At 37.7% G+C, this 72089-nt stretch overlaps 1 protein-coding gene across 1 annotated transcript; it reads right to left on the bottom strand.

Moving 5' to 3' along the window:
- Positions 1–25832: 25832 nt before the first annotated feature.
- Positions 25833–42594, bottom strand: LOC139475724 (transcription cofactor vestigial-like protein 2). The gene is made up of 4 exons (XM_071258911.1): positions 42476–42594; positions 41904–42168; positions 31116–31529; positions 25833–26267 (listed from the first exon to the last, which is right to left on the bottom strand). Exons 1-4 carry the CDS (start codon positions 42551–42553, stop codon positions 26218–26220), a joined length of 807 nt encoding a protein of 268 aa, XP_071115012.1. The 5' UTR covers positions 42554–42594; the 3' UTR covers positions 25833–26217.
- Between the last annotated feature and the right edge of the window lie 29495 nt (positions 42595–72089).

Below are 72089 nucleotides of genomic sequence, written 5' to 3'. Positions count from 1 at the left end.
CTATTTAATAGTATTTCAACAACTGTATCATCACTATTTGATAGAATTTCAACAACTGTATCATCACTATTTGATAGCATTTGAACAACTGTATCATCACTATTTGATGATATTTGAACAACTGTATCATCACTATTTGATAGTATTTGAACAACTGTATCATCACTATTTGATAGTATTTGAACAACTGTATCATCACTATTTGATAGTATTTGAACAACTGTATCATCACTATTTGATAGTATTTCAACAACTGTATCATCACTATTTGATGGTATTTGAACAACTGTATCATCACTATTTGATAGTATTTCAACAACTGTATCATCACTATTTGATAGTATTTGAACAACTGTATCATCACTATTTGATAGTATTTGAACAACTGTATTATCACCATTTGATAGTATTTGAACAACTGTATCATCACTTTTTGATCGTATTTGAGTACTTGGTATCATCACTATGTGCTTGTGATTCATAAGGGTGAGTGAGTGAGTGAGTTCGGTTCACGCCACTTTTAACAGTATTCCATTTATATCACGGCCTGTCAGCTTAATTTTGGAGGAAACCCCAAAGAGATGCAGGTCTCAGATGTTTACCACTTCGGTGAAACCCACAAACACGGGTATGGTGCTGACAAACCAAGAAACATAATCGGAGCGAAACGGGATTAGAACCCACAATCATAGGTTTCTGGTGTGCCCAAGGGACGCAACTCTGCACAGCGAATTGCGGCGCCTTAGACAACTTGGCCACCCGTGCCCCCTGTGATTCATAAGGACACGCTTATGATATACGTGTGGTCGGAATTGAACAATGGACTCTGCCTTCAGCAATGTATTCCCTATGATTATGGAAATGGTTGTGTTGCCTTTGTATACATGACAAGGGCAAACATATCAGGCGGCATGAAAAGAATAGTTCAGAATATGATCCTTTTCATACCCTTAGGCTTGTACCGAGGTTTTCTCTGACCAGAGATCAACGCTTAGTTATTGCCTGAAACCAGTGTGAAATTTCATGTATACATTGTGGCCAATGAATGTCACCCTAACACACGCAGCACATGCAGTAAGGGTGGATCGAACCCACTAGTTTGTTTAGTGTAGTCAGACTAAGTACACTCGTGAGTCATGGTTTTAGTTGTCTAGTTTATACATTGTACGCTCATGAAAAGGACTGGGAACAAACTTTCCCCTCTCCCACGCATTTACAAATAAACCTTTTACATCATATATCACATACAAGGGATGCGAGTGGTTCAACGCCGCGTTGAACATTATTTCAGGTATATCACGACGTGCTAGTGATTCACGTTTACCACTTTTGAAGAGAGTTTCAGGGCTCCTTTTTCAGTATATCTTATTTGGATAATGTAACAACTGTTTTTTCTGTAAAACATGTTCAGAGACTAGATGATAGACTAGACTTTGCTCAGTCTGTCATTAAGACCATGAAACATGAAAGTGAGTGAGTGAGTGAGTATGGCTTTACGCCGCTTTTAGCAATATTCCAGCAATATCACGACGGGGGACACCAGAAATGGGCTTCACACATTGTACCCATGTCGGGAATCAAACCCGGGTCTTCGGCGTGACGAGAAAACGTTTTAACCACTAGGCTACCCGACCGCCCCAGAACATGAAAGTCTATAATAGTGGGCATGTCTAGATAACTGTAGTTTCTGAAAATGAAGAAAGCCTGTTGACGTCCTTTTAGTTTTTTTTATTTAGATAATTTAACAACTGTTTTTTGTCTGTAAAATATGTTCATTTCAGAGTCTAGTTGTTGGGTTACACTTTTGTGAAACGCATGTGAAGTCAGAAATATAATCAGGGAGAATCAGGAATTCTGACCCACGACCATAGGTTTCTGGCACGCCTAAGGGACGCAACTCTGTACAGAGAACTGCGACGCCTTAGGTGGCTGGACTCCCCATGACCCACATGCAAGGACATGGAGAGGGAGAGATAGAAGATTTGAAGCAAACGGCAGTTGTTTATAACAGTACTTCTGTCGTGATATATTCACTATAAATATAAATAAATTCAGCAATTATAAGTATATATTCATTATAAATATAATAAAATTCAGCAATAAAAGTGTACATTCACTACATGCAGCAGAAGCACGCAGATGGCTGTTTTGTATAGTTTATTTCATAGAGATCTAATACATGGACATTTAAGCTCAGACCATTCTCTAAACCCTTCCTAGATGGACTATAACTGCAATATTAACTTAATGCCGCTTTAGCAAGATTGCAAATATAGTACAGACATTGTATCACAGAATTGAAAACAGCGATCACACAAACCACACACTCTGGCAGTTAAAACGTCGAAACCATCATTAAAGTGTTAAAGCCGACTATTTTGTCAAAATGCATACATTGGGTTGAAATAGCTGTGTCTATATGAAAGAACAGTCACAGTGACCTTTATTACAGTCACGGGTTTCTGTCCAGTAAAATTAACTTCATTTCCGTTGCCTTATAAACACCATTCTTTACACACCACAGGCACAATTGTCAATTAGCACAGAGTCAACTCCAAGTCGTCGGCCTCTCGGATTATCCTTTAATCCCCGGCGTTCGTTTCCCCTTCACGCCAATGTTGGCTTGGACTGATATCAAACAATCAGGTCACAGCCCAGTGATATCGCTGCACAAATCACGAGAAGAAAATACGCACAGTTAAAGACAATATAAGGCCCTAGACGATCAAACACTCACTGCAACACAAGAAGCATCCAGTGAGCGCTACCATTGCATAAGCGAAGCCGGGAAAGCTTGGGAGAAGAAACAGGTGCTGGATCACTGACGAACATCTACATTGACATAGAGATGACGTAAACCTAGTTGTTACTTCCTGCTTGCGTTTACGTGAATGTAATTACTCCTTGGTTGCATAAATACGAGTGTAGTTACTTACTGATGGCTTAAATATGAATGTAGTTACTTACTGATGGCCATAAATATGAATGTAGTTACTAACTGATGGCGTAAATGTGAATGTAGTTACTTTCAGATGGCGTAAATATGAGTGTAGTTACTTACTGATGGCGTAAATACGAGTGTAGTTACTTACAGATGGCGTAAATATGAGTGTAGTTACTTACTGATGGCGTAAATATGAGTATAGTTACTTACTGATGGCGTAAATATGAGTGTTGTTACTTACTGATGGCGTAAATATGAGTATAGTTACTTACTGATGGCGTAAATATGAGTGAAGTTGCTTACTGATGGCTTAAATATGAATGTAGTTACTAGCTGATGGCGTAAATATGAGTGTAATTAATTACTGATGGCGTAAACATAAATGTAGTTACTTACTGATGGCGTAAATGTGAGTGTAGTTACTTATTGATGGCGTAAATATATGTGTAGTTCCTTACTGATGGCGTGAACATAAATGTAGTTACTTACTGATGGCGTAAATGTGAGTGTAGTTACTTATCGATGGCGTAGATATGAGTGTAGTTACTTACTGATGGCGTAAATATGAGTGTAGTTACTAACTGATGGCGTAACTATGAGTGTAGTTACTTATTGATGGCGTAAATATGAGTGTAGTTCCTTACTGATGGCGTAAAAATAAATGTAGTTACTTACTGATGGCGTAAATATGAGTGTAGTTATTTATTGATGTCTTAAATATTATTGTAGTTACTTATTGATGGCGTAAATATGAGTGTTGTTACTAACTGATGGCGTAAATATGAATGTAGTAACTTATTGATTGGGTAAATATGAGTGTAGTTATTTATTGATGTCTTAAATTTGATTGTACTTACTTACTGATGGCTTAAATATGAATGTCGTTACTTACTGATGGCGTAAATATGAGGGTAGTTACTCACTGGTGGCGTAAAGATGAATGTAGCTACTTACTGATTGCGTAAATGTGAGCGTAGTTACTTACTGATGGCGTAAATATTAGTGTAGTTCCTTACTGATGGCGTAAATATGAGTGTTGTTACTGACTGTTGGCGTAAATATGAATGTTGTTACTTACAGATGGCGTAGATATGAGTGTAGTTACTTACTGATGGCGTAAACATAAATGTAATTACTTACTGATGGGGTAAATATGAGTGTAGTTACTTACTGATGGCGTAAACATAAATGTAGCTACTTATTGATGGCGTAAATGTGTGCGTAGATACCTACTGATGGCGTAAAGATGAGTGTAGTTACTTCAAGGAAGCTTAAAAATGAATATAGTTCCTTCACCTGCATTTATATCACAATCCCATGAACATATTTGGCGTTTGACCTCGAACGTGGTGGGCGCAGGAACATAAACATATTGATCGTATTTCCATGAATAAAATATGGTGAGCACACGGACATGAACAGGGTTATGTCCTGAACTTGAATAGTGTTCACACTGAAATGTAAGTGACAAATACAAAATAGGCATGGCGTGTATTTAGGTTTGACATCTTTTGATGTCGGTCAGCCAGACTTTCGATGACAAGTGGCAGCAACAGAACTTTTTTTTTATCCAATTCTATTTCTTCTTTTCCCGTTCTACCAATGACAACACCAAGCACTGACTTAACCCACTCTGGAAGACATTCAACAGGTTCTTCTGCTCTTTTGGCTTTTTTGGTCATATGCTTCGACCTCATAATAATGATTTACAGGTTGTAATCCCAATTGGTGTGAGGCTGCTCGCGGGTTTTTGGTCCATACTTGAATAACTAACGAAGGTTGTTATTATCTACGATAGAGAAGTCACTGATTATCTGACCAACAGGTGAGTTGCAGTATGATAAGTCTTAGCAGTCACAATTAGAGGACTTTGCATCATGAGCTGCCAATGCCACGTTCTGCAGCATGTTCACATGCAAAACATAGTGTGCGTATAAACATGAATAGAGAATGGTGAACACATGGACATGAACACTGTGATCGCGAATGAACATGAACATGAACAGAGTGATGGAAAATATATACTAGTATATTATTCTGAGTTCATGAACATAATCAGCGTCGATGAAGTCACCAGGTCCTACTAAACGTCCCCTCTTACAAACGTCTGGTTCTCGACGTTTCCAACAGGCTGTTGCTTCACTGTAGAGCTCTCAGATCAGCTCCTACTGTCATCTTTCCAAGACACGCCTCTTTGACCGTTACAATTGAAAAGTGGGGGCGGAGGTCTAGCTCCATATAACTAGCAGTAGTAGAAGTAGTAGTAGTAGTAGTAGTAGTAGTAGTAGTAGTAGTAGTTGTAGTAGTAGTAGTAGTTACTTCACGTTATTTTGGAACATCGTATAACTGGAGGGACACAAAAGAAGCTAAATCCCACTCAAATGATTTTGTCATGTTTGATTTTCAATTAACAATATCTTAAGTCAACGATGATATATTTTTTTTAAAATGAACTGCTCTGGCGATTTGTCAGCACTCAACGAATATTTTTATCTATTTTAATTTATTTATTTGTTAAATAGACATAATCAAATTTAACAACAGTTATTTTTATTTTAACAATCTCGGTATACTTTGTTTTGCCCCTCAATGCATAAAGCAATAACAGGCATTCACAACCTATTGGGGAACTTTGAAATTTTTCGTACAGTTGTCGAAATAAATATTAAGATGGAAGTCTCACATTCACGAATCAGAACTACAAATGACACACTTTTTCATTAATCCTCAACCCACCTAAAATACCTGAGCTTATCTTTCCATCATAAAATGAAATTATTTTACTGGATATATTTTTACTGTATCTAAAATTCCCTCTTTCATCCAATGAAATTGATAACAGAGTTTCTGTTGCCTATTGTTTCCTTATTAAACAATTGTGGTACTTGTTGTTAGCCTGCCTGGTGCTCTGCAATAAGGGACTAGTCGGCTCGGGGTATGTATGTATGTAATGTGTCTGAATGAAATATCCACGTAAAACTGTGACATATCTCAGAGGGCTAGCACTGTAAAAAAAAAAAACGGGCGTAAGTCCGGACTAGTACAACTGTCGCACTACCTGTGCCCATTTTGAGTCAATAATGCATATTCTCTGAATTATGTTTACTGTATATCGAACTAATCTGGCGGGTACTGCCCCCAGTGAAATCGTCCAGAATAAAGAATCAAGCGTATGTATATGTTCAATAATGCCCGTTTAAATTTTAAAGACGTACAGATGATACTGAATCTTCAAAAATATCAGACATTGCTCCAATTAATAATCTGCCAAGAAAGTGAAGTTTCCTGATTAACGATGTTTTAAACGGTGTGTAGAATGTCTATAGAACGATGCCTCTTAATACGAAGCAATATTTCAGATTATTTTTCAAAACAGGCTTGCACACAATACACATATGTGACCCACCAGGAGAAAGGGGACCTTATTGGTGCTTGGGAGAAATTGCACTGTGACGTCATAAAGAGGGGCGTTTGACGTCAACTAACTTCCGTAAAAAGTGGCCATTTATGCGGACTGTACACCAAGATCTTATTTTTTTCTCTTTAGTTCGTAATGTAATAAAACATTATTTCAAAACAGTTCAGTAATCAGACATTATATCTGAAACTCCAGTTATTATATATAGAAAATCTCACCAGAGTGTCTTTTGTTATCAAATATATCAACACGAGTTGATAAAAATGGAAATATTCCGAGGCTCGTTGATAAAAGTGGCAAAAATCCTCGGCAAGCCTCGGAATATTTCCATTTGTATCAACTCGTGTTGATATATTTGATATCAAAAGACACGAGGGTGAGATTTTATTTATCATCCAACATCATTCTTCCAACTTTTTCAATTTGTAGACAGTAATTAGCAGTGTCTTAATTGTAAAAAGTACTGCTAACAGCTTCAGTAGCAGAGCCATTAGTGATGTCATTTGATTGTGACGTCATGGTAACCAATGACGTCACAATGGTCTGCAAAGCATTGTGATGTAATTTCATTGCAGCGATATCTACAGTGTAGATATAGCTTGATCTAATCCAAACAGTTTTAAGCCTGAAAATGGGACTTTGCAGAAAATGAGTCCACATGTTTGATGCCATGTATCTGGCAATAAATGTTAATTGAAGCTTGTTGAAGTTATCTTGGTGTTCCTAAGATAATGTAATGTGATTTTTCACCCATAATGTCCCTTATCTCATGGTTGGTCACATAAACAATCTACACCATAAACAGTCATTTTACTTCACAAACCGAGAAAGTTTATGCATAGCCTGAACATTGACACGACCTTCATGTTTACCAATCACCGCCAAAGTACTATAACGGCAGCCGCTGTTCGGCTATAGAGCAAAGGAGAAGATGTGCTAAAAATGTATCACGTTCATTTCAAAAATTTGACTCTGTGTGTATCTTTGTTCTGACCACTGGTCAAGTGGCACGTGGGTAGCACTCACTTATTGTCCATTACAAGGTGAGTGGACAGGGGGCAATTCGGACAACATTCCGTAGATGTACGGAAAGTCTTGGTCGTGTGCGGACACTCATTGTCGTGAACATCAAACAGCAGTAGGGGACATTCTGTCAAAGCCAATATCTTCACAAGGCCAAAGTACCATTCCGGTATGCTGAAACAGACAAGCTAGCCATCAATCAACCCTACTGCATGCTGGGTAATCATAGAGTAGCAATAAAAGCGCACCTAGAGGCAGTTGGACGACATTCGTTAAGCCGTTATTGCTTATGATGTCTTTCTTTAGAAACTTTAATTAAACTTGGAGCTGTATTTCTCGTCAGTGGGGTGGAAGGCGATTCTATTGTCTTGTTTGAAGTTTGTAATTTATTTAAGACGAGTATGTCTGTTTCATTCCAGGAGTTCGAATGTCGCAGTCTGAAAGGTTTGGATCTGTTTTCCAAAGCACCATCATGTCTAATTGTTTCCAGTGATTGAAGGTAGCCAGGATACACATTTATTTAAAATTTCAACTTGTTTACGTTTTAATATTCACAATATACAGGAAGTAACATGGAAGTAAATTACATGCACGTGAAACTTATTTTTGACGTACATGTAATAATATAATCACTAAATATAAACAAAATATATTTTTAAATGTATACATGTGTATACAATAAAAGATCGTTAATCCGAAAACTACCGTTCCGAGAGTATGTTCCACTTAGCACACATTCGGATAAATGAATTAAAGGTATTCAGAAATGTTCCATCTATATTAACCATTTTTGTATAAAAAATAGTTTACTCAAGTGAAATAACCGGTCAAGGGTCTGCCTGGATTACTTTTAGTCTGCCATAAATTATGGTTTTCAGACTAAGGTCCAAAAGCACAAATATAACGAAAAGCATATTTGGTTTTATCAAAAGCATGTTTTTATTAATCACTATCAATTAGTGATGACACCGGGTGTTCGCGAAAAAGTATCCTGTCCCTCCGGTGACACCCATCACAAACACATTCAAAGGAAAGTCAATCGTTAACCTGAAAAAAAACCCATTTGAACACAAAAAGCCATATATTCTCTCTGCATGGCTGCTGATGGTTCACGGCAGTGATCGCAAGGAAGTCGAGTTTTTCCGACTAATCGGGTTCCACTATATCGAGTATGTGATTTTTTAAACACCATCCGTGTTCCTGGAATCAAGCCTGCATTTGACTTGGAAACAAAATGTTATCAGCCAACCTTCCAAAAAGGAAAAGTATGATAATTATGTCAAAGCATACCGTGTTATAGCCAGTTGTAAGACACTAGGTACAGTATCAACATATACCGATGTTTATAACAAGCACAATCTTTGTAGGACACTGCGTATATTACAGAGTCAAGATATACAATTGTGTTTATAGCACTGCAAACTTTGTCAGCACTGAGTCAAGATTACCTATGGTTCCTTTCGTGGTCATAAGCAAATAAAAACTTTCCTATTAGAAAAAATAATTTGCATTCAAATTGAATTAAGGCAACGTCATATAATTGTTTGACCTAAGGTTTCAGGCCGCGTAATGACAAACAACTCCCGTTTGTATTAAATTTGGTATTTACGTTTCCTATAATGAAAAACAGAAGAAAAGAGTTAGTGAGGGCTGATTGAGTAAATGAAATACACGTGCTGCTTTTGTTGCAGGGTGTCATAAGAATTCATCTTCTACTATTTTAGTTCAATACATGAGGTAAATATGATGATTCTTATTGTTGTTAGAGTCATATGCATAAGTGCATCAGTGCATACTGTTTACAAATGCATCAGTGATGCAAATCCGACTGTATTAGCCAATGTGTCATGTTTATTTCATTTACGGTATCTTGTTCGTCTGATACAACAATGTGGCTACAAAAACTCGTCACAGTTAATAGGGTCAATCTATTAACGTTTTTGTACTTGTCGGGGTCTATGTATGTATATTACTGCTCTGTGTTGTTTATTTACTGTCCTATCTAAATTGAACCATAGAAAGATAAGAAACATTAATCACCCGTGGTGTTTTTACAGTGCTAATGGAGGTTCTCCCAGGGGCCAAGGGTAAGATGTTCCCTATAAAATTAACGATTAGCATGCCAAAGGGAATGAACAGAAAACACCATAATCACTGACCCAGTGGCCAATAGGGAACAGATCCATTATAATTGATATAACTGACACATTGTCACTGTACATAACACAAGGTCATTAATCAACATACATTGTTGACATCGTTTTAGTGCAATCGTTTTGTTCCGTTTTGAAATAAACATCCACAGTGTTATGACTTTCGTGGAGTTATTATTAGAAGATTATCGTTTTAGATTTTCCAAACAATTATTTGAATATATTGCCATGTGATTGTTAGAAAAGCTTAATTAGTTGGTTGTTAGTCAGTTTCGTTGGCATTGTATGCATAATTGTTTGTGGTACACACGTAAGTTGTCATTCGATGAAATATATAAAAGTGCTTCTCAGATATTATTTTAATCCAATTGGGGGAATTATCTTATAATCGGCGGAATCCTACAACAAAGCCTCCCTTCAAATAACGATTATTTTCTATTTCACCTTTACTGCTTCTATTTTAGTTGTAGGGGTTGCCATTATTATAGTTCAATGCCAGTGCTGGAATGAGTAAAGCTGCATAATGCAGCTACACGTGTGTATTGACTCACGTATGATAGACACGTTGTTAGCTGTAATTGTGAAACACATAACAAACTGTTCATTGTTCATGTATACGACTGTCAAGACTTACATAGAACGATTATAGAATATACAGGATCGGGTCTTTGAAAGGCATTTAGAAGTGATACACATAAGGAAGAGAATATATGGATGTCAACTTCTTTATTATGAGGAACACAACGTTTGGGGGTATATGCTTACTCCTTCATCAGGTGAATGAATGCCATGAGGCACAGAGCATATATATGTACATGTAAGGACAACAAAATTAATAAGATAACAAAGGGTAGAAACTAACAAGAGAAGCCAACAGATGATTGGCGCTGATAGTATGGAAGCCAGTACTTAAGTTATCATAGATAAGTAATAGGTAATGGACACTGGGCAAACGGTTAATTAGCACTGATAGGTGAAACAATGGACATAACAAAGGGCAAATTGATGTTTTTTAAGTTTAGTTTCGACACATCCTCGTTTAACGTAAGTCAAACACTTCCTTGCTCTGTTATGCATGAATACTTTATATATAATGTTTATAATGTAATTTCGACGAGAATGCACACATAGTTTATTTAAAGAAAAAGTATTTGTCATACATATTCACGAGGTTTTATGTACTCATAAATCCTGGGGTTTAAAATGAATACCCCTCTCAGACACAGTATACTGACTCCGACCCGAGCAGTCCTTGTTTATGCCCCTTAAAGCCGAGCGCCAGGCAGGGAAACAACAAGTACCGTCTTTTAACGTCTTTTTGTATGACGCGGCTGGGAATCGAACCCCCGAACTTCCCGGGTGGATGCTCTGGCGGTACGTAATGCGGTACGTAATGCATGAAGTTTAACCTGCATTGCATTGCAAAAGGCATGCAATATTGAAGTAAGGTTTAAAACAATATTTATTTTACCAGTATTTCATCTTGGTGAAGACTATCGTTTCAAAGACATGCACCACTAGGGTCACACGTGTTCATCAACTGTGATGGGACATCGCTTTCCAATAAACGTATACATGTAATGTCACTTCTCACTAAAACCTTCAAACGCTTGACACGTCCATGTAAGTGAAGACTATTCCAACTATGCTTACAATTAACTAACAACTATCTTTGCATATTCCGCTAATGGTCACTGGAGACACCATTACCTTTTAAATTGTTCTTGTACTACAACAAACACAAATTACTTTCACATTTCCAAACTCCATTAAGACATGGTCTTAAAATGCTAAAATTAAAGTCAGAAATTCCTTGAGGAAGTCAGAAATGACACGAAAGCGATTTTCACACAAGCATATCTTGCACGGCAAAGCTAATGGACCAGTCTTGGCCAGTCTCAGGCACGACCACCTTCATCCAACCGCGACTCTTCCAAATCCGAAGTCTAAAGAGACATAAAGTCAACTGATCGTGCTAATGTAAATTTGTAACGGAAGCTGAGAACGACTTGATAGCGTATGTTAAGTGTGAAAAGTCAACAAACTGTCTTTAATAGACCATTAGTAGATTGTGGGTGCTGGAATAGAACGTGCTCGTTCTGTTTGCTCAGGAAGCCTTCAATGCGGCTCAAGGATTAGATCCTTTCCAGGAAGCACAAAGGTGACAGCCACTCGCTACTGTACGGGTAAGCTAGTTTCAGCCCAACACGTGGGGGTTCGGGGATCATCAAATTAACAAAACGGTGATACCCTTACGTTCCTTTAGAACACCGATTAAATGAAATTGTGGCTTTCAAAATACACGTTTACCTTGCCATCGGTGTAAACGGTCTACGTAATATCAAATCTTTTATCTTTTTAATTTACTTCCGAGTTTCGGTTTTGATGTTGGTGTATATTACGTGGTCAGTTTGTTGTAAATACACCCGACAGGAAATAGATTTTGTAATACAACAATAGATGTTAAGCCAAAGACAAACGTTAATGTTATCGAAACACTGTGGGATCGCACAACGATCATATGAGGCATTTTCAACATGTATACCATTCTCACAGCGTCAATGATAATTACAGATACAATTTAAAATGTAAGTAATCTGAATAATTTCTTTGTAAATAAAATACCTATAAGCACAGCATTCATGATAAAACTGAGAAATTATTTAATCACAGAAAGGATATTATCTTATCCATGTAAAATATAGCCAAGGGTTAGCATAATACAATTTTCATTCTTAATGTATTATAAATATAAACACACTTGGCATACTCTAAATAATATTGGTCAACAGTAAACAGGTATTATATTCATAACGTGGCCGTTATGCAAACCGCCTCCGTGGTCAAGTGGGGGCGTCTGCAAGAGGAGTACAATGTCAGTGGTTCGATACCAATACAAACGACGTTAAAACAGTATACTCGTTGTTACTAGTAAAAGCAGCCACACGCAGTCATGCATGCACGGCCCTAAATAAGTGAAATAACCTTGAACGCGACGTTAAATCCCATTTCACCTCACCTCGTTATGTGAAAGCATTGTAAGGACAGAATATGTGTTATACGTCATCATTTAGGTAACTGTTAGAGATGGCAACTAAACAATGCAGATAACAGCAAACTTATCCCGGAACACTGACATACAAAGAGAATTTCAAATGATAAAGGAGAGTACATCCCCACATATGTTCCGTTTCATTATGGATTCGAGTTTAAATAAACATGATTCTGAATTTGTAATAACGAAAATTCAACATAATGTTATTTCGCGAAAATATATACTTTTAATTCCGGTTTAACACTTTTACGTTGACAATGCTTGGTTAAACACAGAAACACTAGAAGTAAGAATTCATTTACATTTCATTCATTACATTAAATGACCATTCTGTCGAAACTTTCAATTACTATTTCTAAAATTTATTTACCAGTTCTTACGTTATATGTTTCTCTAAGCATATAAAATGAATATTAAAAGTAAGAAAGAGAATTTTTGGATGTCAACTTCTTATTATGAGGAACACAACGTTTCGGAGTACATGCCTGCTCCTTCATCAGGTGAATGAATGCCATGAGGCATTATATGTACATGTAAGGACAAGAAAATTAATAAGCTGACAAAAGGTGGAAACTAGGAAAGGAAGGAAACTAACAAGGGAAGCCAACAGATAATTGGCACTGATAGGTGATTAAGGAGTATATATACCTGATGAAGGAGTAAGTATATACTCCGAAACTTTGTGTTCCTCATAATAAAGAAGCTGACATCCAAAAATTCTCTTCCTGAAGTGTATCACTTCTAAATACCTTTGAAAGACTTAATATTAAAAAACATTTCGATAATTAAGTGGAAAAACAAAAGGTCTCCTATTCCAAATGGTATGTATAAGCATGACCACTGACGAACAATAATCTACTCTGTTACGTGTTAATCTGTGTTAATGATAAGTTATATCGTCAGTAATGAGAAAACCACAATCCACCAGTGGCAGGGGGTCCCTTGTCCCCCCTCCGACACTGTTACGTCAATCTTGGCTTACCATGAAATTTACAGGCACGGATTTCAGTCTAGCGACAGCAGGGTCCTAATTACTGGAACTGACGTATGTGCCACAAGTGGTCAGCGGAAGCACTAATGGTAATGGATAGCTCATTCCTGTAATTAACCATGATAACAGACAGACCAGACAGCCAGAATAATGCTCTAATAAGTGGGCTAATTGAATTGTACGCCAACGAATAAACATAAACACGAACAGAAATTTAGAACCTTATAGTATTGTATCACTAAGGAGAAAAATATGTTTCATGTAGAAAGGTTGAAAGTGTTTAGATTCCCATATACGCATATTTAATGTAATTGCTGCACACACCATGGCGATCTAAACAGCCAATATAACTAGAGTGATGTCATTATTTTTTACGGAGCATATTTGTAAGGTCTAGGATGAATACGATTCGGAGGATGTGATTCAACATTGTGCATAAATGATGAACTAATTAAATATTGTTTCCAACGTCACCATCTTATTGGTGTATCAAATTTATCACAATTAAACTGATCGTTGTGCATATTAACAAAGGGAGCTAACTACTTTCAAGCAGGAATATGATGACCGGGTGTGCAAAAACAAACTATCGTTGATCTTCTAACACTGATTTTCCCACCATGTCTGAAGATTGCGTCAAGGGGAATAATCCCGCCATTTGACGAGACCGTCAGGTGCTGAACTCGCCGAATCTCGAATGGTCTCACGGGACTAGTGACACACGCCTGTTGCTAGAGGGCGCTGACAGCTGGAGTTATAGGGGGTAGAATCACTTCCTATTTGTTTGTCTTTGTAATGAAATGAAAATAATTGAGTTTTAGTGCTATCAATTTGGATGTTTTTGTTTTTGTTACAATTAAATGAGCTGTGTAAGTGTTGATAACACATACTCGAATGAATGCAGACATCTTGATAAATCTTGCCGATTTAGTGCAAATTGTGGAATAAATCGGGGACTTCCTTTGGTATAATAGTTTGTGAAAAAAGGAACAAAAACAATTATGTAATAATTAATACGTATCCTTTGAAGTAGCAGTATTAACCAATTTTATATTTAAAAATATACCTGCCGTGGCATATTTAACCATGTGAAACTGGATACGTAGGATGCTTATCTTGATGTGATTTGTTATGTTTATTCGTCAATGGGAATATCATTTAACATTCAGTACTGCGTAAAACGTAAGGGGTTTTGGTGCACACACCACCCCCATATCAGCCATATCAGCAAAGTGAGTAAAAGCGACCAACCCATTTTCATTATCATAAGAAATCTCCACGAAAAGCATAGTCCATTGTACGATTCTGACTATATGAAACGCATGTGATAAGTTTATGAATCACTATCAAATGATTAGGATACACTATGTATGTTCGCGAATAAGAGAACGTGTGCTGCCCCACTTGTGCCCGATACAAGCAAAGGCAAGTCAAGTATTCAGCTCCGCCGTCATATAGCTGGAATATTGGAGTGCGGCGTAAAACAACAAACAAACAATTTGAAACTGTTCACCTATTTGTTAAACGTATACGTGAACAAGTTAAAGAAACCATTAACTGAATGTTATGTACATATCTATTTCAATGGGAAAATCTTAAAAACTAATAATACAAATAAAATTCTCGAAAATATTATATAACAAACATAAATGTACTACAGTGATTCTTCAAAACCATAAATTAAATCAAATATGGTACAGTAAAAAATATAATGTATATTTCTCTTTATGGGGATACTAGTACCACTTCCCAGTTGATACGGTACCACACATATAATAATATTAAATAAGTGACAGCCAGGAATGTGACAGTAACAAGCAGAAAATTGATTCGTGCTGAATAGTTTAAACATCCTCTCAGGGGAGCCTACTCTGGTAGTCACCGCCAGGTGGCATGTTAATTTACGTTGCCAATTTCCCCCAAGACAGTTTATGACATGGCCCCCTCGGGATTACAATTAAACGGATAAATCTTACAAAGTACTCAGGGAAATATAAACTGACACTGTAACATGATGATATCGAACATGAGTGTCTCAATACATCTTTAAAAATCATTTCCCTTTCTGCGTCATCAGTGTACAAGAATGCACTTAAGTAAGAAGAGACAAGCATTTGTTTTAAACTTATAATATTATCAATCGAGGATTCTAGTGTATTATTCATAATTATCCCCTCAACCATAGAAGAAGAAAACTGATTTTCGGCAACTTGGTTATTGCATGTTAGACTAATTTCTTGTCTCTAAAATGAACATATTTTACAGAAGAAAACCAGTTGTTAAATAATAGTTATATAATATATTAAAAAGGAGCCAAGACACTTTCATCATTTTCAGAATCTATACTTACCAAATATATTAGACTTGCAAGGGTTGTATGAGTATATTTGTTTCCGGGTTTGTTTGACTGACTTATTGCATGTATGTGTCCGTCGAAACGCATTGCTGATCAATTTATTCGTCGTGTCGTTCTCTACAATCAATCAATCAATCAACCAACTCAGCAACCAACCAACCAACCAAACACACAACCAACAAACAAACCCAACCAACCAACAAATCGATTACTGTTTCACTTGTTTACATGAAGTAGGTTCCTTAGAAAAATACAATATATTTATACATTGCTAAAGATAAATATGTACACAACCAATCGCTCAGAGATTTATGATCCACAATAAAATGCATAATTATTTAATTTTAAAACTACATACGAATAAACTAAACTGTAAGAGAATTAACAATATAAGATATCCCTACGCTTAGCTACACGTCCCTCCCAGGCATTTACGTCCCATGTGTTCTGTAAGTACAATTTTGAGTAGACTGTTGTACACGTGTATATGTGTACACTATTTTGTATTTTTGCTGCAGATATGGACGGCTGTTTTAAATTGAATTCGGAACGTTTCATCTTTTGGTAGTACTGCAATTTTTACTGTAATACAATATCCCCTTACAATTGGCATCAGGTTTACTGGACGATGACGACACGTGAAGAGGAACACAAGCACATTTACGCATGCAAAGTTCCACATGAATTACCTGTAACCAGTGGATCACGAAATTACCTGAAATACTGAGAAGGTGCCTTTAAGAACAGCGATGGTTTCTAACACGAATAAAGCATTACAAAAGGTACAATGTATAATAGTGTTCACTATATGTACTAGTATATGTGTATATTCTCATATCGTCATAACTACAAGACAACACGGCCCAGGATAAAAGAGTATATGCACAAATAACCATAACCATATTCATTGACAGGCCGTGAAAAGAACTTCACATAAAATATTATTTTTGTCTTTTTATTTATATTAGAAATTTGTAAATTTGCTTATAAATACTGCTTTAATCATACAGAAAAGCGATGCCTTTGAAATCAGTGTTAAGGTATAGGTACAGCAGGTGAACAACAAAAGGGATAAGTGATGGTAAGCCAATGCTAGGTATTTGGAAACAAATATTTATACTACCAAGTGTCGGAATACGCACCATGTTACGCACAATGTTGTCGTTTATTTTACTAGATGACCATGCGTTTAGAAATGTCATGAAACAGGGAAGCTGTTTACAAAACGTGTAACTATGTAGACCCGACATGGGCCATAAATCTGCAAGATAACTATTACCCAACGTTTTCCTTGAGAACCTAGATGTCATGGTTTTAAAAACCATAAACTAGGAGAAATAGTTTACAAAAAGATGTCAAAACGTAAGCAAATCTTCCCTTTGTCACTGCGGGTGATCATAGAGTGCAGATGCATGCTACAAAGAGACAGTACTATATTTCCATAGGTTGCCCTTCTTCAAATGTCGTTAGGGCGGGGGATAAACAGCGCTGGGCTTAACCACGTGTGGCGTGTAAACGCAGACAAGTGGGGTTTCTACCAAAATTACTGCTGTAGCCTCAGCAATCCCATTCACAATTAGAGTTTTAACTGTTTCAAAATGTCACGCACACAGCTTTAAATGAAGGTCAACTCCTCGTTGTGGGTCGACCCTAGACTTTAGGAAAGTGTGTTTGCGAGAGAATTATTGGCAAATGAAATTTTGAAGCCAAAAAGCCAACTTCAAATAGACACAAAATACCTGTATCGCACAGGCCTCTTCGCCCCCAAGGGTTTTGTTAAATTAATGACTGCTCCCTTGGTAATGACCGCTCCCCGTGTAAGGTACATTATCAGTGCAACGTGTTTGCCCGTCAAAGTCACTTCTAAGAGTTGGACTCCGGCTGGTGCTAATTAACACTGTTAACTGTTAATCTGTTGACTTTTGTTCCACCTTTTGTGGGTTAGCTACAGATACAACATAATGCTTTACAGCGCCTTGCGAACACATTGACCCTTCCAGCCTGAAAGAAGAAACATCAGATTCAGTTCTTCAGAAGGTCAGAACACGGGGTCGTCTTCAATAAGAAGGCGTTGTGGACATTCATTGCACGACGGTTTATGCGACATGTTAAGGCAGCTTGAACATAATATTTAAAGAACATATGTACATTTTACCATTTTATTTTATAGTTATTTGTATATGTACCTGAGATTTACAGGTTGTTCCGAGAGGACATCATTTAGATAGTCATCAGATTTGTGACTGCCACAAAGAGTTTCGACCATGGGTGGATTGAGGTAAATTTCTTCCCGGTCCAAGTAGAACGTGTGGTGCTGTCTTCTAGCTGAGTTGGCGCCTTTGGCGTGCCCGGATCCCTTTGAGCGTATTTCGATTTCCAAACTTGCTCTGATTATGATACTTGTTTTATCAGTACCATGCCTGTGATTGTGGACGTAGAACTGCTTGGTTTCTCCAACACTAACATGACACATGACGATGCCACTGATAAACTATTGTACAAAGCGTCGATGTTTAATGAGACTGAATAGTGGTGTGAATACTCCAAGCGTTGAGTTTTGAATGTTTAAGTCAAGATGCTTAAATTATTTTCAAATAATCACACTATGTTGTTATTGCAAATGTAATCAGTTCCCATGGAATGTGAACAGTACAGCTAATATTGCTAAGAAACACGTATTTCAAATTCAGTCTATCATTTTTACTTATCAATCTCAGTACCAGGCATCTGTAGAGAGCAGGATGTTATATTCATCGATAGTGCACGCCAATCACCGTCCCTGTTACAGAAATTGTATTTAAAAATAAAAAATTACGAAACCCTTTCCATCATCTTAAGAAATCTCTGCTAAAAGCAGAGTATTTTGTACGATTCCAACTATGTGAAAAGCATGTGTTAAATGTTTTTGATATTAATGGTTCTGACTGAATTTTATTTCAGGGTGACGTGAAGAACGAACCAACAAGACACGTGTAAAACAATTCAGTACTCGGTCCACGAACAGGTACATGTTTTTTTATGACGAATTATTTTGTCATAACGGAGAACACAGTTGATTTTTCACATGACATCAAACACTAAGATATTAATCCCCTTGCAACTCTAATCGATTCTCAAACAAACATGCTTGCAATAATCGGGTGTTTTTCCTACCATTTCTGATGTCTGACAATGTTCTTTAATCCTAACCGGATTAAAAACCAGAAGATTTCAGCAGTTGGGAAGGTCAACAAGAATTTCTAACGCCATACTGTAATTTTGCTTCTCTTTTCCCCGCCTTTACTTAAAACCGGACCCCACCTCTTAAAGCTCGATAATCGTAGCCACTTACATTGTCTTGCTTTCTTCGCGTCTCCCTAATGTGTGTTTCTGATGTGTTCTCTTGTAATCCTAACAAACCCCCCATCTAAACAAACTCCGTCCCCAGCCTTGTTCTACGCCATGAAGGGGGTCCCAAGCGAAACAAGTAAATAAGATGAGCACTGACTCTTGGTGAAGGGGAATAATACGCCATTGTGCACTGTTAACAAATACAATCGAAGCGCCGCGATAAAAGGCCAGGGCAAATAGAAAAGGAAGCGACCAAATTTGTTGAGTGAGATGCGCGCTGCTACAGATCAACACACGCAGACTTGGGCACATCGGCGGGATTTAGACAAAATCCCTTTGATCTCCTCTAAATCTGACCCGAATACCCTACTATGACTTTACCTGCCTCCTTGAGGCCATATTAAGTCGGTTGGCGGGAAAAGGACGTACATACCAATACTTAATCCCTGATATATATGTCTTCATTTTAGTCATTTTATTTACAATTTTATTTGTCATCTCTTGACTACAGAGTTTACAATTCACCAAATTAAACTCCTCTTAGGGATTATGAGTTGTTTTGTTTTTAGAGCATTGCTGAACTGACTTTTAAAAGAAGTGCTTAAATATTTTAAACAAAATATTTAAAAAAAAAATCATTTTAAAGTTGTTGTGGTTCAAAGTAAAGAAAGTTTAATTAATTGGAAGAGGGTTGATGTCAAATGTTGGCAATGGATTTGTGGAATACTTCCAAACTACATCTGCACTTCTTCAAGACAGAAAGCGAGAGTCTGGCAGTCAAGCTATAATACCAAAGGGGGGTAACTGTTGAGGCCCAGAACTGTTTCCACATTCTAGAGGTGAACATGTACGACTTGATTCGACAAACAGTTCGTGTGGCTTGAAAAACAATGTACTTGTTTGCGAGTGGACAGCTACCTGACCTGATGTTCCCGACTTTAGCCGACTGTAACCGACTTTGTCCGAGTGCCTCTCTCTCTCTCTCTCTCTCTCTCTCTCTCTCTCTCTCTGTCTCTGTGTGTCTGTGTGTCTGTCTGTCTGTCTGTCTGTCTCGCTGTCTCTCTGTCTCTCTCATATTTTGGTACAAATGAAAAGCGAGGTAAACACAACTGCACTGTTCCACTACAATCTGCAGAAAACATCACGCCTTGAGGCCAAGAACGGATGACCCTCCGCGATAATTAGTTCCACTCAAAATTGACCATCTCTTGCAGCTGTCTGGTGATAAAAGTGTCGTTTCTTTATCTCGGTGTTGATTGGATATTGTCTACCTAAGCGTTCCCCCTGCACGTGTGGCAAAGTGATTCAATAGCTACTCAAGAGAAATAAAGCGGTGTCGATTTCACCTAATAAATATGCACACTCCCTATCTTTGTTCACGGGGAAGAACTGATTAATCAATTACCGCACAAACATGCATGTTTTTGTTTCCTTCACACGCGTCAACGATATAATGTGTTGGTATTATGCAATCCAATTTCATGAATTGACTTTGATTAACGTATTCGACACAACAATATAATAAGCATTCTCAATCACAGTTTAGTTATGAGTAGCATGATGATGACAACGATATCTTCAGACAAAACATAATAAAACAAGAGGTTAACTTATGTGTTATGTACAGAATATGTCGTTCACATGTCTTCTGTGACACATTAGACACACGCACGCACGCACGCACGCACACACACACGCGCAAATAAAAATAAATATATACATATGTAACATATATCACATTTATTTATATTTCATATTTCCCTACCCTGATATACATTCTTCCATCACATAGTTGTTTCATGGCTTATTGAAGCTGCATTGCCAAACAGTGGTAATAACAGCAAGCTAGTTTGTGTTTAGGCTGAATAAAATTCATATTTTCTATACATTTTCTGTTCCCTGGTGAATGTGGTTTCTTCTTTTCGACAGCCTTATTACTTACCATCGATAAATCAAAGTGAAAATGATAAGGAGACATATATGACAGAGACAAAAATCAGAATCAACGCGGAAATATATAGTTTCATATGAATTGTTTCCAACCGTTTTTTATCTGAAAGTAACACTACTTAACTACCATTCTATATGGTCTTTTCCCAGGGGGTATGGATATAGCATAGCAACACAATGGTTATATATAGACTAACGATACACGCGTGATATATAATACTCTCCAGACAACTACGTCACGCTTGATGACATAACAAGAGCCTGTACAACACAAACAGTGAGTACAATGTATTTCATCGTGATAAAATGTCACTGTGTTATTCTGAAAATTATCGTAGCAATTTCCCCAGATGTTTCAAAGCAGGCGTCTGTTCTCAAAGACCTATTTCTCCTTCTGCGAACTACATCTTAAATAAATGTCTTAATTTATCAATGGGACATAAAGATCTTATGTACGCTTCTTAGGTTCAGTAAGTTTTGCAAATTCTGCTTTCCAGCTTATTATCATAACAATCAGATGTTACAAGTCTTTGTTTTAGTACTGGATTCAAGTAACAACGCAGAAATCTCGCTATCGCGAGAATCTCGTTCTCAATCAAACCATGACGGAACTATTTCCTTTGTTTTCTTTTCATTTGGCTTTTAATTGACGTCGACACCTCGTGTTTGTATATGCTGCAAAAAGAAGTCCCGTCATGACCTTGCCCTTGCGCTACAATTTGCTTCTGTCGCCGATAGTATTTACCACAAGACAGCTTCTTATTTATGAGAATAGTTCATGAAACTAATTTTCATTGCCACCCAGTATTGCATTGCATTGTATCTGAATAAATCAATGTGTGTTCTGAAATTCAACTTCACTGTCAATTGCAAGCGAAGATTTATGTCCTTTTTATTCAAAAACTCAAAGGAAATGTTGTAAATTCTTTATCTATATTCAATCAGATTGTTCGTATTTCATATTTTGACACATTCATTTGTGTTTTCAAGTTTTATTATGTGAACTATTTGTTAACAAATATGTTAATTCCCACGACGAAGCTTAAAGTTAATGCTGGTGTTATGAGCTGACAAAGGGAACACACAAATCTAGTGTTTTAAAGGGGATGTGGTTTAGTTGCATTAGGTACGGTATAATACTAAAAGTTAAAATTTGAAACCTCGCTTTTCTTGTGAGAAAAAACAAGTTCATAGAGTATGGATATAATTGCGGTAAACATTCGGGTTTCTGGCGGTTTTTTTTCTACAAAGCAATCTTACGTGAGACACACATGATCATATCTTTGTGGGCCTTCCAAAATAGATGAAAATATGAGTTATCCTCCATGGCTTACGCTTGTGTTCTTCGCATAAAATTCGTATTTTACAGTTCACGCTTCAAACCACTGGTTTGTGTGTCTGAGAATGGACAGCTTGAAGTATAGACGAGACCTGATTGGTAATTGGAGTCTATAATATGTGAACTGGCTTGTTGTTTTTTTGTCATCGTGGTGGGTGATTGCTCACTTGAACTAGGAGTGGATAGCTAAAAGGTCGCAGTGATACAGCTAGAATATTGCTGATTATGACACGCTACTTTAAATCATATTGGTATGTTGTCCTTTGTACGTATGTTGCAATGATATCACAGTTTAAATAAATTTCAGAGTGGTCTCTTCCTCTATGATTCTGTTACAAACTGACTAAAGGTGTGAATAAAAAATATTATTTTTATTCCCTCATTAATGAAATCGACAGATCATTATGCACTGCATTATGACCTTACATAAACGTTGTTGTCATTGTAATATCATCACGTTGACCTTTATGAAAAAGTGATTGTTCAAATGTGGATATCACATGTTTTAGCCTAATATGAGAATTTCTATAATCCGTGTGTGTTGTCTGAGTAAGTTTCCATTTTATTCTATGAGGGTGTAATCCGAATTTACAGTATTTATGTATCATGAGGTACACCAAAACTGCAGTTTCACAAAATGCCATATGCAAATTTCAACATCTTGCAAAAAACATGCTATGAACAAGTAGGAAACGCTCTGTTCCTCTTCAAAGTTTCTAAATTTACTAGGCGTTTCAACGTTTCTTGTAGCAAGTCTTACAGAACTTAGCCTATCTGCTTTGAGAATAGCTAACACTTCCTAAGATATATATTTTTAAGATCAAAATGATTTCCTCGAACTGTCTTTAGCGAAGAGGCATGTAGAAAAAACTCTCACCGAGTTAATAGTTTTGCATCAAAGCATAATTGATTATAGTTTTCAAGTAAAAAAATATTCAAACCAAAAATTGATAAACTGTTTATCTGTTAGAAACATTGAAGGATGCAATACGCGACATCAAACGATGGAATTGTATTTATTTTTTTAGTGAGACATAACGCCGTTTCTTTGACGATTTGTCCTTCAGTCTATGATGTTCGGCGATATTCACTTAACATATCTTTAAACACAAATGTCAACGCAATGCAGTCTCAATTATCCGCCGAAAAAGATTCCATTGGGTGTAAAAGGCAACCACAGGGGTGAAAATTGCATAAATGGATCACTGATAATAAGTGATGACACCAGGTGTTCGAAAAGGATGAGCATGTCCTGCCCTACCGGTAGCACCGGTCACTCACACGATTCAGATAAAGTTTAAGAATCTCCGATACACAACAGTTCCAGTTTCCAAAATTAAATCCACCAGTAGGCATCCTTAAATCGCAGACACCTGTGTCTATATCATATCATTAGTACTACAACCCAGCAAACCTTCTGGGGTGGGAAGGAGTGGAGTGGAGTGTGTCCTGGTGTTTATTGGACCATTGATTCATTTTAAAGGTCAGCATGTGGACAACTCAAAAGAAGTTAAAGAACACCACACTCTTTCATATCACTATGGTTACAGATGAACTATAGTAATATGAAAAGCATGACAGATTAACTATAAAAAATGGGTGTTCTTTAACTTCTTTTTGAAAGTACACGTACGTGAGGAAAAGAATTTCTGGATGTCAGCCTGATGAAGGAGAAAGCATATACTCCGAAAAGTTGTGTTCCTCATAATAAAGAAGTTGACATCCATGAATTCTCTTCCTTATGTGTATCACTTCTAAATGCCTTTTAAATACTTGTACGTACATGGTTTTGCAAAAACATCTTTTGTACAATTCAACGTCATATATTAAACCGTGTGTTTCCCTGAAATCAGACTAGCACATAATTGTAACCAATTTTAAAACAAACACAATACAAACGTGTTAGAAAACATGATATTTATTTCATGATGATGATGATTCATATATACAATATTTTCATACATAACGTCGAATGACGTTGATGACGTAGGTGTGACGTCACTGGCACGATGTAACGATATATGTTTATTATCACAGGTATGTTTGGCGTGATCGATGGCAGTGATGACAAATAGAATGCAATAATTAAATATAATAAATGGAAGACCGATGAGAGTGTTTGGCAAATGAGACTTCACGTCACTCTTGAGACGAGTATAGTGTGGACAGGAATAGCTCAGATAACAGCATGAACTGGATTCAAATTTGTCGGAAATATTAACCAAAATATTCTACCTTTTAAGAAACAAACGTTGCCTCCAGTTTGGTTTGAAATGATATGAGAAAAGTATATCATACCTTACATCATAATGAGTGATTTTTGTATAACGCCGCTTTTGGCAATTCGCCAGCAATATCAGGGCGGGGAATACCACAAATGGGCTGTACACATTGTACCCATCGAACCCGGATTTTCGGCGTGACGAACGAACACTTTAAACACTAGGCTACCCTACCGTCCCCTTACATTCAAGATGATTTTAGTTGCGCGAATGACGCCTCACATAAATAACTCCTGAGGCACATATTACTTTAAATTCTACACCCAGACATACATATGCTACCATGTTGTAAACAGCAACAGAAAATAACGATTTATCGAACGAACAGAGTTGCCACATCGTTACAGGTAGAAATGTATGGCAAACTATGGATATTTCTCATTCGATTTGAAATAGGTCGATTAACGAGTAACCAAGTTGAGTAACGTAGTATTAAGATACGGATATAGTTCAAATGTGTCTATTAATTCAATCAATACAGTAAGTAATTACTACACTAAATTAATTAAAAGCTTATGTTTACGGCTTATGAACACATTTGGGGTATAAAATGCGTAAACAATAGAGTAAAATCGGTATGCAAAATAAAAAAGAAATTTGGTTGCTATCAAGTAAACTGTACGTTTAGAATTATTGAAAAATAGTGACTACTCATGATAAAGAAGGACAGATATCCCCAAACAGTAATAGCTCCACAAGGAATAAATGCAAACATCACTATAAATGACCGCAGTGTGCCAGTACTCTGAACAATAAAGAGTGTGGTTACGTGACAAGGAGACGTAGAAAATCTCTTTTGTTTCAAAAGGCTGATATAGAAATGTGAAATTGGAACATCTTGGTTCGATGATTTTTCAACAATCGTCTTTGAATGTGATATTAATTATTAATAATTGCATATGTTTTCATGACACAGAAACAGTTTTCTGTCCATCAGCAGAAACAGTTCATCGAATGTGAAGGTATGTAATTGTCAAGTTTTGCAACAAACATCGGAAATCGCACTCTCTGATCCTCATTCCGTGTTCCGTGTCCCGATGCAACTTTTTGCTTCTCCCTTCTTTGTCCGGACCAAGCTTTTCAAGAAAACACCAGTAGTTTTCTTAGCTACGGGGTGACTAAGACTTTCTGAAATATTTCAAATTATTTTCCTGAGCCTCTTAATCCTTCGACCAATATAGCTGACGCTTTTCTCTCGACTCGGAAGGACAAGCCGCCATCTTGAATCGTGGGCCAACGATTGCAGGCTGGCCGCTGAAGGTAATTGGACCGATTTGCCAATCCTTTTCAGCTTAGCTTCGCAAATATCACCTGTACGGGGTTCCCCAATGCAACATGGCTCAAATCACATACTCTGAAGTCCAGCTTGGGCTGTTTTAAAACCAGTATAAGTCTTTGCCCGCCTCTTGTATGGAACTTTCCAGGCCTGTAAGACAAATAGCGTTGGTTATAGTTATTGTCATGACGATAAATTCTCGACCTACCAGTATCTCCTCGTATGGGTCAAATTTCCCAGTCTAAATTAGAAAGCCGTGTTTCTCTTTCTAAGCGTTACAGAGATATATGGGACTTGGGAAGAACTTCATCATTCATCACTGGTTTCTGTGTCAAAGTAACCTCTAGCCCCTTCTGCAAAAACACCCCAGTACAACAGCCAGACTTAATGAACGATATCCCCGTTGAGAGTAGTGTTGTTATAACTAATACTGGTGTAATGAATGATACTGGTGTCTTTTTGCTACAACAAAGAGTTAACTACAGTGCACAGCTGAAACACTTCGTTACGCAGACACTACACTTTGGCTTGTTCCCCATGAGTTTGGTTTACATGTGTGGCGACATACAAGAACTAATGACACTTTTGAACATTGGAAAGAATGGTTGAAGTTGATATACTTTCTATTAGGTGTAATTGCCCGATTTTGGTCCATCAGAAAGTTGAACTGTTTGATTCGCATTTTTAGTTGGCAAGTAACAGTAAGGACAATATGTTTTTTGTATGGATGACATCTTTATTCTATTGTAATGCAATAATAGAATAAGGAAGTTGTCATGCATAAAATGTCTTGCCTTTACTGAATTTCTTTAAACACCGTGTACACTATCGTTTATTAATCATTTCCATATATGTTGTAATGATAAAATTGAGATTTTAAGGCTTATTGAAGGTATTAGCAACCCACGTGTCCGACTTGATACAACTTGATATCAATGTATATTTGTATAACAATATATATTACCGCCTCATTGTTTTACAATAAACATGCTATTCATAGTGATGATTATTGCTATTCTATAATATATAATTTCTTTATTTGCATAGTTCCAGTAGCATTATGTGTCTAACCCTTGAATTTGATAAAAATATGAAACAAAACAACCAAAAACTACTGCATGTTTCAGATATTCGGGGGATGAAGTGTGGACATAAGGCATGGTTTCAATTCTAAAAGTTGTGCTGGTCACATCATCTTACATGTATTTATACCAACAGCAGACACCTCATATACATGTTTTATCGACGAAAAGGAGGGAAATGTGCTTTAAAAGACCAGAACCTTAAATATACCTTAAGAGTTTTATCATAGTAAGCGTTTTGCAAATGCACTCGTAGGTTCTGCATGAGCCAATCAGCAGCATTTACAAATAAACTCGCCAAGTAATTTTTCCTAGACTTCACACGTGTTTTGTGGCGATAAACAATGAGATAAAATCAAAGAGGCTCTAGCTGATATCAGTAAGCATTGTTTATTGGCCTTTGATAACAATCTTCATAGGCTGGCTCCCCTATCCCACAAGGCCAGTGTGATTTAAAGAGGGTGTGTCATTCCTTTAAAAATAGTTCCGTTCTTTGATAAAAGAGCTTTTTTATTGGATGTCACTTTGAAAGAGTCAACTAATTATCAAACCTTATTGATGATTAATAAAATGTTCCTGGTTTAATTGTTCCCTTGTCCTTTTGATAAATGTGTGTTTGACGTGTGTGTTTGAATTTCAGAAAAGGACTACTTGACCTCTCGTTTATAACATAAAATCAATTATCGCAAAACAAATGTTATGGATTAATTAATATCTTTCTAAATCAACGGGAGAATACTTGTTACGTATATTACACATAACAAAGGCACAATTGTGATAGAATAATGGACTATATAAAATCCGATATAATCTTCAAGCTTCATAATAAGTAGTAATAAATAAAGAAACGTTTCTTGTCCACGAAATTACGAAAAATGAAAGCATGTTTAACATTTCAAAACCAATCTTAAGATCAATTTCATTAAACAACCATAATAACGTCTTTATTGTTACTTAAGATGCAGAAGTTCACGCCATACATGACAGAAGTTATCTTGTACTTACATACATACATTATCTTTATATAACGAAGCTATGAATCCATCTTACCGAGTTGACCAGAATCCAAAGAAATAACTGATATATACAACCTTATTATTCAGACTATTTAGGCGAGTTTGATTATCGTTCTTGGCAGTGTTTATGGAGTGACTAGTATTTACATATAGATCCTCTACGTCAAGAAGTAATATAGTGCGTTCAATACTGGCCCATTGTTATATAGAACGAGCACAATGTAGCTTTCATCCAAAACAGTAGTACAACCAAACGCGAAGAAACGTTTTCGGATTTCATGAAATTTCGCCGCAAATATTTTTATTTAGATTGGCGTTACAAAAATGTACAGGGTTTTACTTCCCTACAGAAAGAGTATTGTTCTCGCGGCCGCAGGATCAATTTCTACGCCTGAAACATATTATTATGGTAATTTGTCAAAAACATCCTTTTTCCTTCTCAACTTCTTTCAGGAGCCTTTCACCTCGGAAGATAATATTTGCACAGGAAATTAATTGTTAATCGAAATTCATTTCCATTTGTTCTTATTCAAGTTGTGATAGCTTTTCAAATTGTAACACATCCCGTGTTTGTCTTATTATCCAATCGTTTGTCCGATGATAGCACTTCTTGAACATTGTAATGTTCACTTTCTTCAAATATACACATCACGTCCAGATGAAGGTTGTTCAATAAGGTCATAATAAAATATGTAAAGAAAGAAAAGGGCATCCCAATTGTGGATATATGTATACATTACACTTGGTGTAACACACACACACACACACACACACACACACGCAAACACACACAATTTGCAATTTCTTTTATTATGATTACCTGACTTTAACGAACTCTTCTCGACACAACTTTAACAACTCCACACTCCAAGAAAATCAAGAACTTTGCTATTTTCGGTCATACTTCCTTTACGTGCATAAATCTACTACCTATCTCTGTTTGTGTTTGCTGTTTATCATTGTCGTAAATGAAAGACATACTGTGCTGTAAGCTTCGCCCTTACGCCAGCGTGTGTGATATGAGCTAAACATGATCTCCACAAGCCGACAGCGAGACGAGACCAGTTGGTCCCCCCTTCTGTCAGTGTTATTCGTTACAACTAGTTTTAATTACTCAATTAGGGACAGCGGTTCCTTGCTTGGGGATCGTTGTCAGATTTAAGTGGCGTGTTTTGGGTAAATAAATGTATGAATGTTTCCCTTCAGAGTCAGTGATGATGTAATCGGGGAGGTACATATTCCTCACAACAGTTGCAGTTGTTTGTTAACAAACTTCAAACGGCTGAAACGTCTTCGGGGTGGTCTGACGAAAAGTACTAATTCGAAAATCAGTTGAACCAGTTTCAATCACGCGCCTCTAATTATTTCGAATTCAAAAGATTATCAATCAAAAGAAGTTTTACTTGTCTGATACAGACGATTGGACGTAAGAACACAAGTAAATCTAAATTTTCTTTCTGAAGTCGATTTTGGAGATTAACATGGCACACCAAGAAGTAGCATGAGCACGTGTTTGTATCAATCTCCAGCTTTCGATAGGTGTTTCCCCCAAATAGGCAATTTATGTTCTGAAGACGCTCCTGTATGTTATTGAGATGGAGATTAAATCCATATTTATATGGCTATTTACGGATCTCTGTAATCAGCACCTTATTCGACTAACTACGCATCTTGCTACGATTGCAAACTGAACGAGAGTTTAAAAGTGACCATCTTCATATTTTTAAGCATGTGAGCAGGGTGTATGTTTCCATACACAGTTTATTCCTTACACCTACCTACCTACAGACGTACACTACAATGGTAGTCTTGACACCTATAAATTATATACAATAATTAGAATTTTGGAATGAAACATGGACGTAGTTGATGTAATATTAACGAAAATTCATGCCAATCATGTTTGCAAACAGCCAACACTTAAACTATTGTTTAACGTTCATTCAACGTCTACTTAACGCCATTACGATAGAACCACAGTACCCCGAACGTGTATTTCATCAAATTGATTTTTCATATGAAACCCAAATAATCATCCTAGAAATTATTCAAAACATCTAAAAATATGTAATGAAATACATACACTTGGTGACACCAGAATTAATGACCCTGGTACCTGTTATCGATTACGTTCGCAACGATTTCCATATATATAAAATGTAATCAGAATTCATGAATGTTGTGTGTTCCTTAGCGTAACAAACACTGACATTTCAAAAACGTTTTGTTTAAAATTTGTGTTTGTTGTTTAACGCCTCACTCAGCAATATTCCAGCTATGTGACGGCGGTCTGTAAATGATGATCGGGTTCTAACCCGGCTCTTTAGGGGTTCACAAAATGTACTACAGTGAACCCCGTTAACAAGGATCTCGTTAACACGGACAGTGCTGGAAATGTCTACATACAGTGAAACCCTGTTAATCGGGATGGAACTGTTCTCGGTGAAATCGTACGGACGTGCGATTTTCCGGATTTTCCAATCATTAGGTGTGTCAATGCCATTTTCGCGACATGAAGTCGTTCCAAACAGTAATCGTAAAGAGTGAGTGAGTGAGTGAGTTGGATTTAACGCCGCTTTTAACAGTATTCCAGTTATATCGCGGCGTGTCAGCTAAATGTGGCAGGAAAGCCCGAAATGATGCAGGCCTCAGACGTTTACCACTTCCGTGAAACCCACGGGCACAGGTATGGTGCTGACAAACCTAGAAACATAATCGGGGCGAACAGGGATTCGAACCCACCATCATAGGTTTCTGGCGTGCCCAAGGGACGCAACTCTGCATATAGAATCGCTGCGCCTTAGACGACTGTGCCACCCGTGCCCCCCTAATCGTAAAGAAGGCATGAGTTCCGGATAAACGGGATCAGATATTTGGAGCGATAATTCATAAATACATACCAGGTAAGCTTGCGTGTGTACTGAATTCCGTGCCAAGTCTTGGATCCGGGTATCTTGGCCTACTTGGATCCGACGCCTTGCTAATATCACACTGTCCTGACATGGAACCAAACTGACTAGTCCTCATTGAGGGATTCATTAGTAACGACCCATAGTTGGGCGAGAATCTGCTGGAACCTGCCATAGATGGGTATGATAAGTCATAATGCATTGTCCGATGTGGGTAACTGTGTGTCTGCGATGATAAGGAGTAGTGCCAGGGGTCTTGGTGGAGCCCAGAGATCCCGTGTAAGGACGTGGAGAAGTAAGGGTTGGCGGAGAACTGGAAGTCGTGGTGGCTGAGGGACGGTGATGGTTGGTAGGCGCTGTTCCAGAAGGACGGAGGGAAGTTCCTCTGGGACATGGGAGGACAATCTGGAACAAGGTTGCATGGTGTCTTTTAGGAAAATGTTCAAGTTCAAGCTGAGCAAACTACTTACAAGAACGTGGACAATCTGGACCAAGGTTGCATGGAGTCTTTTAGGAAAATGTTCATGTTCAATCTGAGCAAACTAATTACAAGAACGTCAACGCAAGAGAATAATAAGTCTCGAAGTTTCCACTTGACCTAAAAACGTTAACATTGTGGTGAAAATTGTATGGATGGATCACAGAAAATAAGTGATGAGACGATGTGTGAGCGAAAAGATCAGTGATTCATTCATAGAATTGTAGCCACTATTTTGCCTTTAACTCCCAGTGGAATCTGTATCAGCAGATATTTGTGACCGACTATTCTCTATTTCCACAAGTTAAATGTCTTGATATGTTTCACTTTGCAATGAAAAGAACATATTAGATGTGACGTCCTGGTCCCTCTTGCCACGTGGTTCTTATGTACTGAGAAATGTTATCAACTTGCAAGTCATATTATCTTAATCATCATCATTAATATCACTGATCAATACATTAATATAATCACAATTACATTTGTCTTTGAGAACACGTATACATTTCTTAGAATGACAATTGACTTAGAATTCGGGATACACTACAAAGGGCTGTACTCTACTCCAAGACGTTACGGCACTTCCTAACACCGCTAATCAAATATTCTAATTTAGGATGAAAGTGTTTAATCAGAACCACCCCTGCCTCTACCACAATGCCACACATGTTCGCTAAACTTCATAATATGCGACATCAAAAGGATTAAATCCTGGGCCATGGATTCCAGGCCGATGACAAAGCCCCGTGTAAACATGCAGTGATAACAGTGCCACTTGAAGAGTGTATTAGTTTAGCTGGCTTGTCAGGGTGCAGTGGTGTTACTTTAATGATTATGCAATCTCGACGCTAGCATGGTAATTGTAGTTACAAACGCAACACGTTGAATCAATGTCACAATCACGGGTGACGGATATAGCTCTTCGTGACAAAGCTTTCACACATATTAAAGGTAAATCAGTGTTATCTTATATGTACATGTATGTGAGTACTTAATCTCGCACCAGGACAGTGGAATATATGTATCTTATCAAACCAAATCCAATCTAGATGATAAAAAACAAGTCTAGCCAGCTCTATTCCATCAGCATCAGGAATTTCTTTTTTAGAGGACCGAATTGTATCGTGTAGCAAGACGTCATAGATTATATGTTAGCTTAATGAGTACGAGTGAGTGAGTGAGTTGGGTTTAACGCTGCTTTTAACAGTATTCCAGTTACATCGAGGCGTGTCAGCTTAATGTGGGAGGAAAGCCCGAAGTGATGCAGGTCTAAGATGTTTACCACTTCAGTGAAACCCACGAGCACGGGTATGGTGCTGACAAACCTAGAAACATAATCGGGGCGAACCGGGATTCGAACCCACAATCATAGGTTTCTGGAGCGCGTTATAGGGATTACTACGTGGGACATTGACTATAAGGGCATAGTTTACATCCTACGAATGGTGTACAGTGACGCCTTCTTAACTCGAAGTCCTCTGACGACTTATCCCTAGTCTGAGATAGGCGGAATGTCGAGACATGCTGCTGAAATTGATACTGCTAGGACCATAGCATCAAATCTCCTTAATCAAGGTAATTAACGAGGCAACAAACATACTTTTTATGCAAATTGAACGAGTAGCGGGTGCTACCTTCTCGCAAACATCTGGTGTCATCACTGACTTTCTGTTATCCATTCATACATTTTGAACCTCTAGTTCCCCTTTTGCGCTCAATGGAATCTGCTTCGTCGGATAATCGAGACTGGTTATTCTCAGGCGTTGGTGTTTTGTACTCACATTTCATCTTAATTTGCCAAACTTTACCCACCAAACAACTCTTGGATAGTTGGAAGTCGAAGATGCTCTCGTTATGCATCAAACGTCGGGTAAATCGTATTTTATTTGCCGAAGACCTTGAATGAATTTTCTAGAAAATTACAACATATAATGTTGTTCACATCCTGTAAAAACGTACAGTTAGCTATATCACAAAGTTCTCCTGCAATGGCGATCACGAACCTGTGAAAACGTAGGCGGCTATATGAGAAGGTTCAACTGCAATGGCGATCACGAACCCTAATAATAAGGCAAAGCCTTTATTTAGAAGCGCAGTCGCTACCAGATACACGTTGCCAAAACGGAACCAAACCAAACATAACACTGACGTATTGTTGTACGACAATGGCGAGTGAGAGTGGTTTACACCGCAACATCACGACAAGGCACCAACATGTGCAACACTCGCAATGGCCCTGTGGGGAATCGAAATCGGACTTGTACGTCACGAGAAAGCACACCAGCCACTGAACCAAGTACTGTCTGTTTCACGGGAATATATACGTTGTACACGATCTGTCTGACAAAATATAGGCGCTATTACCAAGACTGAGTGAGTATATTTTGAGCCGCTTTTAGCAATATTCCAACAATATCACGGCGGGGGACACCAGAAATGTGCTTCACACATTGTACCCATGTCGGGAATCGAACGTGACGAGCGAACGCTTTAACCACTAGGCCACCCCTCTATGACCCAGAACTCAGACATAAGACACTAGGGTGTAACGACTAACCGCTCCGACCGCTTCATACCAAAAGACGTTAAAATATGGTACTTGTTGTTACCCTGTCTGTAATATGGTATTTGTTGTTACCCAGTCTGGGGCTCGGCATTAATGGTATAAAACACGGACTGGTCGTCACGGAGTCAGTATACTGTTTCTGAATGGGGTATTCATGAATTTAACTGCGGTATGCACGTCGCTATATGAGTGCAATAATCTTGAACGCGACCTATAAGATGCAGCGACACCTTGACTCGAACATAAAGTTATTGCAGATATTACTCGGCGTTGTTCTTCTTTCGACAAAAAGCAGCTATACTAGAATGACATTTACATTGATACACACAGGTTAATATACTTTTTTGGTATCGATACAAAATAATGAATGTCGTGTTTCGTATCGTGAGCTCATGTCGTTAGCTTTTTAAAAATATATACCACATAACCCGCGCGACTTAGAGTGTCAAACAAAAGTTTGCCAACCTTAAATGTCACAAAATAAATTAAATGACTAAGTCACATCATAGTGTGTTATGGGGAAATGCATGTAACCTTATACATGAAGTAAACATTTATACGAATAAGTGGTAAGTGTTTCAAGCTGTCTCTCTTATACGTTGTCCTGTGTTCATTATATAACACTACATCACTCTACCCCTGCGTCTAAAGTATCACAAAAGTAGCAATATGTTCTGTAAAAGTAATGAAGTACACAATACTGCCGGCAAATACTCCAAAAATCCTAAACAGCACGTGCTCTGCCTAAAAGTATTTGTAAACCGATCCTGGAAATGTCTCTAAGTTATTTCTCCAGCCAGTCTCTCTGCGGGGCCCTGTCGGATGCATACACATAATGTTGCTTTCGCCTTAATGAAAATATTTTGTTATTTTAGAAAATTGGGTTTGAAAATGCAGAAGCATACTAAATGTATCTGTCTCCATGTGTGTCAAAAATATTTTGATTCAATTAAGTTTGTTTTCGATGTGAGGCCAGAATTTGATATTTGGAATTCTTCTTGGCTTGTAACCTGGATAGTGTTCAAACTCAGCTTCCAAAGAAAAAGTTTTAAAATAAACATAAAATGTGCAAAAAGTATACGTAAACTTACACCCAAATACACAACACGCGTAAGCCCACTTTAAAGATCTGAAGTGAGGGCTTTTCCCTCCCAACATTATCCCCGTTTTGTGGTTAACAGTAGGATTGTGTTGATAGGTGTTCGTCTCGTGGTCTTTCACTAAACACATTGAACGAACTATTTAGGTTCCATGAATAAACCGTACATTTACAATACAACGGTCATCGCTACAACACGTGTAATACTTTAGAAGAGATCCTGTCACTTAAGATCAAGTGCAGTTAACTGGGTGACATGATGCCAGTGAATAGGGATGCAGCCTATTGGAACTGTGGAGCCAAAATAGAACCACAGACCCATCAATGTACAATTCAGTTCATGATGAGACACTATTTATTAGAAAAAGGTATTTGAAACTGAACACATTTCTAGTGATACAAGATTTGATGGAACATTCGCGTTGACAGTGATACACAAGAGTGCCCACATACACATAATAAAAAAAATCGAGTATATGGTCGAACCATTTTATATTATAGGTTTCAATTATTAAGCTTTTAGTTCCGGGGTGGTGCATTAATGCAACGCCGCCACCCCCCACCCCCCACACCCACCCCCCATATATACTTGTATTTGTTATATCCCTATAACATTCAATCATGACACATATGCCACAGCTTGCGAGGTGTATAAGCCTGCAACTGTAGTGCATGTATCCCCTATGATAGGGAGAAGGTTCACACAGCACCCGTCACACCATATTGGCACAGAATCGAAGAAGAATATACGTCAGATGAACGGAAGCTTATGTACGAACTTCTCTAACAGAATACATTATATCTTTATTCCGCATAAAGACCAACGGCCCTTGTTCATAATTTCAACAGGATTCCTTTTTACAGTGACAGATAGGTACGTTTATTTTACATATGGACATTTCTTAATATAAGACCTTCTCTCACAAACTTTTGCACAATTCATTAAAATTACTTCTTTATCTTCCCATAAATGATGGAGGCTGCTTTGCAATTTCTTTTCTGCATTTTTTTCTCTATTAATATCTAATGGACTAAATGAAGCAAAGCTTTCGATAATGTGAATCTTCTATATTTTAATCTTATCACATAGGAATAAGCAGATTTAGATTTGGATGGTAGCTCTTTGACAACGAATAGGAATTTTTACCCTTAGATCTCACAAAATGGAACGAGCGTCGTTCTTTTTACCAATTCCTTTAAGATTTTACCACCGCTTCGATATTCATAATCATACACATTATTGAATTACGCTTATTTTTACCCGATCTTCTCACAGTTCGCTTTTGTGTTCTAAACAGCAATGACCTTTCAAGAAGACAAACTTTGTGTCGCTAACGATAAAAGAAAACCAGTTACCCAATTTTGAGAAATCACACCGGACTACGAATTCGGCTTGAGCAAATGAGCCTCCTTGCCGGGACCCTCTCTCGGACGACATCACAATGAGAACAAAGGCCCTACCGCAGGGAAGCCGACGCTAAGGGATGATACATGCACGGGGTACCTGAAAACTGCCACTAAAAGTTGTCTGTCGATGCAGACTTTTGCCAACAGCACGCATCCCTAACACGCGGATCAAGAAAAGCAAATAAGCCGCACATCCAAGGATTTGTCACTTATTCAGATAGAAAAGTCGACTTAAGAACATCAGAACTCTGTAAAACCCCACATGTAAGACCTCACGGGTGTAATTTACCTTCAATTAGGCTAAATGTTTAATCGAATGTCGTGGTTGACAAACATTGGGGTAATGCGTCGAATCTGCGTCCGTGAAAGCGGATGAAAGAGCATTTAATGCGAGAACTTGCAACATGGCGTCTCGGCACCATCGCTTGTTCCCACCAGTGGTGTTGTATTCGCCAGCATGTTCCTTGCTTAAAGCTTCCGAAACGAACATAAACTTGGGGTCGGATTTCGGAGATAAACTGTAATCATGGCTTGTAGCGGTGTTAAACGATTTAAAGAAAGCGTTTGCTATTTTCGCCAGATCTTGCTTATATTATGCAATGTTTTTGGCGATTAATGTTTCTAGAAGTCGATGCTGAACCTGTCGAGATGAGGGTTAAAGTTTATCTCTCTCTCATGGGAACGATCAATGGTGATATACTTGATGCCGACACAGCAACGGCACGCGATTTATTTTCTCATCAACAATATAAACTTGACGTTCATGCAAAAAAGAAATAAAACAAATTTACATTTTAATCAAATAAAAAAACACCAGGAGAAATTGCGCTTCTTCCATTGCTTGCTCTTATTTCGGTTTTGTGTGTAGATATTTTTTGGTTGTTATAATTAAAGAAAATTTAAACGTTTGCATTTAAATGATAATGGTTTAAACGTTGTTAATTATGTTTATACACAAACATATTGGTATATTTGTTAGCCACTATATAACTGATTTACAGCATAGATGTTCACAAAACAAATAATGCCTGACAGTTCTTATTTCATGTTTTGGTGATTTAATCGGCAAAATTTCATAAATACGCTACGGTTTATTGAACACCCCAAGAACCATTAGAATGTTACAATGTGTGCTAATGAAGAAATTAAGTACGTCTGTAATAAAACTGTTCAAGAAAATATATTATCATGAATATTGATAATACCCTTATAGGGTTATCTTCATACGTAAATTGATAAATAATTACAATAATAACGATTGTACCAAATTATGAACAGAGTTGTTAGTTTCAAAAAGGCTTCATCTTGTGTTTTCAAATAATATTTAGAGATCCTATGCTTATTTCTATTTTTCAGCAAACATAATTCTCCTGTGTTATACAAACTTTCAAAGTACATTCAAACATCTTTATTTCAATATTAGCCGAAAGAGGGAATATTTCAAGGTTCGCACTGGAAGCTGATATAGAAACTATTTCTTTTTCGAAAGTGCTGTGTCTTCCAGTCGACTTGTTTAAAAAATCGTTTGTTGAATATTACATAGATATATGATAAATATTCATGCCTATCCAGCAATTCGTGGTCTGATAAGAGTCAGTATTTATGATTTTATCATACATTTTCTGTACGAAGTGCGTTGTAAATGTAAACATAGCAGTTTGAAAACTAAACAATTTTGTCAATTCGAAAGTCAGCAAGTCTACTTTCTCCCCAAATACCTCGAAACAGCTTTATCTAAAATCCCCGTAAATTTACATTTAAAATCTGTGTTCATCATGCGGATAACGCTATGAAATCCCTCACTGCAGACAGCCAAAATACAGTCTGTGCCACCAAAACTTCAACCTTCTATATGTTACACGAGGGGACCCCCACGGAGTGGGGAGGGGCAGGAATACGACCCCTGGCGAAGTCAACCCGTGGGGGTCGGGGTAATGGAGCAACGGGCTGGAGATACATATATCAGCGATTAGTCAACAGGCTCTCCTATATCACAGTCTACTGTCACATTTCAAATCTAATTCCAAAAATCTAATTTGTAGGCACGATATTGATAGCTTTTTGAGAATTTTTTTTATGGGGGTCGTTTTGGAAAATTGAGACTTTCTGTGGTTCACTGCACGTGAAAGCCCGTGTTTACAGTCGTGGTGGGAGTGCGGGTGCTAGTAGGGAAGGAGGACTTTGGCGACCGGGGGGACGGGGCAGGGGGAGTCAAATGTTAATTAGTGTTTTAGTTTCACCTTTGACCTTTCCCGTGAATTTGACGTCGAGTTGCTATGTTACGTATGTACGGTCAACGCCCGAAGTAATGAAAAATGTAATGGGTTCAGTTTCCCGACAGTCAATATTTTGTATGAATAATTAGAAACTTTCATATACATGTCTGTGTGTATTAATAGTTCTCAAATTGTATAATTTATTACAGCCAAAATATTTTTTCATCTGCCCTTCAATTTAAAAGATGTACATGTATGACGTCTGTATATTTCATGGACAATTGACATGATATTAATCTATCTTATATATATTTCTTATTAAATCGATTATCATCTTGCCTTGTTTATCTTTTTTCGCAAATGTTTAGGTACCTCCGTGTTTCCTATTAAATGACAACATGCTAGGAATAGTCAACACTCCCGTGTGTGTGCAGTTCCATGTTCTTGCGATAATTCTTAAACCAAATTTAAATTGGCGATTTTCCCAGCACGTGTTACCATGTTACCCATTTCAAATGTGACTCCTTGCAGTCCGGCCCAGTGGGCAGCATTGTAAATATCATTACGTTAATTGACCAATGACCAGTGTATGCCTAACAGATCATGTAAATATTATAAGATCAAAGAGTTGTCCAAAGTCTGTGTAGTATTTGCTGACCACACAGATCTGTCTCTCTATGTGGCCAAATACTTCCCATTTAGTGACCAAGACTGCCCAGTGGTCGTCAGGGGGTTGTTGATGGCTGTCTCGATAATCAGTTTAATTACCAACATGTACGATTGTTTATCTGTTGTGAAGCCATTTCACGGACGCTTGCATTATTAGTAAAGCGTTTGATTCAGACTGGCGTAAAATAATTCTTCTTAATAAATACGCCAGAGTTGAGATTAAGAATTGTAAACGAGTGAGAAGAAGGAAGGGCTATATATCGTCTATGGCATTGAAAATAAACTTAAGCTGCATATATTACCGATTTTTGATACTCCACTGATTTGAACAGGACGATGTAGTTTCCTTTAAAAAAGGCGAAACAGTATTTTGGATGAAAGTTGAATGTTTATGTTAAATCGGTAATATATAGAGTTACTAACATTGGTATTTTGTATTTATAATTTATCGAAATTTAGCAAATCAACAGCACATGCATACAATGGGAGAATTGCTCAATGCGTCTTTGAAGGTACAAACTAACCCGAAGCTAAACAGGAACCAAATAAATATATTTAATCAAAACTATATGACATAGATGTATAATTATATTTTGTAGGCCTGTAGGTGATCTTGTACATATCAAAACATGGTAACATTTGAAAGCCTGAGTTAAAAACAAAGTATTAATTGGCTAGAATATTATCTTTTACAGCGTTTCTCAAGTTTTATTGCACGTGCATCATCCATCTGTATAAATGAAAGGAATCATTTCAAATACTTATACAATTTTAAAAACATACGTTCCATTTACGGCGCCAGTTCCCGTTTCTCAAGCAAGAAACAGCAATTGACAAAAACAGTTCTCAGTAGCCTCCTGCTGTATCGAATGATTCAAGTTAATGTTCCTACCATATTTAGTGAAAATTGAAGAGAGTTTGGTTCGCGGCCCGTCAGCACGTTGTCTCGGTACGTGTTAAAGTCTACATATATGGATTATGAATTATCTGTACAAAGGTCGATATTCAAAATAAATTTTACAAGACCCCCTAGTGCAACACTTCCCTCGTTTCAACCTCTATAATGGCTTTAGCACTATGGTAATAACACATTAAGTCGAACTGCCACTTGTTGAAAATTTTATTACAAAATGTTTATCGTTAAAACTGTAATATCGGATGACAGTTTTTTATTCATGGTGGCACACCAACCTCGAAGGATTATCACAGGAGATATCTAAAAATTTAGATTATGCTGCATGCGTTTTTAAGAATCAAGATGTAGTCAAATTTGTCAAAAAGAGAAAACATGGCTGCGTTTTTTCACTTTAAAATTGAAAGGGTGTTTAAAGCTCATTTGTAAATCCGTTGTAGGCTATTAAAGACAGAGTCCTCATTTTCCGTCCTTATCTGATTTGGGAGCGAAGTTACAAGAAGTAGCGCCATATGGTTGTCATTTTCAGCTCATGGCTACCTCGCCATACCAAACCCAAGCCGTTTGGTTTTGATGCTGGGGTGCGGAAAGGGTCTGTTTTTAGACCGTTATTGTTTCAGTATCTAGTAAACATGAAGATTTATTTCATTGGTTCCTGGGAAAATTTTTAGAATGGCTAAGACTCGATTTTATTTTGTTGTGCATTATGTAATTCAAAACACTGTACCACGAACATAATGTTGTTATAGGGAAGTTACAATAACAACGGTCACGAATTTTATGCCAACGTTCTGGAGTACTCCTCATGCTTTTAAGAATGGTTACAGGCATTTCCATATTGTATTCATAATTTTCAAAGTTTACGTATGATATATTTTCATTGCTCCGCATCTATTTATTCATCTTATACACATTATGATACACCAGACTGAAATATGAACATTGTCCCACAAAATATCCTTGTTGTCCCCAAAAGTAACGCTGCCCTCTATTTTTTTATACTTGTGTATTACGTTAATTTCGTAAATAGATCACCATAGGCTTAGTAATCATCACATTTGATCTCAATTGACACTATTGATACTAACAATACATTACACGCATGAAAACGAACACTTATAAAGGCTGCATTGCCTTGATTATTGCTATCCTTTTCTAATGTTACATGCATTTGAAATCGGAAAACCTATTAGAATGCATTTTTGACATTAACATTAAACCTTACCATTTGGAATGTCAATGAGAGGTAGGACACAGGACACATTGTGTATGTGGTTTAGGCTAGCAAGTGTTTTAGAGGGCATAAATATGTTCATGAGAATAGCCAACACACCAATCACTAACCAGACCAGTAGAAGACAGACCTGATCAATGTTCCTGATAGCGGCATGGGAATGATAACAACCTGTCCATAGAGAGAATGCAACTTACCTTTAGAAATAAGGTTCTTGGGAGCGTGTGTTTCTGAGCCGAAACTGCTCGGCTGATTGAGAGCTCGAGTGAAGTGTTCGTCAACAACTGTTGAAGTATCTCCAGTAAAGTAAGTTAATAATACACAGTTTGCGTTCAAATAATGAGTTTCTTTGGGCTGTAAGTCCTTCTCTAGATCTTCCTCCTTGACAGCCGATGATGCTGATGCAGAGGCAGTGTAGCTCCCAAGATCCAGGGGCTCATGCATCCTGGGAACGCTAAATGCCTGAAGAATAACAAAAATGTTGCAATGTACTCGATAATTTAATACTCCAATGACAGGTAACAGTTAGACGGTCTGGGCCTAGCTTTTCTTTGAATTACTCTAAGACATAGCCCAATACTGCCTGGATTGTAAGTCATGGCAACCGTGTTAGAAATGTGAGTTCATACTAGACAAAGGTATGCCATGGCTTAGCCTGAAATGAAGACGTGGTTACAACTGAAATGCAGGAGGCATGGGATCAAAGAGGCTTCAACATGACAAAAAAGAACGCAAAAATTACAGGTGACAATTTTGAGGCATATTTTACCTGTACGGCCTCCGAAGAGGTCCGTTGATAGGGGAATCCCGTTGAATATGGCTGGTACATAATATCAACACAACTCATTCTTGAGAAGCGACATGTAACGAGTACACGGAGCTTTAACGTAAGAATCTAACGTTCACTTCCTCTCATACCAAGTATTTTGACTATTGAATATATTTGGCATATGCATAGGCGGTCTTAGCATGGATTGAAACACCCTCAGTCACGCGTAGCTGTCAATCACGCCACGCAGGGGGAACCACGTGGTTATCAAATGAGTCCGCGATGTTGATTGGCTCAAGCGTCTGTTGACATTCGGGCTCCTCGCTACGTCACGTGACTCGTCTTGGTTCCTCGCTGTAGGGTATTAATTTTAATTATGGGCTCGTATGTTGGACAAATTGGGACTATTATGGGGCACATGTTTTGACATTTGTAGTGACAGCTACCGATCTTAAGTTAGAAGCGTATATTTACTCAGGGCTTCCACCGCCACATCAGGACATCAGACAAACGCCCAGGGCAGATAAACTTGGAATAAACTTTATCAAGTACATGAAATAAACACGAAGCTATTATATCTGTATAACAGGACTGACGATTGAAGCGTTCTAGAACTTTCCACAGTTTAAATCTCTTTCAATGGAATTATCTCCCTTGCGCTATAGTGATGCTCATGGGCAAACAGAACTGGGTCGCTTATATAAAAAAGTACTTTACAAACAAAACTACCAGGTCAGGTGTGGACCAGATTAAATGGTATAAGTCAGCCAGGATGTCAAATAAACAATGAAAGGCTTCAATACAACAGCGTGTATATGTTTTCTGGAGTAACGGGCAGCAGCAATGAATTGTACTGATGAAACCAGGACTTTCTCGTTCCATAACTTCCAGGCATTAGACATCACCCTGTTGTGGGTATGTCAATACTATATCACACAACCGCATGGATACAGTGATACTTCTTTAGTCAGGACGCCATTAAACTGGAAACCTCAACTACCGGATGATCAACTGCTTATTTCGTTGAGATATGTTCGAAATGAAGGATTCGCTAATCCGGCACTGAGTTAGCCGAACAAGTTTAGTTGGAAAAATTATCGCTTGGATTAACTCTACGTGTGCGTGCGTGCGTGCGTGAGTGCGTGTTTGCGTGTGTTCGTGTTCTAAACGGAAAGAAAGATACAAAGCGTTACTTTTCACTGTGTTACACAATTTCGATTCAATTAAGACTTAACCACATTTGAGACATCGATAATAAACCTGACATTACAATCTACGTTTAAGGTACAAGAAAAAGTTTCAAGAATTAGATCCTGTGTATAACGTGCAAAAACGGTCGGTAGGTGCGAGTAGCACGTCTGGGCCATCTGATGTACAAAGCAGTAGCTATTGTTTCATCCGGTGTGTGTCATACTGCTCAGTTTGTTTCATAGAAAACGGTCGTAATTCTGTCAGCAAGACGCCATAAACAGTGACGCAAATTTCGTAAATGTTCTATATGGAGAACATAGTATTTTCTTCTGGCCATACACTAATTCAACATTTAATTGATTCAGTGTCCAACATTCCTATATAGTCTGCTAAATAGATTCTCCTAAAAGACACTAATGTTTTATGTAGCAACCGAAAGTTACGATTAAAAAAGACGTAATTGCCTACATACATGATAAAGGTTGCATGAGTGCAATATCTCTGTCTTGTCTTAAATATATTGCAATAAGCAGTTTCACAATTGCAAACCTAGACTAACATACAGTCCCTGAAGTAAGTTATTTAAAGTTAATTAAAATTGTACGAGGGAACCCACAAATAGTAAAGGAACCACCAATTCCCTTAATTTCAGGAGCGAGATCTGAGAAGGGGATGCTAGTAGAATCGGGTTGGTTGTTCTATGAAATATATGCCTGTGGGTGACTGTGAGAGACTATCTTAGAACATTGTGTCGCAGATGGGAACGCCGGGTGTGACCTGGGTATAAATCACTAACATCTATGCTTATAATATGTCTCTTCGTAATAAGCCATCACAGAAATGTATACTATTTACGAGAACTTCAAGACATACACCCAGACTCTTGTTAAGTTTTAATGCGATTCTGTTGGACACACACACACACACACACACACACACACACACACACACACACACACACACACACACACACACACACGCGCGCGCGCAAACACACGCACACACACACACGCACACACACTCTACAGTCTGCGAGACACACATGTATACAGGATGTGAATTTAGTTATTGTTAAAACATACGCGTATATTTAACAGTTCTACTTGTACAAAATATCATCGAATTTCGTATAATTGTATCGACGTTTGTGAAAAAGATACCACTGGGATCATTGGAGATTATCACATTGTACTCTTGTATTATGAAAAGTCAAGGGCCAATACGGCAACCTTGTTTTACACCAATAACAGGATTTTCGCCTTGGTGTGAAAACATTGGCACACTTCCTTGTATATAAGGAGACTCGACATCGGAAAGCTAGGCGTCAAGTGTACACGATATAATCACCTTGTTAATCAGGCAATCAAAACAATCAACAGTGTCCTGTGTCAATCGCTAAGGAGGAAATATTGCAAACCACACGAGGAAAAGAGCAGAAACAGATGCTATAAATTGGCATTGGGCAATAATCCGCGGTTAGAAAAGGCGAGAAGTGGATTTCAGAATTACCTAAAAGTTATATCCAAATGTATCCTTCTTGTGGGATCAGGGGATCCACTAGTTACACGGATATAATACAGTTTACATATTTACAAAGCGTGTTTCACATAGTATGACCACTCATCAGGCCCGGTTCGAACCCCAGCTAAAGTCCTTTGATATTCGCTGCAGGCTATTTGCTTGACAAGCGAAAGTCATCATCAAATATTGGCTCGAATGTTTTCAGGCAACCATCGGCACCTTTTAAGTCTTCAAGAGGACACAAACATTAAACTTTTGAGTGTTGTTAGATCAATGCAGCGTATTGGGTACGAGAAGTTCTCACTCAGGTGTATTTGGTCAGATGGACCTTGGACCGCGTGCTCTAACTACGCAACTTCCGGATTTCACGTGCAAGGACTCTTTTCACCTCCTTTTCCAAAGAGTGCCCTAAGAACAACGGCCTATTCTCCAGATAACTCACGGTCATCTCAAGTTGTAGTAATTCACCTATGAAGAGAGCAATACGTTTTAAAGACGCTCCCTACTCTACAGTGTCCTTGTTTGCATTCATATTTTCAACTGACAGACAACATTCGTAAATTGCAAAGCCAAACATCGCCGTTTTACGCTAAATTTTACGCATTCATCTCGCATCGATATTACGCAAACACCGTCTCGGGAGGTTGGGATTAGCTCAGAGGCACAATAATTGTTTCCCTCAAGGTCTGAGGAACTCAAACATAATTTCTCAGTGCGTTTTCCGCTTTTTTAAACTTTCACCTTGAGTGGCAACGCACTTGAGGACTTAATACCTATGTCGAAGGAAATTAAGCACTGTCATGGTCCAACTGCTAAGATTGATAGTATATATTTTTATGTCTTTATTTTTGATATGTTTATGAGAAAACAAGCGGTATGCAATGTTGTAAACAGTGCTGACAATAAGCAAAGATGACAGCAAGGGACGTAGCGCCTGCTCATGATATAGTCGGAATCGTACAATCCATTCTGCTTTGGGCTGAGATTTCTAATGAATATGGTAAGGGTTTTGTCGCTTTTATTTATTGCAGTACGCATATGATTGTTATCACCACATAAATGACCAAAGAAATGACGGTTTCTTTAAACGTTAAAATGAGCACAAATACTTAAACTACAAATTATGACCAAGCCATGCTTTGATATGGTAAGTATATATTGAACCACAATTAAAATTCGATGTTTGACGTAATTCCCGATATTGCCATGTATAAGATGTTCCCGTGGTTTTTGTTTCTGATGAACAATTGCAAGGGTACGCTCATCTTTTGTCGAAAACCTGGTATCAATTGAATTGTTTGATAGGCATTTCTTAGAAGTTGGCGGATGACAAAGTAGACACGTTTATGGAGAACAACTTCTTTAATGTACGTTTCGTTATAGATCCTTATACCGTTGTCCTTGCTTGAAAACGGTATAACGATCTATTTACAGACTCGATAATTTACAGACCGCCGTCATATAGCTGGAATATTGCTGACTGCGGCGTTAAACAACCAACCAACCAACCAACCATAGGCTTTTATCTTCTTTGACCTGCTGTCAACATGCTAATCTTATGATAGTATATCGACTCTGCTTTAAGCAGAGCTTTTTTATGATTAAGGAGAATATTTTGTCGCTTTTATTTCGATGTCATTTATTTATAAATTGTATTGTAAGTTATCAAGGCAATCGAACTGATTAATTAAGTGGAATGGTTTCATGTAGAAAGCAAGACATTCTCTATGAATATTAAGCAGTAAGTAATATTTTTGTTGTTGTTGTTGTTTAACGCCGCACTCAGCACTATTCCAGCTATATGATGACGGTCTGTAAATATTCAAGTCTGGACCAGACAATCCAGTGATTGACATCATGAGCATCGACCCACGCAATCGGGATACGATGACATGCATCAATCAACTGAGCAAGCCTGACCATCCGATCCCGTTAGTCGCCTCTTAATAAGATGATTCAGTGGTAATGTTGAAAATCGAATTATCTTAAAATACAATAAAATACTGTCATGAGTATTACAAAACAATTGGGGGCGGTCGGGTAGCCTAGTGGTTAAAGCGTTCGATCGTCACGCCGAAGACCCGGGTTCGATTCCCGACATGGGTACAATGTGTGAAGCCCATTTCTGGTGTCCCCCGCCGTGATATTGCTGGAATATTGCTAAAAGCGGCGTTAAACCATTCTCACTCACAACAAAACAATTAATTATAATATAGAATTAAGAAGTTCTCACTTAGACATACTCCTATTAATAACCTTTAAATAACACTCACAAACTGCATCATCGCTGTAAAGTTCATTACATAATTCCACACCTACAATATTTTAATATTCCATTAATCGTGCGACGTATTTCGAGACGACCATTACATAACACATGACTGCAAATAGAAGCCTCATTATTTCATCACTAATGTTCAACTTTTGCTACCTATATGACGTTTCTGTGGCTCCATTGATGTGAAAAAAACCCAGATAAAGACGCTGGTTACTCTGAATAATATGATAAGAAAGCGTTGATAATCCCTAACAAATCAGATGTGTTAACGCTTGTAATTCTACACATTCCCCCATTCCTAATGCAGCAGTAAGAGTTGCGATAGCGTCTTTTGATATTTCACATGCAATTGCACTGCACAAACTTGCAATAATGTGCTTGTGTACTATCAATATATTACAATGTGTTCTAGAAATCTCACCTGTCAGGTGCATTATGTGTTTAGTGAATAATCCTCCCATTTCAAATATTATGCGCAAGGTCTTTGCTTCTCATTTACCACTGTGTTCTATAATCTATATAATTGTTTAATCTGAATGTCTTTAGTTCCTTCATGCCATGGTTTTAATAGCATGCATGTCTGGTTTAATCATATTTAATAACAGGCACACTATGAACATTATCTCTAAAATACTCGGGGTATGCAAATACGCAGATCCTTTTCCTTCCATAGCCTTACGCTTGTAAAAGTTTAAACTAAACTATAATTTTGTACATCCCATTCACTGAACACAACGGTGAGAAATCATATTTAATTTTTAAAATACATATGACACAAGATATAGTATTTCGTCCTGTTTATGAAAATATGATATATCCAATAGACATTCATAAATGATAGAAGGTTGTTTGAAATGAATAAAATGCAGTTGTTCAAATCATGTTATTTCACATACATCAGGATATTTCTGACACTATCACTGATACTTGAACATAAAACATTTTGAAAATCCCTCCATTGTCCATAAGTTGGACAAGCTTCAGTGTTTTTACAAGTGTGTGTCTTCAGTTGTATTAGCAAGGGAATATTAAAACTTGCCTTATCACTTTTCATTTTCAATTTGCTCATTCTCTTTAACTTTGTTGTGTAAGTCATGTATGATCATTGTACATTGAAATAACAAGTATGCATAACATTAAATAGATTGTAAACAACTGAGCATATTGTTTGTATGTATTAGGATGTTGTAAATGTGAAAATAACCTTTACCACAGGTTAACGAATTTGGTAGTTTTTAACAATTATTATTGATAAAATACATTGCTTGTCATAATGGTAAATTATTTTGAAAATTGCCTATCTCATATCATAGTATTAAATAGCTGATAAAACAGTTTTATGCCGACCGAAATTGTTATAAAACAAACATTGTTATTGTTATAAATGATCTCAACCAATTAACTTGAGTGACACTATCCCTTTTGATAGGTAGACTCAAACAGTTTCTGTCATAGTATTTGCTTGGCAGTAGGATGGATATGCATAGCAGCTGCATATAAAATGCAATAGCCTTAAATCCACATGATTCACCATCATTATTCACCAGATGGTTCTCTCTACATCATATTTGTCTCCTGGTTGTTTATTTATTTGTATCCGTCTACACACACTGCTACATGTGCAATAACAGTTTCACAGGCTCTAATGATTACAATTTTTGTCTACAAGATGCCTATTGATAAAGGACACGAATTCTTATGTATTTTTATTTGTCTACAATGTTATTATTGTAAGTATTATGCACACGCAAGGTGATGTTCATCTGTCGGTGTGTGTAATCATAAAAAAAGATTCTGAAAGATTTCCCTGGGAACATTTTATTTCAATTACAAAATAATTGTATTATTCTTATTACATTATAATATTTTCGCACTTTCAACAAGTAATAAATGTTTTAAGTTCAAGTCTTCATAGTAGTAAGATAATATATTGAGTTAATACGTAACATGAACAAATAATTATAAATATAACATTTAAATATTTCTACTCTCAGATGCGTTTACCTGATAATAAAACAATGGCTGCAATAGTTATATGTTCTTCATAATTCAATTAAGCAACGTATAAAATATTAATAAATATTTTAACACCTATTCTGATGATTACTTCTAATAGGCATAATTTGCGTGCATGATACTAACAACAAACTAACATCATAATTCGTTTTGATAACCGAATAGCTACAAAAAAGGACATATTATGTAACCAAAATATAGTTTATATTACTCCATGCTATTCATTTGCAATATTGCATATTCCAAACTAAAACATAATCGTTTCAAATACTGCTCACAAATATAGTGCGAAGCTTCAATCTACTGTTACCCGACCAAGCTAAACATTTACAGGTAGCTATTGCCAAATAAACTATTGCTGTAAATATCCCTACAATCCGGAGCCAATTTGCTACGATTAACTGTAAGATTGACTCAAAATTTGCATGAAAAGCCACCAAAGCACTAGACGAAGAACAGGATCAAATAAGTGTTTACCTCTCAGTCGAATTATGTAGGTAAAATCTTCTAAAGCCAAAAAGACACCTTGCTAACTGTTAACCTTATCAAAAGCTTTGCAAGGCTCCCACAGATTCTTAAGGTTTTCCAGGAGACTTATCCAGAGCTGCGTGAACCTTAAAAAACTAGAATTTTTTATGTGTTTACGTATGACACACGGAGCACCGATTCTGTCCTCAAGGAATCGGTAGGCCAGTGCGGTACCTCCAGTGCACACCGCAATACAATAGTGCTATTGTTAGAACAAAGATCAAAAGAGCACCGCGACGTTAGAGATCAAAGGAAAACCGCATGCAATGCTAGGCAAACAACAAAATTCGCGACTTGTTTACATTCTAGCAAAACTTATGTTTTTGAATTTAATCAGGTTAGCTATGGTGTATTTTGCGTGTCCTCGATGGGCTTTGCACTGGAATAGCTGAACGATGAATATTATTGAAAGTTTGACCTGAGAATCTTCGTCCTAGGCCGATGTACCTGGTCAATTACAACAAATAGAAAACTGAATAACATGACAGTGGGCACTCTATTCTAAGCAGGCACAGATGGCAAGATGAAGATGGAAATAATATAGACACATATTTATTGGCAAATAAAATTAATATATTTTACTCATTCTAGAAATATATGTCAATCATCAAAACAAGTCAATACACTGACTGATTAATTTACTGAACAGAGCTCCAACATCGAAATATAAATATTTCAGATATACGTTTCATCTTAAATGTCATATGTATGCCTTTTTATTGTGCTTATGTTTACGTTTGATATAATACGCACGTCAATATATATTCCTGATGTCAGAATGTCTACGCCCTGTATCTTGGTAACTTTTCGGAATGCCAGTCAAACATTTCAAAACCGTCAAATTCAGGCAATGCATCAGTACCATATTTTGATATTTAAGATGTGACAATAACACTTCCAACGATGCAACTAAGACGTCAGCGAGTATAATGCATTGAATATCACACTGTGAACTGAACGTGTCAAGTCTAGCTTATTACTATCAAGTAGATAAGGTTGATTAGAAATTTATATCCCAGGATGCTTTGAAATATCTAAATGTACTCAATATGCATTTGCAAAATATACTGCACACTGTTATGTTTGAATATGTACGTATTTTATAACAATGTTATCCTGAGTCGTGTGAAGCTTTACAAACTGAATAACTGTATGCACGTCACAATTTGTTACTTAAATGTTAAATATAGTATGTTAATAACTGGTAATAAGTTAGTTTTGTTATTGACCACTTGCCTAGTGGTAATGTCTGTGAGTTGTTAAAGAGATGCTATATTGATGCTCAGCGACGAGGTAATACTTTCCTAACAAATTTCTTCCTTATGTGTTGAACATAACACTTTAAGCGGCAAACATGGACACCCTGGCTCTATGTTTTGAGACACCCTTTCTGTTTGTGTTTGAAGGAATTCGATTTTTGTCCTATTCTGAGTAAAATTGGTCTCTTTGCTTTAGTTTGAATAGTTTTTGTCACAAACTAAAAGAAACTACTATGTTGCATTTCTCTCTCGTTATATTCAATTCTTCAACTTAAAGTATCTCACTGCTACTTGTCTCAACAAATGCATAAGTAGTTTCATGACGAACAACAAAATACACATGTCTTACATTTTAATATGTTCTGTTTCATAGGAGCCTTTTTTATCATTTTATTTCAATCTTACTCTTACACTTTATCACGCAGAACACATATTTATTGTAATAAAACATGTCGTGAGCTTTTCTTGTAGAATCTGTTACACATATATATTATTCAGACAAACAGAATTTCAAAGAAAAGTGAAATTCTTCTTTAAATCGGACACACATATTTTTGTCAAGATCATTGCATTCTCTTCTTTCTTGTAAAATGTTGCGTGACAGATTATTAAAACGATTGTATGTTCCTGTCCGTAACGGAAAGAAACATTTTCATCATCACATAAAAACATTTTTCCTAAATAAATAAACGTGATAACGACTTTTCCATATTTGCAAGCAGTTGCAATAACCTATAGCAGCAAATTAATAATTTATTCTGGGACGCGACCCTAGACTCAAGACTGTATTAATATAAACACAAAAGGGTAATTGCTTAACACTGTACAAACAGCACAAAATTCTGAAGCCCATTAATGTTTGGTAATTTGTCACTTCAAATCAATTTTCGCATTGCAATCCCACTTTTTAACCGTGCGCGCATGAGCACATTGGTCTTCCGCCACGTGAGACTACAAAGGACAGGTGATGCTACATTAATTTTTTAATCGTAATAATAATGCCAAAGTCGACTTTTTGGAATTGCATAGACAGCTTGTCGTATCTTGATACACGGGGTCCCATTTCTGTTGCCCGAAGTTATGTGCCAACTCAATACAAGGCCTGTTTAAGATGTTTTTTATATGATATCTATATGGTTCCTTTTTTAATTTTTTTATTACCTGCTTTTGTTTCCCATTGTCATGAGTGACACAAGCAAATGGCAATTTTGCCGACTGTTGACAATGAAAGGCAAGTTAAGTACCTGAAACAAATTTGCAAAAACGAGCCACTAAGTTATTTTTATGTTCTCTGTTACTCTTTTACAACAATTTAAAGATGTTACGAACCAACAAACTTGTGTTTTTTCATCCACACATTGATGCCAAATCCATGTGGGAATTTTAACTGACAGTGGTACATTCAAGATATGAAGTTTTGATATTCGGGATAAGGACTTTTGTGAGGTTGGATAAGGACTCTCGTGAGGAGCACGCTTCTTGCATAAACCCACATATGTTAAAACATTAAGGAGAGTGTTTAATCATCATAAATTACACTTGAGTATGTTGATGAATATGGGTAGCCTGTTCTTGTGTTAAGCTCGTGTATTAATGTGTGTTATGTGCTTAAATGGTGCTTTAAAAGTCCTGTTTCCATTGACCTGAACCAATGGTAATTATGGCGTTATTTGTAAAATGCTTTGATAGCTTTAGTTTATATGCATGACATTTGTCCGTTTATACAATTCTTGCTTCAACAAAGATTGTTAACATATGCAACTAATGTGGATCATACATATTTGAGATGACATAAACAGACAGTGTTCATCTTAAAGTAACGCCGTGATATAACTGGAATAATGTTAAAAGCAGCGTTAAACCCAACTCACTCACTCACACTCAAAGTGAATGTTGTTAAAGACTTAAAAAGGACCGAAAAAGATTTGAAAGACATTTAGAAGTAATACACATAAGGAAGAGAATTTATGGATGTCAACTTCTTAATTTATGAGGAACCCAACTTTTCGCAGTATATGCTTACTCCTTCATTCACCTGATGAAGGAGTAAACATATATTCCGAAACATTGTGTTCCTCATAATAAAGAAGTTGACATCCACAAATTCTCTTTCTGATCAAGTAACAGTAACCGTGTATTCTAACTACTTGATGAAATAATGTTCTTCCATCTCACGGGTGCATAATTGATTATTTACATAGGTAGTAATCAACGGAATGACTAACGATGACGCTCTCATATGTGAATAAGTGAATATAGTTTTACCCCGCTTTTAGCAATATTACAGCTATATCAAGACTGGGGACACCAGAAATGGGCTTCACACATTGTCTTATATATATATATGGGTACGTAACGATTTGGGAAAGAATACAAGTTTGATACAGTTGGAATTTGATTGTGTCTGTGACTATGCTTAGAGCATTTATTGAATTTATGAATTTACTATAAATTGTTTGATTTCTGGTAAATCAATATGTATCGCCTGAAATGATCTCTGATAAGCATAAGAGTTATAAAAACAGTTATGCTGGGACACAGGATACCAATATGTACAACTCAAAGGAAGATAAAGGAGCTATTACGAGCTCAAACTGAGTTTTTATGTGATGCCATTGATTTTTTTATCAATGAATACCATTAATTGTGTTTACGTTTTGATACTCCAAAACGAACATTATACATCTATAAAACTGATTTAAAAAAAGAAAGAAAGAGAGATCACACTTCAAACGAAATAAGACAGAAAAGGGAGACAACTCCAAAATACTTCAAGAAGTGGTGGGATAATTGGCAGGGGGTGGTAGTTTTTCACCACTAGGTTCGACGAGTCGTATCATAAGCCCATCAAACCTCTTGCTCATATCAACCCGAGGACTGGTATTGCTTGTGTTTGCCATGTTGTGTTTTTTGTGGCGTCCTATATTTCTCAAGGGTATAGGAACTGCTAATATCCCATGATCCTTTATCAAACTGCCGGCGAAGCGTTTTCAAATTTACGGAGGGTTTATGTTGAGACTTGTACATGTTTGTTGCCTCATAGTTCCCACGTTAGGTGAGCCACGACCAAAGACACAAAGTATTTGTGTATTTAAAGAGTGATAGGGACCCGTTCTCCGCATGCCGGACCGGTATGTTATAGCAGCATGGGAAACCAAGGGAGGGTACTGGCGTATTGGTGTGTAAAATATCTTGCATACCGCTAGACTTTAAAAAATAAGTATTGGTAATTGATTGAGAAAAGAAGTTTAGTTTTGATAGATGCATACGTTTCTATCAGCAACATTTGCGCTTACCTATAACACTGGCCAAACTATGTTTCACAATTATTAATGTTTATGAATAGAACATTTGTATGCACTATTTGAGACATACATAGTACGAAAGTCGTGCATTGATAATATAAGGTGTAAAATTGTTGAACCAGGGAGCCTATATAAGTGTATTATTATCAAGTCTCCCTGGTTGAATGAAGTATTTCGATTGTGCAATACATGCAACCATCAAGAGGAAATAGTTTTTTATGTGTTTTACTTACTAAAGCTACCTTACGTGACTGTATATCATATCAAATGATAAACATAGTATATGATAGATGTCCACATTAATAAAGCAAAGCATTCACCAGAAATAAACGATTATAAGACACACATATTGTTTGTCTTAGGAATACAGGTCCTATGAAACAATAAATGATAACGTGCCTACCCCATGTGTACAGACCATATACATAGTATCCAGTTTTGTAAAAACAGTGTCACAAAAATGTTTGTACAGAACACATGTACACAAAAATAGCTAAACACAAACGCTATGACTACAGGACACGCGTTGCTCCACAATCACGAAACCACAACCAAAGCCTTATGAAATTAGAAGAAAACATGTAAAACAATGGAGAAAAGCATCGGAAAACAAAACATAGAATACCTCAAACGGTGTTTCTGTATAGGAAAGGCTTTGGTTCACACAAGGACATTCTCCAGGAGGAACCTGCAAACTTCTAACGGTCGCATTTACAATGTGATCTCTTTGTCGCCTTTCTGTTGACTCTATCCTAAAACAATCGATTGCAGTCTAAAGAGATGATCTCCCAGCTTCCTAGCTTGAGGAGGTCGGGTGATGGAGGTACTTGGAGATAGTGCTCCACCTCATGTAGGGTAAGGCCGCCAAGATCTATAATGTCCTTTCGGAGTTTAGCTTTTCCTTGAATATGCTAAAACTAACACCCTTGCATAACGCGTTAATCCTTAGTATGGGTGCATGGGCCATGGGGACGGCTTATTCGCAAAGAGCTCAAGGATTGGGACACATTCTTCACACTTCTAGCATAAGACGCTGTTTTTATTCTTTCACATGGTCTTGCTAAAATTTGTAGCATTTAAAATTTATCATAAATACGTTTGGAGGGATTACGTTGATGTCCGACTTATCACCTTAAAATACTTGGCTATATGGTTTGTTTTTTTTGTTAATGGGGTTACATTTATAGAATTTGTTTGTGGTAGTTTAACAGGTGTGATTCATGGTTGTCGATGGATCTAGTTTTAAATAATGAATCGTAATCGTCAGAACATTTTTCAGTTCTTACCACCTATGTAAACTACGTATATGTTGTAGTTTCTTTTTCTGGCTTGGTTAATCATTGTTCATTCGTAATCAATCTGCCAAGTCCCCTTTCTCGTAAGTATTCCATTGCTGATAGGAACTTATTTCATCTTCATCAACGTTTGTTGAAAGATCCGAAAGATTATTCCCTGTATTCACGACCTAAAGGCAATTCCTCAAAGTAAAGGCATATTTCATTGGATTCTTCACCTAATGACTAGCCACCATCATTGCAATCAGGAGTAAGCAGTCAACATGTCGAACGATCTATGACGTCATCAAAGTGCCTCGTTATCGGTTTTGCAGTCACGCGAGACGTCATTTCGAGAAGCTATCTAGTATTTCCTGATGGCATAGTGTTAAATTCCGATTTAACTACAAAGTGAAATTAATTCGCTGAACTTTCTTCAGAAGCAAAAGTTTACTGTCTCGCGTTACACTATCTCGTTCACACAGTGAATAAGGGGAAGGCAAAGGTCCTATGACGTTTTAATGCCACAGTGTTATCAACGTTATTCATTATCATAAGAGTTTATTATCTCAAAGAGAATCAAATGGTAAGGATATACAATACATGTATCTTAACTTTTTATCAATTCAGAACTCGATCACCATTTGAAATGCACAATACTAATAATGATAATAATATTATTAATGCAAATCTCTAACGCGCCTGAACCATATCCAAACATTGTCTCTAAGCACTACAATGGAAGTATGTATCCATATGTTTTTATACTGTTAGTCATAGCCCTTTTAGGCCGGCCATTGCACATACGGTCTTAATACATATGCATAGATGTTTCTATATGTGGATGTACAAATGGCTTTGACACAAATAAGCTATATATATATACATACATACATACATACATACATACTACATACATACATACATACATACATACATACATACATACATACATACATACATACATATCACTCTCCTACGAGAGAACGAGAGAGAGAGTGATATATATATATGTTCAACAGTTCAGAGTACAAAATTATTGTACATACGTAATTGATTAACCAAACGATTATGCATCAACAAAACAAATTCTTATCGTTATCATTCATCTAATTACAGACATCGCTGATTAACGTTGAGCCGTATTTGATATACCCAACTAGTCACATATAATCGGAGCACTTTGATCATACAACACTATGGTCATTATAGTCGATCATTACAAGACTCCCGACCATTCCCGACTTTCATCTGTAAAACCATTTTTCTTCCGTTAACGTGAACCACTTGCTGGCTATTTGTATCGTCTGCTATGGGGCGGCACGACCCCAGCAGCGTTATCGTCTGCCTGCTGTGCCGTCTGTGTGGCAGACGACCTCCCACGTGACCTTTTGCACGCGCGGGTCCGGGCAGACGAGACCTTTGGTGTTTGATAAACTGGCTTTCCAAATTTCATAGTTTTCTATAGAAGGGAACCTCGTTCTTACTTTTGCGATGTTCAGGTTCCAGAGTATCTGGCACAAATTCTCTCTCAAATGTTGAAATTAAGATAAAATGAGGTGCTTCATTACATTTAACTGGGTTAATTGCGGAAAGAAATATGTTTTTTATGATGTTTGTATTACGAGAAATATTTTACATAATATGAACGCATATTCATTACCGGTCTGAAAGTCATCTCCATTATTAGGAGTGTTACCATATATTAAGGTAATACCGTAAAAAGCGACTATGCTTGTCGTAAGAGGCGGCTAAAGGGATCGGGTGGTCAGACTTGCTGACTTTGTCGATGCATGTCATCGTACCCCAATTGCGTAGATCGAGGCTCATGAAATTAATCAATGGATTGTCTGGTCCAGGCTCGATTATTTACAGACCGCCATCATATAGCTGGAATATTGCTGAGTATTGTTCTGTGCTACTCAAATTATGACAGGATATGTATTAAAACCTAACTTTTTTGTGACTATTTTATTCATAATTGCACAACATACTCCAAACTGCACAAGGCAAGAATTGCTGTTCACATACTTTTGCTGCTTTTCTGATGAAACCCTTAACAACTTTACAAATAGCTCTAATTCATTAACCTATCAGTTCACTCATCATAAATTCACTATCACGAACGCCATCAATCACGTGACCATCGCCCTTTGATCAGTAACGGGTCTTGCTTTACAGGTGGCGGCGTTATCACCTTGACGACAGTGACGCCTGAGATATATCACGTGATGGATGATGTCAGTCGCGTGGCTTCATTAGTTGTGTAATGTCATCACGTTAATGAGGTGCACAGTGAAAGGTGCACATGCTGGAGATCTGTACTCGTTGTTCATCCTTTAAAGCGCATCTCACTGGAGTCATGTTCTTCCTGACTCTGTAATCTTTAGATTACAGGAATGATGAAGTAAGTCGTGAATGAATGATGAATTTTACGCCATATCATCACTCTTTTGGTCATATCTTATGAGAATGATAAAAGAACATGTAGACAAAAAATGTTAAAGCTCACGAGATAACCTATTCCTATACATCTCCCAAAAGACTTTAACACGGTCTATGTACGTAAGAATTCTTTGTTCAGCTGTCTATTCTGATTTGTTTGGATATACCTATTAACTAACAGAGCGTCATTAATATTTGTTTTTTTACAATTCTGTGTTCGCTTCTTTGGGAATATTAGTGAGTATGGTTTTACGCCGCTTTTAGCAATATTCCAGCAATACCACGGTGGTGGACACCAGAAATCGACTTCACATAATGTACCGATGTAGGGAATCGAACCCGAGGCTTGGATTGGAATTGAGTATTTCACAGCTTGAAACCTTAAAGTTAGGTATCAAGCGCTCATTCTAAGTGTTGTAAATCGTCGTACTTTTTTGAGTGTCACTAGGTTTTTCTACACACAAATTCTAACTGGTAGTTGCGCATAACACTGTACAGAAATGTAATTCGATAGGGACGTATGAGATCACGTGTTACCTTAGGCCTTCAATGCTTTTGGTTCTTGGTCGATGAAGGAAAAGGTGATTCAGTTTGTGACACAGAGTGAGGACACAGAATCTGGATCATAGCAGGTAACGGGCACATCACAAAACAGTACCATTTGAATGTATTGGTTTCTGGCTAGTCTGTCTTACAGACCCTGATACAAATATATATCAAATACATCCCATGCAAGTCTATAATGTTTGGCAAGTCTAGATCACTGCAGTATCTGAAAATGAAGAGAGTCACTGGGCTCCTTTTTATTATATTTTTATTAAGATAACTGAACAACGGTTTTTTTTATGTAAGATGTGTTCATTTCAGAGACTAGATGTTAGTCTAGTTTCTGGCTGGAAGGTGTTAATTTGTTTCTCTGAACCTCTGCGTCACTAAGAGATATGTTTTGAGATTTCTGTGTCTTCGATAATGAAAGTTCATTCAACGTTTAACTTATTCAACGTTTGTAGTTATGATTACAGTATACTACGGTTATAACGAACTCAAAGGGACCACGAATTTTAGTTCGCAATAACCGTAGTTCGTTATAAGCATATCTTCAGCATATATACAACAAATGGCTGGGACTAAAAAGTAAGTTCGTTTTATCGGTCATTTCGTTATAAGAGTGTTCGTTATAAACGTAGTTTACTGTAGTTTCAAGATGACCTTTTCACGCAAATTCTTCCTTTCTTAGTCTACAGCTTGGTTTCTTCAAAACGCCATGTCCAACTTGGACTTTAATGAAGCTGGATATGCCGATATATTGTTATCTCCGGTAGCAATAACTATTTTTTTATGTGAATAGACATTGTCCGATAAAATCAATGTAATTTTAATGGTGAATGGAATCATCCATTCGTGTCAGAGTTCAATTCGTATTGCAGAAGGCAATGAACCACGCACCATTGTAAGGAGCTGTGTCAGTCCCAGGATCAGCTGATTGACGGTTCTATTCCGAGCAGGGTTTTTGCAGGTTTCAGTTTCGGGTTCCTGTAGGACAAGATACGCTCACCTTTTGGCGAACACCTGGTATCATCACTATTTGAAAAGTAAAGTACGGTTATAACGAACGCAAGGGGACTACTAATTTTAGTTCGTTATAACCGTAGTTCGTTATAAGTATTTATACAGCATAACTACAGCAAATAGTAGGGACCAAAAACGTAAGTTCGTTATATCCGTCAGTTCGTTATAAGCGTGTTCGTTATAACCGTAGTTTACTGTACTCGGAATCGTACAGTAGAGATTTCTCATGATTATGGAAACGGTTTTGTCGCTTTTATTTATTTTTTGGTTAAACATCTACGACCTGAGTCGATATGAGTTCTCTGCCCACGTATACGCTGTGAATAACTACAATATTGTTCAAAGTAAGTTCAAAACACACTCACTCGTTCTACTTAACTACACCTTAAGCAAGTGTATTTTGTCCCACACGTCCGTGGCCATGCAATTCACAGCTATGAACATGCAATTAACATTTACAAATGTCAACATGTGTATGGGTGTCAGTGATATACGTGCCGCAATCAACATTCTGTGTAGATAACAACGTCATTAACCCTCACCTGATTTATCATGCAATGACAAGACAGAGGTGTTTAACGGTGCTTAGGTAATTAAATCCCCCCAGATTGTTACTCTGAGATAAGATGAAACTCCTCTGCAGTCTTGTTATATAACCGAATGGAGCATGTCAACGACACGGCACAGTGTATTTCAGTAGGAATATTTGCTGAATAGGAAGAATAATTCTAGATGAATTGATAAACAGATATATGTATTAAAGGTTTTGAAAAGGATCACGACAGGGTAATAACATTCAAGGCCTCAGTAAAGATTTCAAAACGTTTTATGGTAGAAGTGTGGAGTACATTTCCAAATTTTACGCATCAGTGATACAAATGATATCGGATATCCCATATGTTTCAGGTGAACAATTGACTTGCCCTTGCATGTGTTTCTGACGGGGCAGGATACGATCATCTCTTCACGAACACCTGGTATCACCTGATGCATAAACACATACCCATCATATAGTCGGAATCGTACAACAGACTCTGTATTTAGCAGTAAGTTCTTCTGAATATGGAAAGGGGTTTGTCGTTGTTATTATTTATACTGATAAAACAGTGACAGATGATGACAAGAGTTGGGCGTGCATGTCATGTCATCGCCATTAGGAAAATAAGGTGCTTCAGTTCATATGCATACGACACTCGACTTTGATAGGGATATTCCTTTTGGGTCTTTGAAAGGTATTTAGAAGTGATTCACATAAGGAAGAAAATATTTGGATGTCAACTTCTTTATTATGAGGAACACAACGTTTCGGAGTATATGCTTACCCCTTCATCATTCACCTGATGAAGGAGTAAGCATATACTACAAAACTTTGTGTTCCTCATAATAAAGAAGTTGACATCCATATATTCTCTTCCTTATATTCCTTTTGGTCTGTATTCCAAACTGATTTAGTAGTCAAGTGGATAGAGTGTCTGGCCAGGGAAAGAAAGTCGGTGGTTCGATCCCCTGGTCGTGTCATACTCATGAAAAGAGGTTAAAATGAGCTACAACTATAAAACCGGAATTTTAGTCCAGACAAGTACAAACATTCATTCGTATGTGTTGTTTGTTTGTTTGTTTGTTGTTTAAAGCCGCATTCAGCAATATTCCAGCGATATGACGGCGGTCTGTAAATAAACGATTATTGAATACGATGAGATGCATCAACCAAGTCAACGAGCCTGGTCACCCTCTAACGACAAGCATAGTCGCCTCTTACAACAAGCATGTGTTGCTGAAGACCTATTCTAACCCTGTCTTCACGGGTGTGTACAGTTATGCATTTCTAAATGTAAATATTATAGGATACCTCATTATTCTTTATCAACGTTTAAGAAATATCTGGTAGTACATACACACAGAGAGATATATCTACAGAGAGAGAATTTCACCCAAGTGTCTTTAATATCGGTTATATCAACACGAATCGACAAAAGTTCAAAACTCCGAGGGTTATTGTATTTGATATCAAAAGACATAAGTGTGAGATTATATTTGTCATCCGAAATCAATGTTCCAACTTTTTGAGTTCATAAATTGTCATAAGTAGTATTTTGAGTGCGAAAAGTACTAACTGCATCAATAGCAGAGAGATTAGTGATGTCATTTGATTGTGACATCATGGTAACCGATGGCATCACAGCTGCAAGGAGAGATAGCCACATCAAACAAATCGTAATTTCCCGTGGGAGCGACTTTTGGGTGACAAATATAAATAAGACAAATTGCATCCCAATCATATTATAACAATTAATATCTGTATCATGTGAAATATCCCATGATTTGGTTGGTTGGTTTGTTGCACTCACCAATATTCCAGCTATATGACGGTGGTCTGTAAATAATCCAGTCTGGACCAGACAATCCAGTGATTGATATCATGATCATCGATCCACACAATTGGGATCGATGACATGCATCAACCAAATCAACGAGCCTGATCATCCGATCCCGTTAGTCGACTTTTACGACAAGCATATTCGCCTTTTACGGCAAGCATGGTTGGAGACCTATTCTAGCCTGGAATCTTCACGGGTCGAAATATCCCATGAATAAAACATTTTTATATGACATTAATAAAAAAAACAACATATTTCCTGCAGTGTTTTCACAGCCACGTTTACTGGCATCAACGTTGTCAGTCGCCTCCGGATTTATAGACAGCAACCCGGCCTGCAAGGATGGCACTACAACAGGTACTCTAATAATGCGCAGGGGGAATGCGGGATGGCCTTTACCCCTGAACATCCTCTCACCGTGGTTTACGGTTAAAGTTTTCAGTACATAAATCGCGACCACCTTGCAGTGGAGCCCTACACACAGAGTGATGATATATCTACCACCATGTACATGCCTCACTGATAGAAACCTCATTAGTGGTACCCTTCTGCGTCACGTGTTGAAAGATATCGACATGACATGTGATTGTAGTCATTTCACCTGCAGTATTGGTGGCTATTTTAATCCGAGTCGTTGTATACTTAACCTTTCCAAATGCGTTTTGACTGAAACAGTAATGCTGGATAGACTTGAAGACTTACTGAACGTCATATGTAAACTGTCTGAGAGTTGAAATTATAAACTTTAATAGTACATACAATGGCTTGTAATGATATGTAGTTACGCGATACGCCGGTGGTGTTTAGTTAGGATTAATAACTTGGAGATTTGGGAATCTTGTGTATGTCGGTGAAATATTTATTGAGGGAGAGCTATGTAATTGTGTAATCAAAACTTAAAAGTTTAATTATGTTCTCCTTAATTCAATGACATAACAAACAGATTAGTGAAGGAGAAATTGAGTATGGGCCGAAAAGAGTGATTTGGGTTTAACGCCGCTTTGAACAGTACTTCCGTTATATGACGGCATCTTAATATGGGATGAAAACCCGAAGTGATGCAGGTTTTAGACATCCAACTCTTCAGTGAAACACAAGAGCACGGGTGAGATGCTAACAAACCGAAAATCATTTCAGCGCAAATCCGGAATCTAATCAACGATCATAGGATCCTGATTACAGACAAGGGACGCAACTCTGCACAGCTAAATGCGGCGTCATAGACGACTGGGTACTAATAAGTTATCTTTCGTAATGACTTATAATAACATATAGTTACGTGATACCCTGGTGGTGGTGGGATTAAAAATTAATGAGGAGGGCATGTTGTGTATATTGATGGATGATGTTTGGGTGTATGGGAAGGTGGATGGATATATTCGGCAATGAAGTGGATTTTAAAAAAAACCCAGCCAATACCCATTAAGAATCAACTATAGCTACATGACTAGCTTAAGTTTTATTTTGATAGATTCGTTCATTGGCAAAACAAACAGCACTGCGATCCATGGATTTAATATATTCGTGTAAGGCCGCTTTGTGAAATGTTTCCGTCATAATGAGGCGTATTCGCTTATTGTAGTGATAAAAGATCGATGTGAACCTCACCGTAACTTCAAAACCTAGGCTAAAGCCAAACGCGGATACACCAATGATGATGGTCACAGTCAGTTATACTCATGCCATGGCGGCATAAGCCAAATAACATATACTCCATGTACACTGCCCGGCAAAAGAAAGATACACTTGAAAATTGGATCGGACCAAAACATTACATACGTTATCAAAACGTTACCACGGTGAAAACAGTCGCCGAATCAATGCAAACGAAATGTCCAAAACCACAACTGTGATATTCGTACATCAAATGCATCTCCATCGAATAACCATTTCTTGTTTGTTTCTTTTTCAGGAACCATCAAACATTGGTGTATACGTTCTGTTGCCAGAGCAGTTTACTTGTTTCAAGGCAACCAGTGGTTATAATCATCGTCGAAGATTCTCGCAATCAACATCAAACTTCAACTGCACCCATCCAATCATCTGAAGCGGGTTTTTGCGACAAGAACAGGAAAAGTGGATCAGGATATAGACTAAAATTTAGTGTCTGAAATGAATTAATTTTACAGAAAAAACAGTTGTTAAATTATAGTTATAAAATATAATAAAAAGGAGCCCAGAGACTTTCTTCATTTTCAGATACTGCAGTAATCTAAAACTTGCCAAACATTATACAATTGCATGGGCTGTATGGGATATATTTGTTTCAGGGTCTGTATCGCAGACTTATCAGGATATACAAAAACACCATCAATGCAGATAGCTAGATTTTTTGAAAAAATAAATAAATACACATACCGTATATACCGTACAAGCATATACAAAAGTGAGTTTGGATTAACGCTGCTTGAACGGTGTCCAAGTTACATCACGGCGTGTCAGCTTCTTGTGGGAGGAAAGCCCAAAGTGATGCAGTACTTAGACGTCCGCCACTGGTGAAACAAACTCACGAACACAGCTTGAAAAAAGCTGGAAACATACTCGGGTGAATCTGGGATTCGAACCCACGATCATTGGTTTGGAAGGCTCAATGGACGCAAGGCTGACAGAGTATTGCGGCGTCTCTGACGGCTGGGCCACCAGTGACCCACATAAAAAGCAATGATCCAGGTTCATCTGGCATGAGGTGGTCTCAAATCTTTTACTACAGTGTCCCTTCACACAAATCCTAATTGACTTTTTTTCCACGTACAGCTTTAAACAACGTAAATTATGCTTGTCAACAGCCATAAAATTTAAGAACTTCCACATTTTTTCTCCCCTTTATTACTCTATGTCAAATTTAAGGTCTATTCGGTTTGGCGTCATAACTTTCACATCAGCAAAACATATCAAAATAAGTCTCCCCGCTTTGTGGCGCGGGTTTATGCTGAGGCCGGATCTTTCTACGCGGATTACACCGCCAAATAGTGTGAAACGATTTTGCTGGCATGTACAGGAGAGCTTGTACAGCTATTATATAAGCCATAAAAGACATACTAACGCGTGCCTGCTGCGTATTGTACCTTTAGAAAATATGTTAACTATCGAAATCCGGATTCGCTTCTGGCCACACGCATATATTTAGTAAAACCCGTGCCGCAATTTCGATTAAGCCATTTCCGTTGGCATAGTTTTTTCCTATGAAACATTTCTGATTTGTTTAGATGTTTTCTTAACTTTATTCTCCAAACATTGTGAGGCATTTGTATCAGTGAATAATTTGCTTACTATGCATTGTGTCAAAACAGATTTGAAAGATTGGGCTTTGATAGTGGAGAATGTGTAATGAAACACAACATGGGAAAAGGTTTAAAAACATTTTTTTACGAACAATACAAACACAGACATTCCAAACGTTAGTCAATAATGTGGACACAATTTATAAGGTAGGGTGATCATCTATAATTGACGAGGCATGTCGAAAGGAATTATCACCCCATAAACACATCCATAAACATATTTATGGATAGTAAGTATTGATCCATGATTATCTAATACTATGGTGACTAGCAGGTAATCATGATCAAAATGTAACAAAAGCCGTTTAAAAAGGCTATATCATTAATACCGTGAGCCAAGGTTGGTTGGTTGGTTGTTTAACGCCGCACTCAGCAATATTCCAGCTATATGACGGCGGTCTGTAAATAATCGAGTCTGGACCAGACAATCCAGTGATTAATATCATGAGCATCGATCCACGCAATTGGGATCGATGACATGCATCAACCAAGTCAGCGAGCCTGACCATCCGATGCCGTTAGTCTCCTTTTACGACAAGCATAGTCACCTTTTACGGCAAGCATGGGTTGCTGAAGACCTATTCTACCCTGGAATCTTCGTGAGCCAAGAAATAAATGCTTGTCTTGTAACGCCGCTAGAGGCAACTGTCTGGTTATACCTTGTAAAATGTCGAGTCTGGACCACGCAAACCAGTGGCTGATAGCTCGAGCAACGACCCACACCGCCGGGGTACGATGATACACAAACAGACATGGTTGTAGCTACCCATTTCTCATAAGTAGCCCGAGGTGAGGTGAAATGTGGTTTAACGTCAAGAGTTTTGCCGACATACAGCGATGAGCATGCAGAACATTGACATGCTAACCCTTTTCCTTAACACCAGGTTGGTTGGTTGGTTTGTTGTTTAACGCCGCACTCAGCGATATTCCAGCTATATTACGGCGGTCTGTAAATAATCGAGTCTGGACCAGGCAATTCAGTGATTGACATCATGAGCATCGATACACGCATTTGGGATCGATGACATGCATCAACCAAGTCAGCCAGCCTGACCACCCGATCCCGTAAGTCGCCTTTTACGAGCTAACACCAGGTGTCATCACTGATGTTCATAAACTACTCAAAAGAAGTTAAGGATCGGCCGATTCTTTCATATTAGTTATGTTAATCTGTCATGGCATGAGAGATTAACTATTGTAATAGGGAAGAATCAGGTGATCCTTAACTTCTTTTGAGTAGTATACATAATTGTCACCACTATTTTTCCGTTTACGCCCAATGGAACCTGTTTCGGCGGATAATCGAAACTGGTTATAATTTGGCGTTGACGTCTCAAATTATTGTGTCTTCAGTTTAGCATGGATACCCCACTCAAACACATTATACCGACTCAGAACCGACCAGTCCTTGTTTAGCTACTTCTAATCGAACGCCAGCAAACGTAACGAGAAGCACATGTACCTTCTTTTAGCGTCTTTTGGTATGGCGCCGACGGGGATCGAACCAGTGACCTTCTGCTCTCCGAACAGACGGAGGGTGTGTGAAATTCTAAATAGGGTTGTGCCAAGGATCACTGCTTAATTGTGACGGAAATACGTGGGCACGGGATCCATGTCAACGTGAACTTAATAATGTCTGTTTAAATCAAATGTTCCTATTCATCATGATAAAATACAGACACACACTCCTACTCCCAGTGTATATAAATCAACATAATTCACATTGCAAAGCGTCCTTTTATCTCTAACAACTAAACAGGTTAACAAAACTGTGCAATTGCAAAAAGCCACCTTTGAAGTGAAAATGATACATGGGAAACTATCACAGTCTGTCTTACAATAGACCGATAATATCATGCATGAAATAAAAAAATGTAAAAAACAGCCCATCTGCGAATCTGAAAATAAAGTGTAGCTCGAAGTTTAACCGAGCGAATTAAAAAGTGCGCCAGGTCTTTCAAAACATACGTATAAATAATGAGTTATACACCGAGAGACGGAACTATCAGAGCTGTAAATATTCCTGATAATGTGATAATGACTCCTCCGATGGCACTCCGCCGTCGCAAGAAGCCGACACGATGTTGTGAGGTATCACCGCATATTCAAGCGGGGAACAAGGGATGACATCCCTGGAGAAGCCTCCTGCATGTTCAACCGATAAGAATGTTTTCAAGAACATTAAGTATTGCAGTCTGTTGATTTGTGTAATACATGAAAGCCAATGACAAAGTGCTTTTGTATAGATCACATGGTGTTTGGGGCTTTTTTCTTCACGATTATATGCAAATATGTTTGTACAAAAGCAATGGTTACTGATAGGTTTGATTGTTTTCTCAGTGATGATTGACACGCCAAGGAACAGCCACGTTGTGTCAATGGTTTATGTCTAAGGGTGTTGATATAGAAATATTGTGTACTTGCATAGCTTAGTGCTATCGGGTTCTAACTCTACTTACAGCTTACAGATTATCATCAATAACTTTACTAGCTTCCCCCTATAAATATATATATATATGTGTGTGTGTGTGTGTGTGTGTGTGTGTGTGTGTGCGTGTATGTGTGTGCATGTGTGTGCATGTGTGTGTGTGTGCATGTGTGTTTGTGCGTGCGTGTGTCTAATGTGTCCAAGAAGACATGTGAACAACATATTCTGTACATAGTGAGTGAGTGAGTGAGTTGAGTTTAACGCCGCTTTTAACAGTATTCCAGTTATATCACGTAGTGTCAGCTTAATGTGGGAGGAAAGCCCGAAGTGATGCAGGTCTCAGACGTTTACCACTTCGGTGAAACCCACGAGCACGGTTATGGTGCTGACAAACTTAGAAACATAATCGGGGCGAACTGGGACTCGAACTATTCTGTACATAACACATAAGTAAACCTCTTGTTCTATTATGTATTGTCTGAAGTTATCGTTGTCATCATCATGCTACTCATAACTAAACTGTGATTACGAATGCCAATTATATTGTTGTGTCGAGTACGTTAATCAAAGTCAATTCATGAAGTTGGATTGCACAAACTTTGCACTCTACCCACGTGGGTGTTAAATGAAAATAATTCTTGATTCTTGATTGTCGAGAGAAGCATAGCCTTAAAGTGTACAACTTGATGTGATATACGTAAAAGATAGCTGTTGACAAAATGTATGCCTTGGAAAAAGACATTGGGCATGGTGCAAGATGCAACCTATTGTTCGTATATTTTTACTAAATTCTATTCCATATCGGAATCATGTAAATGTGCGTCTCGTACACCTCCTATGTTGTAAATCACAACATGACTATCGTCTTTGATAGATTAATTAGTGCCGATCACGACATAATGAGTGAGTGAGTGAATTGGGTTTAACGCCGCTTTTAAGCTTAATGTGGGAGGAAAGCCCAAAGTGATGCAGGTCTCAGACGTTTACCACTTTGGTGAAACCCACGAGCACGGATATGGTGCTGACAAACCTAGAAACATAATGGGGGCGAACCGGGATTCGAACCCACAATCATAGGTTTCTGGCGTGCCCAAGGGACGCAACTCTGCACAGCGAATGGGGCGCCTTAGACCACTGAGCCACCCGTGTCCCCGATCACGATATAAAATTACATTAGACGACGAAATGTATGGTATACCAATGTGCAAGAGGCGTTCATTTGAACATTCCTTATCCCCGCTGCAGTGATCTAGATATCGCTATACTATTTTGGGGGATGATCCAAACAATGACATCACATTCAGAGGCGCGCATCAATAAACGAGGGTGTAAGTCTGATAAGCTGTAAATTATATTTTTAGGTGAATATTTAAAACTCAAGACGTTCAAATTGAGAGAGGAAGATACTTTAACACTTCAACAGAGGAAAGTATATGTACCTTCTGTGATATTAATGAAATTGAAGATGAGCAACACTACCTGTTGCTATGCACTCTCTACAAAGATCTGAGAGTGGAACTAAATTCGTTCACCCGTCTCAACTATGCTCCCTAAATCACTGAGAATACTACTAAATCCACCAGTGCCCTTTGCATAAATTATCTCCTATTTCATTTACAAAATGTTCATGCAAAGAAAATCTACATCTCCACTGGACCTTAATAATAGCAATATTTGTATTCCATTGTTTATGTCAATGTTTATTACTTTTCGTTATAACCAGCCATGTTTATGTTTTGTACTCTGCCCCCTGTGGGTGTTTACGTACAGTGCATTTTCTATAGATTAAGTGGAAATGACCTTTTATGATTGTTTTGTTTGTTTGTTGTTTAAAACCGCACTCGGCAATATTACACCGATATGATTCTGGTCTGACCCGTGAAGATCCGGGGTAGAATAGGTCTTCAGCAACCCATGCTTGCCGTAAAAGGTGACTATGCTTTTCGTAAAAGGCGACTAACGGGATTGGGTGGTCAGACTCGCTGACTTGGTTGATGAATGTCATTGATCCCAATTGCGTGGATCGATGCTCATGATATTAATCACTGGATTGTCTGGTCCAGACTCGATTATTTACAGACCGCCGTCATATAGCTGGCATATTGTTGAGTGCGGCGTTAGACAACAAACCAACCAACCAAGTAATCAAATCTGGATCAGACGAACCAGTGATTGGTGTTATGAACAATGTGCCAAGCCGTTGGGGTCGATGACACGCAAGCACCACGTCATCGAGCCTGACCATCCGATCGCCGCTCACAACAAATATTAGGACCTTTTCTCCCCGGAACCTCACGAGGGTCAAGAGTGGTATTGACATGACATGACATGACAGTGCCAAACCGAGTACATCTACACATCTGTAATGTAAATAACAGAGTATATCTACACCGCTTCTGTCCTAATTAACTTAGGTATGTGTTTGGCGTTAACTGAAACAGCGTTTATCACCGATTCATGTATTGAAAGAAATTATGTTTCAAGACCACAGAGATGAAGAAACACGGACATATTTTGTAACACTTGCACCACAAATCATACAGAACAGTTGACGAAACTGATGTATGTGTTGGTTTTTCTAACAATCCTTTACTTTTTCATTCACGTTTAGTTTGTTTTACCTTGCATTGCACCGGATGGCATGCATTCGTAAACAAAGGAACCGTCCCAGCCAATCCATCAAAAGCTACATGGCTTGAAGCTTCACCTCAAGGTTCTTGTACCAAATGCCTATCTCTCATCTCTAGTTAAACCGCGGTCCTTCGTCACAAGTGACCGTGCCCTGACCAACCAACTTGAAATGTATCTGGTCACTAGGTTGTTATTAGCGCTATTGACACCGTAATCCGAGCCTGGATAACAAGAGGGATGCTTGTTTATTTAGCCATAGAGCTTGTCTATGCGCCGTCAAGTTGGACAAACTTTATTAATAGTGACACTGTAGGTTTCCTTCCCATGACGTTGCTCTTTGGCCTTTGGCCAATTAGCGTGTTGTGTAAGAAGACGAAACTGATCAAATTGGTATTTGACGTCGTTGGGCGTGAATGCAGTTTGGTTAAGTTCATGACACTGCAGTTCTAAGCATGTACCATCTTTGATCACTTCAAAGAATCAAAGGCGATCCAGAATTCTTTATTCGCGATTCATTTTATCTCACGGTTGAAACACACACTGGTGATGACGTGAGATATATCATTATACGCCTCCACTTCACACTCAAAATACTAATACAGTGTGTTATTTTATAAATATATGATAGCATTGACTTTCATAAACATGCCTCATATGACACTAACAATATAATCATAGCAATATTTGTATTCTGTTTTGTATGTCAATGTTTTAAATAGTCATGTTCATGTTTTGTACCCTGCCCCCTGTGGGTGTTTTGTACAATAAATCTTCTTCTTCTATTATACATTGTGTCTTGTCGGCGTCTTTCGACAGCCCTAGTTATTGATGCACCGAACTCTTCACCAGCTCGAAGTATCGCCTTGGAGGTGCAGTGGATAGAGCGTACAGACAGACAGACAGACTTCAACACAACGGTGTTTGACTGTATTACCCATCTGATGATATTATACATAAAATGTCATAGGTTAGGACCAATGATTGTTTATTGCTTGAAAGTACAAATATGAAATCATGCAAATGATGTCGATGGTTTCATTATTTGAGAGAATAGAGAAATATTTGTTTTCATTTATGGACATATACATTTTGTGTGGATAATTTTCCAAAGAGCATATTTCTCTCTTGCCTGCTTTAGGTACAGTGAAGTCAGTGGAACAATGAATACCATCAGAGATCAGGATTTACCATCAGAGAAATGGTTCCACGTTTAAGAACATTTAGCTTTCTCAATGTGTAACCACTTATATACTAATACGTATACTATATGGCGAATGTTTTTTCACGTTAATCGCCCCGAAGCGATGAGAATTAGGTGACCTTGGAAAGATGACCCGGCTGGGATCGACGTCCAACTGAGGGAGTCTTGACGGTATCACGTGACGCTGTCCATCAACGTCCGCGACAACATGGCGACCATCCGACGGCGACAAGTGTCACGGCGGTGACATGAACACCACTGATTGCTTTCCCATCAGCTGTTGCCAACCATTATAATAACCCCTCGTTA

Source organism: Haliotis cracherodii, unplaced genomic scaffold (genome assembly GCF_022045235.1).
Source record: "Haliotis cracherodii isolate W230 unplaced genomic scaffold, xgHalCrac1.p SCAF_3, whole genome shotgun sequence".
In the NCBI taxonomy this organism is placed as follows: domain Eukaryota; kingdom Metazoa; phylum Mollusca; class Gastropoda; order Lepetellida; family Haliotidae; genus Haliotis; species Haliotis cracherodii.
The sequence above is the reverse complement of the archived record's forward strand: the minus strand, read 5'-3'. Positions and strand labels throughout refer to the sequence as shown.

Excerpts from the sequence above, each read along its gene's own strand:
- LOC139475724 (XM_071258911.1), bottom strand. The coding sequence starts at position 42,553 with ATGAGTTGTGTTGATATTATGTACCAGCCATATTCAACGGGATTCCCC. Across the intron at positions 42,169-42,475 it reads CCTCTTCGGAGGCCGTACAG|GCATTTAGCGTTCCCAGGAT; the intron begins GTAAAATATGCC and ends GTTATTCTTCAG. Across the intron at positions 26,268-31,115 it reads TACACACGCAAGCTTACCTG|GCCTGGAAAGTTCCATACAA; the intron begins GTATGTATTTAT and ends TTTGTCTTACAG.